The sequence below is a fragment of the Xyrauchen texanus genome, chromosome 15 (assembly GCF_025860055.1).
Source record: "Xyrauchen texanus isolate HMW12.3.18 chromosome 15, RBS_HiC_50CHRs, whole genome shotgun sequence".
Classification (NCBI taxonomy): Eukaryota; Metazoa; Chordata; class Actinopteri; order Cypriniformes; family Catostomidae; genus Xyrauchen; species Xyrauchen texanus.
In genome coordinates this window covers 32,128,297-32,200,385 of record NC_068290.1, presented here as the reverse complement: position 1 = coordinate 32,200,385, position 72,089 = coordinate 32,128,297, and the positions used below count along the sequence as shown (strand labels likewise).

Here is a 72,089-nt window from a genome sequence, read left to right as displayed (position 1 = left end):
GCAGCGGGCTGGACAACACCGAACACTTTCGCAAGATTCTACAATCTCCGAGTTGAGTCAGTATTGTCCCGTGTTCTCTCAGGTACCGAGCCCGTAGAACTCGGTGGCACGCCCACGATCTGACCGGGTGAATCGCTTGCATCTAGCACCCTTCCCCCTAACCAGGGGAAACAGTGCGCCTTCATTCCCAGGAGATCTCAGGTTTGGGACACTGGTTGATTCCTCCCTAGCCCTCGTGGGTCACAGTTCAGCGGAGGAACTCACCGACCCAAGCCACTGCGGGTACCGCAAGCTACCCTGCACTGGTATAGGTGCTCCACAGGTAAGGCCTCCCTCGGACTCCCCCTGTGTGTAACGCCATGGTGCTGTCCCCTCTGGCGAGTGGACTCCCGTACTTCCCTTAGGCAGTCACGGCTGCCTCGGTTGCCGTGCTGTATGTTCCCCCCTCTATAGGCTGGATCCACCACCGCACCGACTTTTCCACATAGGCCCTAAGTCAGGCCTCTGATGGTTTTGCCACTTAAACTTGCCTCCCCTCTCGGGTAGGCGTGGCCTCCGCAGGGTCTTCTCCGCCCTGAATAAGGGCTAAGACCGCCTTCCCTCAATGCGTGTAAGGGCCCCGGCCTAAGTTGCTCTATGCGAGAAACATAGAGAGAAAAGAGGCCCGGCCAGGCTTGGCCCGTTCCCAGGTTGGCGGCCAGCACCTTGTTCCCCCCTCCAGGGTAACGATAAGGAATCCTGATGGCTTAAATGGGGCATTGGGGAAGGGTACGTGCAGCCTGATACAGTTGGTCGTCCTGCACGTAAGAATACCTGCTCGCTCCTGTATCAGCAGTTCACGTACACGTCTCAGCGCGTGGCGCTTTTATAAGTGGACCCCTAGTGTCGCTTCTCTGACACAACATGGAGAGAGCGACAGAAGGGGAACGTCTAGGTTACGTATGTAACCTCCGTTCCCTGATGGAGGGAATGAGACGTTGTGTCTCCCCTGCCACGTCGCTGAGCCGAGCCACTGTTGTGGCCGGACCATTTCCGGCTCCTCAGAAAAATCCTGAATGAACTCCCGTATTTGCGCCACTTAAATACCCGTATGTCCGGGGGCGGGACATGCAAATACTGGTTGCCAACTCTCATTGGCCTTTTTTCATAGTTCAGAGGTGAATATCGGCACTCAAGAGAGACCCCTAGTGTCGCTTCTCTGACACAACGTCTCGTTCACTCCATCAGGGAACGGAGGTTACATACATAACCTAGACGTTATTAATACAATTATCATTTAATTATTCTTAAACACTATTAAAAATCGTATTTTATCTAAATTACACAATGATGATTAATCGACTTTATAGACATTACAGTTTTATCATCTGTTAATGCTGATATTCTGTAAAGCTGCTTTGAAACGATGTGTGTTGTGAAAGGCGCTATACAAATAAAATTGACTTGACTTGACTTGACTTATATGAGAAATTAGCCTTTAGCATTGTATAGAAAGATCCAAATAATATATTTTCTGCCTAATTCTATGATCAAATTCCAAATACGATCAGAAAAGATGTCTTTGTATACACTCTGTGGGGTTTTAAATTAAGTTAAGAGCAGCAGAAATAGTCAAGCTTGTGTAAATGGTCATGTAAACATTTAGCTTTATCCTAAGCTAAAATGCTATTTCTAGCCCTCACATTTTATTCGGAATTCTATCAATAAATCCATGTTAGATCATAATTATTTTCTCTAGTAAGATCTTTGATACTAGGTAAAAGATGTACTGCATATACTGTACTTGTTCTTAATGAACAGTTTTGTATTGGTTTAATTTAAAAATGTCTAAAAATCCTTAGATACCTTAAGCAACACTGGTTAAGATATTTGGGCTTTTTTCATATAATAAATTTTAATAAAACTGTTTTTGTTTTACTGTAGTGGCAGATTTTTTTCACTTGTTATTCATTTGTTTACAGTCAAATCAAGTGATAAAATCTGCCTGTGCTGAAAGAGTAATCCAAAGTACTTAGATTATGTGACTGATTTACACTACATTACAAATGACATTTTAAGGCAGTGAAATGGCATTCCTGGACTCTTTTCCCCTCTAAAGACAAAGATTTTCTTTATACCAGTATGGGAATATATGTGTTTCCATTAACAATTAAAATATCATTTTAGTGAGATTTCTAAAACCTCACAAGTAAAAACGTTAACTGTGACTGTTTGAGGTTGCATCTGTGGTTCAGAAGGGTTGTAGTATATTCAACTGTGTTATTCCCACCTGGAAGATGTAAAACATACCAACCATCTATCTGTCAACCAGCTCCCAGAAAAGCGACACATCTTTTAAAAACATAATTCCAGCTCCATTGCATTAACCCCTAAATTCAGAGAATAACCCTAAATCAAACCAGTTTGCATCTTTTCACCTAATGTAATGTCTTTGCCTAGTTAGGATGTTCTATAATAAATATAATAAATATTTCATAGGGTCTGTCTGAAATCCCTGAAAAGAAAACCATTATACCTGATTATTATAAATGATTGTTAATTTGCTTTGTTGAGAGTCTGGACTCTCAACACAAGTGGATGTTTGTACACACACCATTTTGAGGAGTAGGTGGTTAAGTGTGGGTGATTGCAGAAAAAAAGAAAAACCCACAATGGCACTTCAAAATGAGACACAACCTTGTTAAGATTACAGTTTGTGTTTAATTGTAGTAAACTGAATACTAATACTTGAGTAAATGTTATCGCATATTTTCCATTTATGATTCACATGCATTATAACAATAGATCATTTAGATAACTGAATTGCATGTTTCTGTTCAAATTATAATAAAGGCATGATTTTTAGTTTGAGGTAAAGTCATGCTAATGTATTTAAATAATATGAATTTAAAACAAAACTCACACTTAGAATGCAGCCTAAACTGGGTGTGTTAGTTCTGAATGTTTTGCCATCCATATTCAGAACCAGTTGTCAGAATTTCCGACAAGCGCCACCATGCAACGACTGTTCATGCCCTAAAATTCGCCCACAAAGTGCTTTGATGTCACATCCAAGATAGTAAGTAAAAGAAGCTGTTTTGTTGGACAGTTTGGACATGGAATACACTGATTTTAGCAGACAAATCAAATCTCCAGTCAAATGTATTATTACAATTTTCAAATGTATATAAATAAAGTTTCAGACTTTTATTCAGTCTGAAACTTCAAAGACATTAGGATGTGCATTGAGTTTATCTTATGGTTAAATATATTTGGCACTAAGAGGATTAACATATATACAGTAGATCCAAATATTTGGGATCCAAAAGTCTGACACTACATTTCAAACATGGGATAATTTTCATTTAAACTCCACAGATTTGGCAAATCATTTAGGACATCTACTTTGTGCATGACACAAGTAATTTTTCCAACAATAATTACAGACAGATTGTTTCACTTGACTATATGACAATTCCAGTGGGTCAGAAGTTTACATATACTAAGATAACTGTCCCTTTAAGCAGCTTGGAAAATTCCAGAAAATTATGCCAAGCCTAATTTAGCTTCTGATTCAGAGTCAATTGGAGTTATACCTGTGGATGTATTTTAAGATCTACATTTAAACTCAGTCCTCTTTGCTTGACACCTTAGAAAAAAAAATGTGGACCTCCACAAGTATGGTTCATACTTGGGAGCAATTTCAAAATGCCTGAAGGTACCACGTTCATCTGAACAAACAATAGTACGCAAGTATAAACACCATGGGAACACGCATCCATTTTACCGCTCAGGAAGGAGACATATTCTGCGTCATAGAGATGAACCTGTTTGGTGTGAAAAGTGCACATCAATCCCAGAACAACAGCAATGGACCTTGTGAAGATGCTGGAGGAAACAGGTAGACAAGCATCTATATCCACAGTAAAACAAGCCTATATTGACAATCTGAACAGCTGCTCACTGCTCCAAAACAAACTACGGTTTGCAAGTGCACACGGGGACAAAGATCTTAAACAAACATTTTACTGTTTGGCCATAACGGCCATCGTTATGTTTGGATGAAAAAGGGTGAGTCTTGCAAACCAAAGAACACCATCCCAACAGTGAAGCATGGGGGGTGGCAGCATTATGTTGTGGGGGTGCTTTGCTGCAAGAGGGACTGGTGCACTTCACAACATAGATGGCATCACAGGAAGGAAAATGATGAGGATATATTGAAGCAACATCAAGACATCAGCCAGGAAGTTAAAGCTCGGTCGCCAATGGTCTTCCAAATGGACAGTGACCCCAAGCATACCTCCAAAGTTGTGGCAAAATGGCTACAAAGTGGAAACGGCGTCCATGGTCGTGAGTACTGGCAGTGACTGGGGAGCAGCCTCCATGGCCGTGAACACTGGCAGTGAGTATGGAACAGCCTCCTTGGTCATGAGCATGGGCAGCTATGGGGGAACGACCTCCGTGGTCATGGACACGGGCAGTGATAGAAAACGAATGGTCAGTTCGTGTGACTATTATTCTGACATTTCACATTCTTAAAATAAAATAGCTATCCTATCTGACCTAATACAGGGAATGTTTTCTGCAATTAAATGTCAGGAATTGTTAAAAACTGAGTTTAAATGTTTTTGGCCAAATTACATGTAAACTTCTGATTTCAACTATATGTATATATATATATATATATTTAAGCAATATCACACAAGCACGAGTGTGATATGCCATAGGTAATTACAGCAGTGCGATGTAGGGTCATTTAGCATGATTGCGAGTGTGATATTGCTTATATACAACAGTTCAATGAACAAGTACATTTGAAAAAATTAGGAAAAACCAAATAAGGTCATAAAAACGCATTTGTGCATGGAACTACTTTCTTACGCGACGAGTAAGAATCTGCCGTTGCTGGTTCAAAACAAATGATGCATCCAAGCCTCTGTTAGTAATTCAAACGTTCACTTCAGAAATAGTATCACAGCTTGTGCTATTTCTAACAAGTTATTGGATAAACAAGGATAGACGGCTGGATGTGTGTGTGTGCCTGTGTGTGTGTGTGTGTGTGTGTGTGTGTGAGAGAGAGAGAGAGAGAGATACAGATGGAGCGTGTGCGATCACCTGTTACCACACCCAATCAGCGATGCTGTCAGCTTTCTCAGTGGAAAATAGACGTCCAAGCGGGGGTATTCCTCTCTATTTCGCGGTAGCCGGTGCGCAAGAGTCATTCACTATAGAAACAGCGATGTCTTCCACCATTTAAACAGTATGTATCCAATGTGAAAACTCTGATAAAAGGTAAGCACTTGAGTTCTGTAATAAAACAGTCTGTTGTGTCTCTCAGCAGTGATGAGCCTTAATCCTGAAGTTGTCTGTTTAAAGCCGTTTAAAGCTTCCTGTAGCACTTGTCATAGATGTGGCTGTCTTGTCAGGCACTTCTCAATCACCTTACAGTCTAGATAATCCCACAAAAGCTCAGTGGGGTTAAGATCCATAACACTCTTTTCCAATTATCTGTTGTCCAATGTCTGTGTTTCTTTGCCCACTCTAACCTTTTCTTTTTGTTTTTCTGTTTAAAAATTATCTTTTTCTTTGCAATTCCTCTCATAAGGCCTGCACTTCTCTTTACTGTTGTACATGAAACTGATGTTGAGTGGGTAGAATTCAATGAAGCTGTCAGCTGAGGACATGTAAGGTATCTAGTTCTCAAACTAGAGACTCTGATGTACTTATCCTCTTGTTTAGTTGTACATCTGGCATTCCTCATCTCTTTCTGCCCTTGATAGAGCCATTTGTCCCTTTTCTTTGAAGACTGTAGTGCACCTTTGTATTAAATGTTTAGTTTTTTGGGTAATTTAAAGCATTGTATAGCCCTCATTCCTCAAAACAATGATTGACTGATGAGTATCTAGAGAGATCAGTTTCTTTTTTGTCATTTTCAACCTAATATTGACCTTAAGACATGCCAGTCTATTGCATACTATGGCAACTCAAAAACAAACACAATTTTAAGCCTCATTTAACAAACCAAATAGCTTTCAGCTATGTTTGATATAATGGCAAGTGCTTTTCTAGTAGCAAATTAGCAATTTAGCATGATTATTCAAGGATAAGGTGTTGGAGTGATGGCTGCTGGAAATGGGTTCTTTCTAGATTTGATTAAAAATTACTTTTTTCAAATAGCGATGTTCTGTTATTTACATCAGTAATGTCCTGACTTTGTTATCAGTTGAATGCCACGTTGATGAATAAAAGTAACAATTTCCTTCTGAAACAGCAAAATCTGTACATTATTTCAAACCTTTGGCTTCCAGTGTCTATACATATACAAACACATACATAGAAACCAGTGACAGAGTTTTGAAAGGTTTGTACCTTATTTTTACAACTCAACCAGTTCAATCTAGCTGAAAGAAGATACCCGCTTGAGGCTGATCATGTGAGCCCGGCAACAGGTACCATCTCCACGATGAAGCCAATCCTCCTGAAGACTGAGTGGCTATCTTAAGTCTTATCTTATCTTAAGAGAATTTTGAGTTACTTTCTCAAAGATTCTGAAGAAAGGCAGAGTCTGAAGAACTTTCTCCATCCTTTTTCCAGCTGACAACCTGTGTATCTTTTTAATTTCTCTTCTGTTATGATTTCCAGTAGAGACAAGAACACATATGTTAGAGCTGTACTACTGTAGAAAGCAACCATTTGTGCATAACAAGTATTTGCCCTTTTTTCACTTACAAGTTTTTAAAACAATCTTTGTAAATGTTAATTTAATGCATGAAATGCACATGCTGAAAACATGATCTACTTCACCTCCAAATCCAATTCTTCAATATTTTGGAGGTATTGGAGGCAATTGTTTCTCAGCTGATTGGTCACGACCAAAAATTGTGTTGCAGATCTGTTCTGAAAACAATTCTAAATGCAAATAATAATATAACGTCAGGTATCAGATAGACATTACAGACAGACATGTATCCATGACATCAAAATAAGTGTGTGTATGTATAATGTGAATGGGCTGGCCTCTAGAGACCCTCACTCCCCTTGAGTGACAATGTCACAATCTGTATCCTGTGAGAATACTCTGCTCTCTCGGTTGTGCGTCAGGCTTGCGCAAATACACATCTTCATTCACATACAGAGACAGTGGATTTGCGCTTTCGCTACGTGGGACAAACAGAGCCAGCCCACTTCACAGCGGTATTTAAGGGCCCTTCTTGCACAGTGAACTGAAGTTACAGACACACACATTTATTCTGCAGTCAGCGTGTGTTCTACATCTCTCTCTCTCCCTCTCTTTCTCTCTGCTGCTTTCTCTCTAGTGGATCTCTGAGACTCACCTGAAGGTATGGATTTACATCTGAATTTTCACCTGGATTAAGTGTGGAATGTTGCATGATTGCATTGATTTTATTATGTATATACATGATAAATTACTGTATATATATTTTTATTTTATTTTAAGGGAATGCTGTGAAATCATGTCACTTTCAAGTGGAATTTGTGTAAAATTAATTATATAAGATGTCAAAATATTTAATAAGATTAAGTTACATACAGTAATACATTTTAATCCAGTTTAATATTAGGACGCGCACATTTCAATTTGCAAATGTCAAAGTTGTGCTTGAAAAATACAAATATATATTTTGGTTCTATGGAGTAAGTGCATGAGATGCATTAGTGATTTCATTAAATTACAGAAAAATTGGATTGGATCCAGTTTATATTCCATTCATAAGTCTATTGGTAATGCTTGTTGGCTCGAATCCAATTAGAGATATTTATTTATTAATATCAACCAAAAGATTGTCTGAATCACTTCATTGTTTAATAATAGTAAAGCAAATTAACTGTCATAAACCGGATTGCTGAAGACAGAAACTAATAAGATGACCTTTTGGGAAAGCAAAAAATGTTGTCAATGGAGTCCACGAAATAAGGCAGTCAAATACAGAGATTTTACCTAATCAGAATACACATTTCCACATATCTAAAATTAAGTTATCTACCTGGTCTTGAATTCTTAAGTATATACTTCTTTAGTTCATCTGTACAATACTGTATTTAGTCAGGTTATAACATCTTTGGTAGAGGCAGGTGAACCTATTTTATTTAAGCCCTAATTATTTATTTACAAAGGGAATATCTTAATGGTCTATGATGTTTGATTGTTTGACCAATCAGACAAAAAACGATTCAATGTTCTTAGTACATTAACATTACTGTTCCTTTGTACACTTGTTAGTAACCCTTTCAAACATTTTTACACATTTAAAAGTTTTATCAAAAACTTGGAAAAAGATATTAAAACTCTAACATGTGCTCTGTGTACATGTGTTTGTGTACTTCAGCCATGAACACTGGTATCTGTGTGTGTGTGCTGCTGGCAGCGTTCTCCACCAGCAGTTGCCTTGCTCTCCCCACACACTCACAGGAGGACGGTCAGTCTGAACGTTTAGCCGGACACACACGACACACCCGTGCAGCGTCCTCCAGTGGACAACTCAGCCTGCTGTCCAAACCAGAGGACAGTGAAGACGCCCGCAGCAGCCTGACTGAATTACTGTCCAGAATCATCTCTGCCAAAGGTGGGATTCTCCATTCATTTCAAACAATTGTCCTTAATCATATTTTGTTACACTCTATATAAACTGTTATCATGCAACTTTTACACCACTCATTGGGTTTGGCAATTAAAGTGTTTTTCCCCTCTTTTTTACTTTTTCATTTAAATATATATTTTCTTTCCTTCTTTCTTTTTTTCATTTGACTCTCTACAGTTAAGTAAATTAAGTCTTTGTTCGTCCATGTAGGTGCATACCGCAGAATTCCATCTCTCAATAGCAGGTCTACGGGCACTTCTCACAGAATAAAAGACAGAGATTACTTGGGCTGGATGGACTTTGGCCGACGAAGCGCAGAGGAGTACGAATACTCCTCATAAGACCTATTCAACCAATCACATCAATCAATCAGTCAACATGATTAGCCAATCATCTGTACAGAGACACCCATATTAATGATCTCACCTGTCAATCTATCAGTATGCGAGCTCTATCACCAGCCCCCTAGGTCTGATGTAAATTTGTTTGTATAATGGAAAGAATGCAATATATAGATAAATGTATCCATCTATACATATTTATTTTGCAGAAAAAAATGAGTGAGAATGTAGTCTCTACTGCCGTTATTCTCATAACCCATGTATATATGATTTTGTCCTCAACTTTAGACATATCACAGGTGTCTAAGAATAAATCATTGCCTTAACTCACTCATCCTAACTGTCTTGGCTCTCATAACTCATTCTGTGGTGAAAATATACTGTAAACTCTACAAGAGTTGCAGAGAAATATGATGGTTGGACCTGTGAAATATAACATATAAATAAAAGTGACACTTTACAATAAGCTTAACATTAGTTAACTCAATAGTTAACATGAATTAACAATGAACAATACTTATTAAGACTGTATTAATCATGGTTAATCGTAATTTCTTCATAGACACGTGTAACGTTAAAATTGTATGGATTACATTAGTTAATACATTATGAACTAACTTGAATTACAAAAAGTGGTAACCTGCAATTGTTACCTTAAAGATCTATTTCTATTAAATGTAACCTATAAAAATGACTTTCAGTGGTGTATTCTAATTTGCCAGGTAAATTCAGTTAGCATAATTTTTTTTACTTGAATAAAACCAGTTAACCACACAAAGCACATGTTTTAGGTTACCTCACAAAAAAACAAAACAAAACAAAAAATCCAATGAAAAGTAAATCTACTGGAAAGACAGACATCGAGACAACTCGGCCATTTGCTTTGCTACCATATTTGTTGAATCTATCACAGTTCAGTGATGCCATTTATATGGCTCTGAGGGACCATGCTAACAGATTACAGTTAATGATCTTATCATGAAAGCTTTTTCTTATTTGCCCCCTGAAGCTAAACAGCTAGCATTACAGCACTAGCTCTATGAGCCGCCTTCAAATCCAATTCTCATCCTGTTGCCTGAGGGACAGATTAAAGTTCAAGCAATAACACCCGATTCTGCTGTACAGGGTAAGAGACAGAGAGAGGAACACATGCAGACAGTTAGACAGGAGCCGCCGTTTTGCGGTTTATTACGTAAAACACTTGAGTTAGCACATAATGGATGAATTGTAGGTTGATGAGTGTGAGCGAGTGAAGGGCTACACCAAACAAAAAGAGCCATTATGCCACAGGTGTGCTTCGGTGAAAGAGATTTCATTCAGTTAGACAATATAAAGTAAACCCATAAATGCACGCTTACACGCACTGTGCCAAACATGAAAAGGTTCGCAACCAGGGCAATTAAATGTGTTCTGGCAATGTAGACACATTGTCTGAGCCAATTTGCCAATCCTCCTCCAACTCCCCCCGTACACACACACAGACAAATGTATCTTGAAGTGTTTTCCAAAATTGGTTTTATTTATTTATTTTGCATAGGCAAAGCAACTTTAACTTACTCTTGAAGGATAAAATACAGCCAGTAACTTATATATCAAATTGAAATGATCATTAACTCCTGTCCATCATACTAGATTTTTTAGAACACTATTGGTTTACACTATATGGTTAGGATTAGGTTTGGATTGGATTGGATTGGGGGTCAAAATTTGTAAAAATATTCCACGGCAATTTTAATGCACGATGTCGAGGTGAAAAACCACCTGAAAAGATGCGTGCATTAAAATAGTTTATACCGCTTATACCATGGTCACTTGCCAGCAATGATTAGTTACAGCTGTCATTGATTTTTTTCAGTGCAAGTGTTGACTTGAAGAATAAAAATAATGGTTAAATTTGTCTATAGGTTGCTAGATCTTCTGCCCATTCTATATCAGACACTGAGATAAAGAAGTGCGATAATATCACATTTATTTGAATGAATTAAATAAATAAAAAGCAGTATGAAAAATGGGAAAAATGTCAGTAACAAATACTCTTAAAAAACTGCAAATTTAAATACTCAATACAGAAATAATCAGCCTGGTTACATGAAATTATGTGAGCATTGCAACATTTTTACAAAACTGAAATGCCATGCTTCATAACATGTTTGGCTGCACTTTTTAAATAAAATGACCAGCAGGGGTCACCAAAACCGAGCGAAATGATGTTGAAATCAGATGAGGTTTTTAAGGTGAGGTAAGGTTTTTAGATGGAGGTTTTAAGAAAATGAACCTCCTAGCTTACAATTTTATCCTAAACTAAATCAATAGTGTCTGAAAAGATTTCTGTTTAACAAAACAGAAATCCTTACCCTTATTCAACACCTAACCTTAACTGATAGTGTTTTAAAATGCAGAAACAAAATAAAAACCAAATTTTCTGAAGCAATCAATATAATTCATGTCGCTTCTATGCCTCTGTCGTGTCACATGTCAGCTTGAGTTCTTGTCTGGTTAAATAAGTTTATAATGTCATAATCAGCCATTGAAGTCATGATTTGAACGAAAGTGAATAAAACACACAGTTGTTGTAGCGTCTCTATTGTTCAGTTCACCTGGAAATGGCAGGGAATTTTACCTGGAGACACGCATAACAAGTTTAGCAGAAATATATATAGTCATGTTTTCACCATGAGACCAGGTTGGAAATAATACTAGCCACATAATGTAGATGGGTCGGCACTCCTCAGAACATGTAATATTGAATTCCTATCATTTTCTCATTAATGAGGACAAAATGCCATTTCTGACGTGTCAGTTGTAAAAGTGGCACTTACTGTTCATGATGAGGGGAAACCCCATCAAAAATACTCTACACCTGCTAACTTTGACCTCTGAGACATCCAAGCTGCACGATTGATTGAATTAAGAATGAAATTGCGATGTGGCCTTGCATGATTACTTAACCGCAAAAGGCCGCATTTTATAAAACACATAAGCACATTCAGAGCTTCAGTCAGCAATGTGCGATCGCGGGGTGCCCTCTAGCGGGTGTGTGATGAGCAGTGCAGCAATATTAGATGATGTTTATCATATTATAAATTAAATCATCTTGCCAGACTGTGAAAGACGCATTTAATAGGTCCTGGTTACCTTCTCTCCCTCTCTGTGCAAAACAGCTCAATGTCAAATCATACTTTCCTTAAAAGCACTTTGGGTGAATAATAAGGGGCTGATTGTCTGTTGTCTTTTCTGTGTTTCATGTAGTGCTTCACAGTTGATTTAAAGATGGCACTTGATGATGTTGTTTTGTGATGTGATGGTTAATCCCAGCTCTGACACTTTATACGGATAGAGGTATGCCTCTGTTCAAATAACAACTCTTGCAGTGTGTCATTACAATGGACAGCAGAGTAGACCCATTATTATAGAACTGTGGTTAAAACTGACTGGAACTACCTGTGCATTAAACAGTTTTAACGCACGCATTCCAGCCAATCAGAATCAAGTATTTAAATAGACCATGGTATAATCTCGTAATAACAATAACGTTGGTTTGTTTATTTCTCTCTATGGGAGTAAAAGTTGAATGTTTACTGTATTAGTCAACTCATACGAATTCGATTTTGCCATGTCCTACTATTATTACGACTTGTCGTAAAACTGGGTTATCTTTTCCAGCTAATGGAAGTGATGCTCCAAATGCATGGGATGTGTTGCAGCTAGCAACCTCAGTCCAATACTTAAATCTCAAATAATGTACATATTCACACAGTGTGAGATGATGGGAAAGCATACAACTCACATTTGTAAGCTGCTGTCTTTACAGAAGCTTTGGAAGTAGCCACATTCCCCATTAATTACAATTATATCGTCAGACCAGCATCTTCCGCTACGTAGGGCTAGCTAAGCATGAGCAGCAGTTATGCCATAGCAAAACTCTATCTACAGCTTGATAATACCAATTACACATTGAAACCAATTTTCATGGCAGCATTTTTTCATACAGACAAAATACAGGGCCACTCAACGCAATCATGGAACAGTATTGTACTTCAGCGTCCACAAGAACCTACAGAGTGTTTCTATGGAAACCCTCTTGAGCTAGAGAATGTTATCTGAATATCATCACATTGTAAATAAACAGCTGGTGCTCTTCATCACCAATTGGCCTGTTTATCAGTCAGCTGTGATCTGGTCACAAGCATCCACTCACTCCAGGCAGATTTGTGAGACAAGGGCCCTGTGAGAAAAGGGTTACTGTCAGCTTAAGATAAAACACCATGACAAATTCAGAAACAGAAGTTTGGTATTTTGGACTCCCTTGTCGTGACTGCTCTGGCCATCTCTCTATGGCACTTTAAATTACCATTTAATTCAAACATGTGACTTGTGTAGCAGAAGAGGTGCTAAGCTGAAGTAGAATGTAATGCCCCCTTTTTATAACAGTATAAGTGTCCTACTACTGTACTGTCACTACTGAATACAGATGGAAAGCAGTACTGAATTGTTTTGGTGCCGCAAACATAAACTCAGCAAACTTCATTTTCAGCAAACTTAAAATTTGTAAATGTTTGTATGAACATAAAAAGTTTTAAGATATAAACTGAACAAGTTTCACAGACATGTGACTAACAGAAATTGAATAATGTTATAAAATGGAATAAACCACAAGAGGGAGGAGGATGTCTTCCCTGTAACGCACAGCGTTGAGATTTCCTGCAGTAACACGCTCAGTCCGATGATGCTGTGACACACCGCCCCAGACCCTCCACCTCCAAATCGATCGCGCTCCAGAGTACAGGCCTCAGTGTAACACTCATTGCTTTGACGATAAATGCAAGTCCGACCATCACCCCTGGTGAGTCAAAACAGTGACTCGTCAGTGCAGAGCACTTTTTGCCAGTCCTGCCTGGTCCATTGAAGGTGGGTTTGTGCCCATAGAAGATATTGTTGCCGGTGATGTCTGGTAAGGATCTGCCCTACGACAGGCCTACAAACCCTCAGTCCAGCCTCTCTCAGCCGATTGCAGACAGTCTGAGCACTGATGGAGGGATTTTGCATTCCTGGTGTAACTCGGGCAGTTGTTGTTGCCATATCTGTCCCGCAGGTGTGATATTCGGATGTTCCTGTGCAGGTCTTGTTACATGTGGTCTGCCACTGCGAGGACCATCAGCTGTACTTCCTGTCTCCCTGTAGCGCTGTCTTAGGAGTCTCACAGTACGGACATTGCAATTTATTGCCCTGGCCACATCTGCAGTCCTCATGCCTCCATGCAGCATGTCTAAGGCACGTACATGCAGATGAGCAGGGAGCCTGGGCATATTTCTTTTGGTGTTTTTCATATCAGTAGAAAGGACTCTTTAGTGTCCTAAGATTTTATAACTGTGATCTTAATTGCCTACCGTCTGTAAGCTGTTAGGCTATGTTCAGACTCCAGGCAAATCAGATTTTTCCTCAAATCAGATCTTTTCAGGCAAGCTGTCAGCACTATTAATTGCAAGTGATCAAATCAGATTTGCACATTCAGACATAACCAACCTATCTGCAAGGGTTGCTTTGGTAACGACGTAGGCGTAACCACATGACGGTGCTTTCAAAACAGATGCGGAAAAAATGGAGGTGCATCATCTCGCTCTCCAACAGTCGTGGTGCAGAACTACTCCGCCGCACAAGAAAAACTCAGTGACGGAGGAGACTCATCAAAAACTCATCTGGATACAATCTGGATATGCAAAAAATCAGATTTTTAGTGGCAGTCTGAACAAGGCCTTAGTATCTTAACGACCATAGTTCAGGTTCATTAACTGTTTATGGTTCATTGAGCAAGCATTGAAAACATTGTTAAAACCCTTTACAATAAAGATCTGTAAAGTTATTTGGATTTTATCTTGGCAAATTATCTTTAAAATACAGTGTCCAGAAAAAGGGACCTTTCATTTTTTGCTGAAGTTTATTCTTCTGTTAAGAAGAGCTGGCATGATTAATGTTGGTGAAGCATGCCCTCTTGTGCTCAACAAGTGCATCACATGCTTTCATAAAAGTATGTAAGATATATACACTGTATGGCTAAAAAGATGTGGACACCCCTTCTAATTAATACGTTTGGTTACTATATTAATTTTAATGAAGACAAATCATAATGCTACTCTATACAATGGCATTCTATGGCAATGTATGCTTTCAAATTTTGGATACAGTTTGTGAAGGGCCCTGCAGCCATTTTACTACATAAAGTATAGGTGAACAGCCTTCCCAGAAGATTGGAAACTGTTACTGCAGCAAAGGGGGAATTTAAGTATATGGTTTTGAAATTACATGTTTAATCACAAGCAATTGGTGTCCACAAACTTTTGGCCAGATAGTTTTCCAGGTCTAGCTATCACATGGGGACATAGTAACAAGGACTGCATGTCAGTAAGTATTAGGTATTGAGTCAGAAGTCCAGTTACAGAAATGTGTGTTTCTATAGAGGTTCTGCATGTTTGTGCAAGTTGGCACATATTTATTGGTGAAAGTTTCACATGCATTTTAAATGTAGTGTTAAATGCAGTATTTTTTGGCCAAAACAATGTTTCTTTTTTTACCTTGTAGATTTTTGCTGTTTCATGAATTTGTTTAAATACATTTTACTGTTTAAATTTAGCAGAAAAGCCTATAACAGGCTGTGCATACAGTGACAAGAAACAATATGTGAACCCTTTGGAATTAGCTGGTTTTCTGCATTATTTGGTTATCTTCATCAAAGTCACAAGTATAGACAAACACAATGTGCTTAAGCTAACAGCACACACAATTATAATGTCTTTAATGAACACATCCAGTTAAACATTCACAGTGCTGTAGAAAAAGTGAATTAACTCTTGGATTTAATCACTGGTTGATCTTCCTCTGGATGCAATAACCTCAACCAAGCATTCCTGGTAGCTGCAGATTAGACCTGCTCAACGTTCAGAAGGAATTTTGGACCATTCCTCCTCACAGAACTGCTTCAGGGTCAGCCATATTCTTAGGAAGTCTGGTGTGAACCGCTCTCTTGAAGTCATTCCACAGCATCTCTATTGGGTTAAGGTCTGGGCTCTGATTTTCTTTTTTTTTTGAAGCTATTCTGTAGTGGATTTACATTGATTTTTAGGGTCAGACCTGCTGCATTCCCAACTTCTACTGAGCTTCAGCTGACACACAGCCAACCTGACATTATCCCATTGGATGTATTGATAAACTTGGAATACATTTTTCCCTCAGTGCAAGCGGCCCAAGACTCGAAGCAGTCCCAAATCCTGATGTTGGGATGATGTTTTCATGTTTGTATACGGTAATCTTTGTTAATTGTAGGTCTTCTCTGATCTCTTTTTTGCCAGGCATGCTCCACATCAACAGATACTTCTTGTGAATAGCAAACTAAAAATGTTTGAGTTCTTTTTATAAGTCACAGAAGCTCTAATCCACACCTCCAATCTCATTTCATGAATTGGATGCAAGGTTTGCCAACTTCTGACTCTAATTAGCTTTTGTTGATGTCATTAGCCTTGGGGTTCACATAATTTTTCCAACCAACACTGTGAATTTTTTAATGATACATTTAATATGTACAAAAACAATACAATAATTTGTGTCATTAGTTCAAAGTTTGTTTGTTCACGATTCAACTTACCACTGTACAGTGTGACAAATTGACCAGCTACTGACCTCACAAAAGGTCAACATGTGTTCATTTTATTGTATCTTTTTTCCCTGAGTAATAACAGTATTTAATGTCTCTGGATGTTAAATTTGATAAAATACTTAGACCTTTATAACATCAGCGACTGGTGCAAAAAAAAAAAAAAAAAAAGACAACAGGCACACAGTTATCTCAACTGGTTTATTGATGACCATTTGCTAAGGCGAGTTTCTGAAATGAATGAACAAAAACTCTTTTTTTCACCAGTGATTAGACAAGATATTGTCTCTTTTCCATATTCTCATTTTTTTTTTTTCTTTCAAGTTTAGGTTTTTTGTTCTTTTCTTACAAAAGTTAGCATATTTAAACTCTTTGCATATTTACAATATACAAGTAAAACTTCCCTTCATTAATGTGATGAAATAACCACACCATTGAAATCAATGTTCAGTCATGGCAGATACCGCTGTGGTTCTGAAATACATTTAACAAAGATCAAGCTCTGATTAAATGTACACGCATTCAGCGCACATATTAATTTGACAAATCTCATTTGCTTTAACCAAAAGAAAACACACAGGCCTTTTCTTTAAAACGACTCATGCAACTGAATGAGCTTCTTAAACAATAGCAAATATAATACATCCTTCAAACAGTACATCCTACAACTGCATTGTCAACAAGGTTAAAACCAGTAGGAAGTCAACGGATCAACATAGTTACAGTGTTTATGCCAGTGCATACTGTGGCAGGCGAAGCCATTATGATAAAGTCTTTAAAAAATAATAATCATAATAAAAAGATCAGGCACTGACTTCGTTCCTATTGCACCGTTATCATTTTTAAAGCTACAGCACACACTTCACTTTGCACGACACATCTCAGTCAATAGGTTCCAATGCCACAGCAGATGATGAACCTAACATTCTTTTAAACAAGGAAATGTGTAGTTGTGCAATTTTCCCATAGAGTCATTGATACTGCAATGCATGTATTTATACAATGTAAAGTACATACGTCCACACAAACACTTACCTAAAGATGCTGGTCTGTCCCAAAAGGACATTAAAAGCAACATGATTATATTTCAAGTTTATATCAAACTGCTGCGATTCATTGTACAGTCCTTGCGCCCCGTGGTCTAATTATCTCTGAAATATTTCAGTCAATTGAATTGTGACTAGTCTGAGAGGATGTACAGAGAAGAGAGCATGTGCTAACATGCAACTGAACAACAATTCATGTCAACAGCACTCTAGTAAAGGTTGTATCATTGAGCTATGCTATTACACTGTTGCTACCAAGATATAACATATAATTATGCCATTTCTGACATTATACATTGTTACATTCATTGAATTGGCTGAACTAGTAAAAATAACAATAATAATAATAATAATAATCTTTTTTTACAGATTTTCGGCATAATTAATCGGCTTATAAAGCTAAATATTATGGTCATAAAGAAGTGTCAAATTGGACCAAATAATGATTTACAAATTACAAGGCTTCATTGTTTATCAATATCTGGGCTACAATTAGCATAAGGGGCTATTCAGTGCTCTATTTTTAACCTCATGAAACTGACAAATCTTGAAATATCAAACCTCAGACCAAATGTACAACAATAATAATAATGAAAAAAGACACTTTCTTGCTTATCCTTGAGTAGTTTTAAATTCAAAAAGTGCTTAATTGATAAATTAATCTGAGGGGCATGAATTTTCCACTCTATATGCTACATTTGCTCACAGCTAGCAAGTGCAAAATGCCAATTTTCTACACAAGAGGACAACAGCTCAAAAAAATGACACTGCTGAATGAATTGTACTCTGCATGTTGGTCAGACAGAGAGAGCAATTGACAAAGAAATAAAGAGACACAGATAGTTGTTATAGCAATCGTTACAACAAAACAATCTATACAAATATCATTATCATCTCTAATAACAGGCACTGTTGAGTTGTCACAAGGATGATATACTGTATCTCCGTATATTTTAACAAATAAAAGGCAAAAGGGGATGATTGATTCATTCACTCTTCACTGAGGCTAGTTTGTCTGGGTGGCCTGGGGGCCAACAACATGTCCACAGTAGGAGGCCCCGGGCCCTTCATAGCCATACTAGCCCCAACCATAGCTGGATAACTGCAGTTTCTTCTCATTCTTGAGTTCAGCACTGGCAATCCCCCGATGGGAGAGGTCACCACTGTTCTGGGAGCCAAGCTAAACCTCTTCACCTTGTCCACCAGTCGCAGGTTCTGGACACTAACCTCAGTCAGACACTGTGAATCAGTTCGAAAACTTTCATCCGCCTCACGTATTTCCTTTAGAATCGAACTGGCTGGCCGCGATGCCAGGAAAGTTTCGTAAGGCGGATCTGAAGGGCTGTAGTCTACAGGTAACACAGGACTGCTGGGTTTAGACTTGTTTGGTGAGTTTGGAGGGGTGGAGGGGAGAATGTCTGAGCCTAGGTGGGTGGGGGTGACAGTGCATGTTAATGATGAGCTGGGGTCTGCTGGAGTGGCCAGGTCAGCCCGGTCCCAGCTATAAGGGTTATAGACAGCAGCAGATATACCTCTATCCTGTAGGAGGCGCACCAGGCCCAGAGAGGTACTGGTGGTCTTGGTAGAGTCCCGGAGGTTGGTGAAGCTCTCCGCCAGGCTGAGGCGGCGAGGCGTGCAGGGGGTGGATACAGGGGTTGAACGCAGACTAGTGTTGGACATCACACATGAGGCCAATGATGGACCTGATAACAGACTGAGAAAGATAGATTTGATTAAATGGTAAATGTCTGGCTGTACAAGCAGCATGAAAACTATGAATTTGTTATTCAGCTGGGCTGGGAAGGGTTGAACCGGCAGTGCGTAAGGTCTCACTTTAGTTGGGACGTTAAGTTCATACTAAGGGCTTAGCAATACTAGTTAGTTTGTAACCAAGTCAGCACTTAATTTGGTTGCACCACCATTTCTTAACACAAGACTTAGCTAATCCTAAGACTGTAAGCACAGAATTGTTGGAAAACCAGAGATTTCAGTTTTATCTTGTTTGGTTGATGTTCAAACCTTTTTTGTCATAGCGTCAGTGATAATAAATGACATTTCCATTGAAATACGATATGTAAATTAAAGTTAATATATTCAATAATATATTTAACCTCCAGAGATCCCCTGTCCAAATGCGTGGACATTATGTTTCGGCTTCGCTATAGGCTAAGCATAATTTCATTTCATTTAAACTGACTGATCTCAGTAATGACAAATCAACATGGTGCCAATCTCAGCTGAGTTTGTCATTGGGAGAAACGGCAAAAACCTGTTAGAGTCAAAAGAGTAGTCTCTAGTTTCACCTGATATGGCATTTTAAACATTTTAGTGATATATCGCAAAACGTCATGCTTTTAAACACAATGAACGTGTGTACTATAGGCTCAATATCCTATATTCACTGTGCATTATCACAATGAGAATCAGTAGGTTCATTCATAAGCTGGAAAATGTTGCAGAAACTTTATGTGGGGTTAGGGTGAAAATAAGTTGCATTTCAAACTGTTCTGAGACCAGTGCAGACAGACAGCACACTGGAGGTTAAGTTATTCCCTATTTACGGAGCAAGGGATTATCCAATATTTTTCCTATGCAACCAAGTGCATTTACTACTTTCATATGGCCTAAGGTTTAGTTTTAGGCTGCAGATGATGTTTGGACCACTCAACACGTTTGGCAGACATGGGACAATGGTAATCAGTACATAGATACAGAATGTTTCTTGCAAAATCTTATTTTAACATGGTTGGCAGTGATTGGATGATGCTGGCCATTACTTTGAATCAGAATTAATTATGATAATTTCTAATGTAATTTCTGCAACATCTCAAAAATATGAATAACCAACACTGCTGGAAACATAATAAACAATTTGATAAAAAAAATCTGACTTTATTTAAATTTTCACAACTTAGTACTGCTGTCAGTGTCCACTAATGTTGACATACATTTTTAAGAAAACTATTTGGTCTTTAAAAAATACAAAAAATATATATATTGGATGCTATTTTACCACTGAGAAAGCTGTTCTTCAGAAAGCTGACAGCATCTCGGCTTGGGTGTGGCAACATGTGATTGCACACTCTCTCTCTCTCACTCTCACACACACACACACACACACACACACACACACACACACACACACACACACACACACACACACACACACACACAAACACATGTTTATCCAATAACTTGTTAGAAACAGCACAAGCCGTGATACTATTTCTGAAGTGAAATTTTTGAATTACTAATGAAGGCTTGGACATACATTTGTTTTGAACCAGCAAAGGCAGATTCTGATCCGTCACGTAATAAAGTAGTTCCATGCACAAATGCATTTTTATGACCATAATCAGTTTTTCCTTATTTTTTTTAATGTACTTGAACTGTTGTATATAACCAATATTACACTCGCAATCGTACTATATGACCCTAAATCAGCACTGCTGTGATTACCTATGGCACTCGGCCTGTGGCCGAATCACTGCAGCGCTGATGTAGGGCCATATCGCACTCTTGCTCGTGTGATATTGCTTAAATATATACACATACACACATATACATACTTTTTTATATTTAATATAATTTTATAATAGTACGTTTTACAATTTGATCTAAAAACATTTTTTTTACATGTTTCTTAGGGGCTACTAACAAAATCAAAAAAGGGAATGGAGAATGCACACAGCAGTCACTCTCAGGTCTAAATTTGTAAATAAAATGTTCAGGAACTGTATAGCAAATTAATAAGGGGCGTTAAATAATTCTAATATAACAGAATGGAAAAATTATTCATTTTAAAATCCAATAAATGTTGAATTTGTTGAAACAGCATGCTGGGAAGTGCATTGTTTATATTGTTTTCATGCTAAAAAGCCACTAAGAAGTCTTTGTTTAACAATTTTCACATACATGCAAATGAATGTTTATTTCAAAATCATCATATGTCTCAAAGAAAACATACGCTGAACATGAGCTCATGGATGTCATTTAATCAGTTTGCATTTTTATTCAAACTGTTGCACATGGTCGGAGGCTTCCATAACTATTTAATGAATACGAAGGGTTATGTTTCAATTAAGTTTAATGGTGCAACCATCAAAAATGGCTGGTGCAACTTTCAGAACATAATTAAACTAAATCTGAGAGTGCTGCAAGTAATTCAATCCAAATCCAGAAAGTTTTCTTCATTAGAGAAATGTGGTTTGAGTGTTGGCACTTTGACTGTGATGAATATGTTTGAGTTTTGATTTATTTTAATTTGCTACAGAAATACAGTGACCCAATTACAAAAACACGTATGAATGTCATTGCAGATGCCGATTGTTTTGATCATTTGTCATATACTGCAAACAAATCATTCTAGACCATTTCTCAAAACTACTGTTCCTTCACTTTTCTTAGCCATTTTAGCAACTACTTTTAACCAACTAATTCCAAGAAATTCTTCTTAGTTTAACAACCCAAAAGTATCCAAATACCTCATTTGGAACAGCATATGTATTGTTTTATCATATAGAACTTATACCATTATATCGTTATACCATTCATGCGATTATCTAATCAGCCAAACGTGTGGCAGCAGTGCAGTGCATAAAATCATTCAGATATGTGTCAGGAGCTTCAGTTAATGTTTACATCAACCACTAGAATGGGGATTTTTTTTTTATTTTGACCATGGCATGATTGTTGGTGCCAGACATATTGCTCTATTTCCCAAAAAATGCTCTGATTCTGAGGTTAGGTTAAGGAGCCTCAAACAAAACAGTTATTAGAGTGGTTTAAGCTTGGTTAAAGGAATAGCACACTTCCATGACACAATTTCATTTTTAGGACCAGGCTGGTCATGCTATTCCTTCTCACCCCCAGGGGGCGCTGTTTAGTGAGTGTGCTCTAAACCCGCCACCAGAACAACATGATAGAGAGCCGCTTCCTCATCCTCATCATATGACCTGCAGACAGCCAGTCAAACAATTGTACGGTTGCTGAATAGACAAGAACCATAAGCCCTGTCCCAAATAGTGCACTCAATGTGGACTTGAGATCTCGAGGCCTTCACTTGGGCATCTGGAAAGTCCATTAGGCCATATGCCACCCCAAACCCACACAACAGTCCATATGGTATTACGCCACCAAAGCATGGACTCGGAAGGCGTGATGGTGGTATTTGGGACAGGGCCATTGATTACATTGATTCAGGTGCAAAGTATACAATGACATTGATTGCTCCTGTTGTGAGAGAGAGAGCGGAAAATCAGTATTTACCTGGGTGTGACTCTGGTGAGTTCGTCTGAAGGATGCATAATCCTGCAGGTGGTGAAGGTGTATGTAGAGCTGGTGTGAGACATACATTTACCAGGGAAATGAACTGGGGAGAGCGAGAGAGGGAGACTAAGATCAGTATACAATGACACACACAAACACACTTATAAAAACACAAAGGAAGTTAAAACTGCTTCAGGTTCTGAGACTACATACAGTCAAATTTGACTTACTGCAAGATATCACTGTGCTCAAAAAGTGTGAGCAGAATTTTAACCATCAACCTTGTTTTTGAAGTAAAAATACACATGAGTTATGATTACTGTATGTGTGGTCGCATGACTTATCCTAATGCAGTTTTAAATAGATTCATACAGCAGAATAGAACAGTGGGAAAGAGGAAAAATCAAATCATGAATTTCATTATTATTAAAGACAAGCAAAAGCTAATTTTTACAGCAGCTGGTTAATAGAATTTTCTACAGATAGAAATGTGAATTGACTTTAAGTGCCCAGCATGTATGTGTATGTGCAACAGTGTCACATTTTCTTTAAGGGGTAAGATTTGCCCACTGGAATTTATTTTCACAGTCCTTTTTTATATCTATTAAAAAATTAATTCTGACCATTTAAAAACTATACAGTGTCTTGTCCATTTATTTTAAATGAATCAATTAGTTAAAATTAATTCTAGGGCCTGGGTAGCTCAGTGAATACTGACGCTGACTACCAACCCTGGAGTCATGAGTTTGAATCCAGGGTGTGCAGAGTGACTCCAACCAGGTCTCCTAAGCAACCAAATTGGCCCGGTTGCTAGGGAGGGTAGAGTCACATGGGGTAACCTCCTTGTGGTCGTGATTAGGGGTTCTCGCTCTCAATGGGGTGCGTGGCAAGTTGTGCGTGGATCACGGAGAGTAGCATGAGCCTCCACATGCTGCGAGTCCCCACGGTGTCATGCACAACGAGCCACGTATTAAAATGCGCAGATTGACTGTCTCAGAAGCGGAGGCAACTGAGACTTGCTCTCCGTCACCCAGATTGTGGGGAGTAAATGCGCCACCACAAGCACTTATGAAGTAGTGGGAATTGGGCATTCCAATTGGGAGAAAAGGGGATAAAATTATGAAAATCTATTCTAAATGGGGAAAATTATTGCTGTTACTATAAAATCAAATCAACAATCAAATACAAAAATAGCTGTAAATAATGCACAATAATTCATTGTAAATAATTGTACAGTCTCTTAATTGTTCAGACTCACGCTTCCCTATTTTTAATAGAACTCTGACACTTGATCCTGTAAAAACAGTCTAACCTTTGACTGGATGTTAGTTACATGCTGGGACTTCCTGTTGGGATTGTCAGATGTTTGTACTGTAAATGCATCTAGGGATGTGTATGTGTGTTGTACAGTGCAGTTACAAACATCACACTCTTTGTCCTAGGAATGGATGATAGTATAGGTGAACTTATGTGTATGGAGAATGCCCCCCCATGCACATACACATACATACTCTGTGACAGTGTTGTGGAAATGCAGGTTAGAAAGGAGATCGAACTGAGAGGAGTCTTGAATAAACAAAAGGAATTGAGGGATGAATTTCCTGAGGGCTGAGAATAAGAATTGAGTCTAGCCAGCCTAGAGTAGCTCTAGATTTTCTCTTAAATAATGTATTTTTCATTTCTGCTTCATCTATTCATTGGCATAATAGAAAAGGCCTATTACTACTGTAAAATAACTATTTGTAAGTAAATCTCACAAAGCCTTTCAAGAACATCTCCAGGTCATTTTTCATTAAAAAAAAAAAACATTTGATATCATATCTAAATATTATATTATGTATTATATTTATATTATGGTAGTATTTGTTACACTGCTGTTACACTGCTGCCCTGATTTTTTAAATAAAAGTAATACTGGACTAATTGTCCAGACAGTATGATTTCCAGAAGAGTATTACAGTAGTAAGAATGTAACGAGAATCATCGTTGAGAATAATGATAATTACAAACAAACTGAAAAATACAAGCAGGCATACTGTAGAAATGAACTGGAAAATGTACTTAATGGTAGTGGTTGACTGATATGGGTTTTTCAACGGTCGATGCTGATACCAATATCTAGAGAGCAGGATGGTCGATATACAGTAAATACACATGAACTGACACAAGGGAATGTTAACACTTCTGTTAATCGGTCAAGTAAACATGGTTATCAGCTGATGCCGTTAATCAAAAATGGCAAAATATTGGCAGATTTTCAAAAATCATAAAGTCAACAGAAAAGTAATCCTTACAACTCCACTGGTTTAATCAACGCTTTGGAAGCGATGCAATCACTTTGGGTGAGAAACAGAGAAACATTTCAATCCATTTAATGATAAAGCTATACTTTCACATTGAGAAAGTGAAAGTGGAGATTTAGAGTAAAAAAAAAGATCCGCTTCTCACCCATCATATCGCTTTTGAAGATATTGATTTAACCACTGGAATCATATGGATTTTTTTTAAATGTGGCATTTATGTGATTTTTGGATCTTCAAAATTTTGGTCACCATTCACTTGCATTGTATGGACCTACAGAGCTGAGATATTTTTATAAAAAACTTAGTTTGTGTTCTGCAGAAGAAAGAGAAATTCATACACATCTGGGATGGAATGAGAGAGAGTACATGATGAGAGAATTTACATTTTTGGGTGAACTATCCTTTTGTGATAAAAATAATGTCACAACGCAAATGTCTCCTAAAAAAAAAAAAGATGGCTTTTTTTTTCTTTCTTAAAATTTAATTTCAAATATTCTTTTTATTTCAGTTTGAAATATGACTTGGACATGTTCTTAGTTAGAGTCACCCTAAAATGCAGTCATGCCCTTAACGTTTCGAATCATCCACTATTGCACCTCACATTATGGCAATCCTGAGAATATCTATCCTCAGGAAGTATTTTCATTAAGCAAGAATTTATTTCTAACTTCCATAACTGCTATTCTCATTTTCAGTATTGAGTAAGAAACCAGAGAAATGATTTTCAGACAGAATGATAGTAAAATGGTTAAAATGACTGTACTCAAAAGAACATGGCAGCTCTCTTCACAGGTGAGGTAGTGGTTGGTGTGCAGTGGATGTGTGCCTGCAGCTGTACAGGGAGAGAACCAGCTCATCCCAGACCTTCACAGGCAGTACAATTGGGGTTTGGGGGTCTCCACTGGGGCATCGGCCGGTTTTTAGAGGGGCGTTATGTTCCCAGCCCCCCAAAGCCTGTCCTGAGGGTTAGTGGTAGAGGGTAATAAGGGTCCCTCACCAGATGAAACCTCCTCCTCTCCTGCCACCACTTGGTCTAGCCCCACTCCAGGGGTCCCTCCGTTCTCTCTGAGCTGCTCTTCCTGGATATAGCAATTGCTGGTGCGTAGTCGTCTGGAAGCAGGTGAGCAGGGCAGAGAACCCATGTCAGAGGTAGAGATGATGGATTGGGAATGCTGTCCTGCCTCGTCTTCCTCCAGGTCTGTGAATTGGTACACCTCCTCCAGATCTAGCTCCAGTGGGCGGAAGCCCTTGGTCACCACGCCTGGCCGGGTGTCCAGGAGGCTACCCAGGTGGGGCTGGGCTAACTGCTGCCATGCGTGCAGAGTGGCCGAACCTAAGGGAAGAGAAGACAGAGAGGAGTGATCACACTCAAATATTTGACAGCACACAATGGCATCATGAGAGGAAGGCGAGGTGTGTGAATCCTATGACTCATTAAAGATATCTTGTCAAGCTCTGCTTTAAAGTTCTTTAGTACTAAACACATGTCATGGCATTTAAATACATATTTTGACTCTGTCCCCTATGCTAAATGAGGATGATGTGTTCCCTAAACTCCTGTCCCCCTAGTTTCAATGCTGAGAACTGATCTGTGAGTTTTTATAATGTATGGACTACCTATGTTGCATTACATCTTCATGGTGAAAAGCATCGTGTAATGATTTATGTTCAAAATAGTTATGGTGTAATATAATTTTTTTCCAAAGGTCACAGACTGTTTAGAATGGTGGCCACCAATTAGTCTGGAACCCGGATTGGCAAGACATCATGACAATAGTTGCCCTATCGCACATTTCAACACTTTATACAAAATAACGGAGCTGTGTACACCGCAAGCACCACGGGGCGAAGATAGCACTGATCTTTCAGCGCTATATCCTTTACTGTTACTGCCATCGCATAGTAGAGCTGGACAGGAGACCATAGTGGAGAAATACAGTGAGCAGCAATATAGATGGATACCGGCATCTTTCGCTAAAATGCACTCCAGAAAGTGAGAATGAAGCCAAGTTAAAAATCTTTATGTGTCTGACATGACTCCGATGGTTTATCTAACGAAGCAAGGTATGTGACAGGACAATTTCTTGTGGTTCCAGAGCGCATTAAGACAAGAAACGTTTTTTTCCCCCCCAGCTAAAATTACCTATATTCAAGCCTATTGATAATAAACAGAGATTTTTGTTTACATTTTGTGAAAATTAAGAGTGATTTGTGAAAATGAGTCAGAGATATCATCATCTCATGGATGGCAAAAAAGACAACCAAAACTTATATATAAGTTCTCTCCTTATGATGAAAAACATTTCCACTGTCAGCCCATTTATACATAACTATAGCAAACAGTATTTTTAAAGAGCATTTATTACGATGTATATTTGTTTGTTTGTGGTAGATTTGCATTTTAAGGAAAATATATAATGGTTTATCAAGACTTTTACATTACCTACATTTTTTCTCAGGGGTTACCCCTGAACCTCCGTACAGTATCTTTCCTATACTGTATACTATAGCCTATATAGCCTACGGTAGAAGATCCCCCATAGTCCACTTCTTTGGTTGTCATTTGGCCACAATGTGCTCATTCTTGACCAGTTATGGAGAGCCTTTTTGATTGTTGTTTAATAAATTTTCTTTTTCTTATTTTAGAAAGTAGGCTACTACTGCTGCCAACTTGGAAATGTATAATAACTATTCCAAAAGAAATGAAATACGTTATTATGATACATTGTGATGAAAGTTATTACTGTTTAGACCTTTGGTGGGATGGAAATGTCGAGACTGGACCTCTTGGAAATGCAACTGGTTTAGAATATAGTCTTGGATCAAGTTCCTAAATAAATGATGACTATTTAAAATTGTTGTACTCTTAAGATAATCTATCCTCAGGAAACAGCTCTTAAAGTTACATACAATAGCAGTGAAATGTTTGGATGCAACTACTGATTCTTCATTATGACCATTTTCCACATCTTAGAATAAAAGTAGTCATCAAAACTATGAAATAACACAAATGGAAGTATGGGAATTATGTACCAAAAATGTTAAATCAAATTAAACAATATCGAATAGTACGCAATGTTATCCATTACAGCTCTGCATACTCCTGACATTCTCTTAACCAACTTCTTGATGCTTTCTAAACAGTATTTAAGAAGTTCCCATGTACGCTGGCCACTTGTTGATGGCTTTTTCTACATTATCTGGTTAAACTCATTAACATTTTTAGTTTTGTAGAGAACTGTATACATAGGCAAAACTTCAAACTTATTTTAAGCCTTTAGATCAATTCGTTTTTACGTTTCAGAAACTTAAATTTACTCAAGTGTCCAAACTTTTGACTGGTAGTGTATAACTAAAGTTGTAATTCTTTTTGATTGTGTTATAGACAGATACAGTAAAGAAAGAGAAAAGATGGAGGGGAAAGTAAAAGACGTGTTTATTAGAAAACTATAAAGACACTAAAGACAAAAGGTAAGACAATGAAAGTGTTCAACACACAAATTGAAAACTGAGAGGAAAGACGGTGAGTAAACAAATGTGAAAACATTAAGGAACAGGGGCTTAGACAAGTCAAATATATCTCAGGAGGAAATCAAGAAAAAATTGATAAATAAATCATTAACATGCTTTTGATATTTGTACTTTTCCTAAAACAATTGAACGCTAGCGAGAGATAATAACTATAAGATTCCCACAGTGCTTGACTTAATACTTCCTTTTTTTACGGAATAATTTGAAAATATAAAGACATTCTGTTATAAGCAAACAAGTTTGTCGTATGGGTCCAAATACTTTTCTGGGACACTTTTTGTCTTTGTGGTTCTATAACCAAATAAATATGTATCTTAATATGCATTGGGTAGTTTTTGCACCTACTCTCATCTCGCGCCTCTTCACACCAATCCCAAATTTATGTCAGGAAAACTTACGTGTGACAAGATTTAAAAATGAAACAATCCATCTCTATGAACTTTCAAACCAAGTCCGAAATACTTTCCTCGGTTAATTATTTTTCAAAGGCTAGTTCCATTTTTAAACTGTTCGGATACCAAACACTCCATTCCAGGTATACAACTTTTTAAAGAGGATCACAGAAATGTAGCATTGAACTCATTGTGAACAGTTTTTTATGAATTAGTGGACTAGTGTGAATAGGCCTTTACACAGTAAGTTGTACTGAGACTGGGTTCTTATAGGACACAACACTCATATATATATATATATATATATATATAGTATACTGGCAGTGTGTGTGAGAGTGTAGGTGTCTAAATCTCAAACCAGCAACGGGGCTGTGTGTGTCTGAAAAAGAAGGAGTGTTGTGTCGTCAGGTCCTCAGCACTGTGGTGCATCAGCGTCCACAGAGCATCAAACAGTACAAGGGTGAATGGTCGAGATTTTGCTCTATCACCTTCCAGAGGCTTGACGATCTGGAGTTTCTCCGGCAGGTAGGAGCGGGAGCTGTATACAGAGTACACCGAGTGCAGGGTGCCCAGAGACATGATGCTGTCTGTCGGAGTGAGGGAGCCACCCTCTTCACTGCCACTCCCACCATATCTGTCCTTATACGATTCGCTCTTCTCCTCTGCCAGGGCCTTGAGTTTACGCTCTCTCTCCTCTTCGAAGAAACGCCGCTCACTCAGGTAGTTGTCCCGCCGGAGGGAGAGACGACGTAGAGCTGCAGCGAGGTCACGAGAGCCGGGTGTGCCAGGCGTGCCAGGCTTTCTGTTGGAGTCATTAGAGCTGGAACAAAAATCAGAGCTAGAATGTAAACAGAGAAATCTGTAACACTATTGCTATACATGCTCCACAGTCTAATGTTAACTACTAGAAGTAATATATAAATAGATTTTTCAAACACCCACCAACTAGGGTTGGGTACCCAGAGTCGGTTAATGTCCAGAACCTGTACCATTTTTTTTAAATATCGGAACCGTATGATTTTCATGACTTTCGGTTCCATTAACGGTTCCTGTACGTACAATTTTCTGCTGATTTGGAACAAACACCGTACCACTACACTCTGACAACGATTACTGCTGCGCAACTCTACAATTTTTAATCTACAGCACGGAACATACAGCGCTTTCAGTAAAGTCTGATTCCTGAACAAATGACTCTCATGAGCTGGTTCTTTTGAATCTACAGTGTGGAACATAGAGCGCTTCAGGTTTAGTCCGATTCCTGAACTAATTACTCTAACGATCAGGTTGTTTTGAATCAACAGAACTGAACATACAGCGCTTCTGGTTTAGTCCGATTCCTGAACGAATGAGTCTAATGATCCGGTTCTTTTGAATCTACAGCGCTAAACATACGGCGCTTCCTATATAGTCTGATTCCTGAATGAATTACTCTAATGAGACGTGTTTTTAATCTAAAGCACGGAACATACAGTGCTTCTGTTATAGCTTGATTACCCAACAAATGACTCTTATGAGCCTCTTATTTTTAGTGAATCAAAAACACATACATCGTCAGAGAGGTAAAATAAATAGGAGAATTAAGAGGAATCGGAATCGTTAAATTCCCATCCCTACCCCCTCCACACATACTTATCCATCTAATGGAGGAAATACAATAGACTTCTACATTTATTATATAAAACTTATTATCATTACTAATGAACACTTTTTGCATTTTTATAATTTTTTTTATATATTATTTATATTTCAATTATTTTATTAAAATCTATTTTAATAAAATAAAAATCAATTTTATATTAAGTTTTTTTCTATTATTCCAACAACAGAGCAAAATGTATCATACTGCTCAAAAATATATGGCAGAAGCCCTTGTTTGATGCGCTCACCCATCCTGAAGTGACTCTGTGTCCATCAGTATGCTGTTAGTGCGGTTGTCCATTTCTACACCATCTCCTCCATACATGCTCGACCTGGGTGTGCTCAGACAACTAGATCTCCTGGAGTTCAGACTGGATGTCTGATTGGAACCCGGGATGTTGATAGGGGAGGGGCCCATTGAGCGCTGCCGAACCGTCTGGTTGATGTTCCGCACTGTCTCAAAGACACGCTTTGGATGCAACCTGAAGGAAAAGTAATTATATCAATGTTAACAGACAATAAACACAACAGACAGCCCTCTACACACAGGCAAAACACATGAAAACCTATGTCTGAGGTATTCTCCTCTCTCTGTGGAACAGTTCAGATAGCCACATATAAAAATGTCATATTCCTTTTAAAATGCCTTTCCCTTTTTTTTTATTTTTTAGATATGAGACATAGGCATTAGGATACATGAAATATCACACCTTTGGTCCTCTACTTCTGGATCAGACATCTGAATCTCTTTCCTCATAGTGCCTTCAATTTCAGCAGCTAAAGAGTCCTGTTACCACACACACACACGCACACGCACAATAGACACACAGGGAAAGAACAGGAATATTGCATGCATTTCTGTATCACAGTATTACTGATATACATTTGAGTTAAACTACAACATTCTGTAGTCATCCAGAGATGCACATTTGCACTTTATATCCAATTTCCATTGATTCATTATTTATCTATATAAGGATTTCTCTGTTTTCTCATTCTTCATCTCTTACCATGGGGAAGAGTCCAAGCGAGTGGAATCGTCTTGGTGTACTGAGAGGCACAGATTTATTCCTGAAGTTCTTCAGTTCCTCCTGAGCTTCATGTAACATCTCCATACACTCAGCACACTTGTCTTCCAACTCCCTCAGCTGGTGCAGAAACACAAAGAATGAGATAAGGAGATGGTTATCAGCAGTAATATTCAGAGTTTGTTTAGAGATCAAAGATAGAAAAGGAAAATACATTCCCATTTTACACCCATCTTAAAGGGACAGTTCACCCAAAAAGAAAAATTCTGACATCATATACTCACCCTCATGTTGTTCCAAACCCATCTGACTATCCATACATATAAAAAAAAAAAAAAGAAAAGTGACAGGCTAACCTTTCTGCTCAACATCTAATTTTGAATTCCACAGAAGAAACATACAGGTTTGGAACAACATGAGGGTGAGTATATGATGACGTATGGTGCAGATCAGTTGAAGTGACTATGAATATTGTGTAAGCAGACCGAGTTGTGGTGTGTTTAAATGTGTGTGTGTGTGTGTGTTACCTCTGCTGTTAGTGCTCTTTGGGCATCTTTAGCTGCTCCCAAATGCTGAGTGAGCTCTACGTTTTCAAGTGCATACTGAAAAATATTATACATGAATGCAGAGTTATCAGTGTGCTTCTCCTAACTCATACAGTGTAACTACGTCACGTTCACAGAGGCTTCATCTACACCAAACAGCAATAACTCACAGATTTGGCTTTTTTCTGCAGGTCGACAATCTGCGAGAGGAGGTGAGTGATTTCCTCTTGCTGTCGCGAGGTGTCCTCCGTCTTCTTAGCCAACTCCTCTGCAATCGTGGAGATTTGTAAGTTCACATCTCCTGAGAGAGAGAGATACAGTTCATTTGTAAGACCCCATTCACATAAGGGATGTGCAAAACTACACAGTTTCATTACTTTCCATAAATGCACAATTTGGAAAACAATTAAATCGGAGAGTTTTCATCTGTAAATTCATCAGCTTTAAAGCACCCCATCTATAAATATTAAAACGAAAAAAAATGTATAACCTAGTCAACCTTATTAATCAAATAGCTGATTGGTGGACAAATCCTTGGTAAATACACAATGTGGTAATGTGCGCAATCCCCAATAAAGAAAAGTTATAGATTTCTGTAATTTATTATGAGCAATTAATATAATTAATAACAGCATTGTGAATATAAGGTGGAACAATAAGATACATGAATAGAAAAGAATACGTGAATTCAGTCAGTGTAGGACGGTTGTAGTGAGTAATTTGATATTAGTTTACATTGGGAGGGAATGTAATCATTGATTAGCAGTGCTGCTATGAGATAATGTTATGGGTGGATCTACTCACGGAGCTCTTTAACACAGTCATTTACAAGCTGTTGTTCCTTTTCTTCATACGAGATTGTCTCCGTCTCCAGGTGATTCGCCTGTAACAAACACATTAAAGAATGATCTGGACAAACAACGCCTTACAAGCTTCTCTTTTGTTTCTGTTCTTAACAGTAGGTTGTGTCTAAAGTGCCCATGTTTTAGAACAATAGTAGAATTTATCCTAGTGACAAACAAAGCAATGGAGTTGCCATCCAACTCTTTTACACAAACTTTAAGGGCTCAAGCTGGTTTCAATATACGACACAATGTAATGAAACTGGCATTACATGAGAAATCCTATATGGTTATGTCTTTGGATCAGCCTTGATCCATAGTGTCTACAGTCCCCAAAAATGTTTTGGTGAGAATAGGTGCTGGTTGCAGATTTCATAGTCCGTGAGGCATGTGCTGGTTTTAGATGCCAGACACATGTCACTACAGTTAAGGTAAGTTGGCCATACAGTTGGAAAGAGAGAGAGAGAGAGCGCTACTGAAGCTGACTAAAATGTGGTCTGATATGCTGGTTAATTGTTGGTATGAATTTATGCATCAGAACTACATGGAATATTTGTACGTTTTGTACAATTCATTAGTCACACACCACAGCGTTATTTAAAATGAACTTGAGTACATTTGATTATTTACTCTAGAGCATAACATAAATGTATTGCAGTTCATATTTTATTGAAGAGCACAGATAACAGGTAAACATAATTTGGGTATATACTGTAGTTTGTTTAACTTAGAAATGAGATAAGCCTGGAACCCTGCTCATTTTAGAAGCAGTTTTGAATATGTGCAGACTCTGAATAAGTGGCTTCCATAAATGTGATATAATGCAAAGCATTGGAATTAGCAGTGAAAATGTATGCAGTGTGAGCCGAATGCTGCCATTTCCTTTGGGCACTGGTTTGAGGTCAGATTTGAGGTCTCTCACCTCTGATCGGAGGACGATGTTCTCTGCCTCCAGGTCTTGGAGTTTCTTCTGCAGTGAATCCAGAGGGAAGTCATTTGGGACTGAGAGAGACGAATCATTTCGGTGAATACTGCAAAGAAAATCACAGACAGACAAGTAAGTGAATTAATAAATAAATCTCACTGAAATATAGCATACACGTTTTTACTAGGGATGCACAGATCAGGATTTTTGCAGCCAATTACCGATATATTGGTTTTACCAATTTATCTGTGCCAATATATATACACAGTATTTACACACCGATCAGCCACAACATTAAAACCACCTGCCTAATATTGTGTAGGTCCCCCTCATACCACCAAAACAGCACCAACTTGCATCTCAAAATAGCATTCTGAGATTATTTTCTTCTAACCACAATTGTACAGAGTGGTTATCTGAGTTACTGTAGACTTTGTCAGTTCGAACCAGTCTGACCATTCTCTGCTGACCTCTCTCATCAACAGAACTGCTGCTCAATAGATGTTTTTGGCATCATTCGGAGTACATTTTAGAGACTGTTGAGTGTGAAAATCTCAGAAGATCAGCAGTTACAAAAATACTCAAACCAGTAATCCATGTGATTATCTAAACAGCCAATTGTATGGCTGCAGTGCAGTGTATAAAATCATGCAGATACAGGTCAGGAGCTTCTGTTAATGTTCACATCAACCATCAAAATGGGGAAAAAATGTGATCTCAGTGATTTGGACTATGGCATGATTGCTGGTGCCAGATGAGCTGGTTTGTGTATGGAGTATGGTTTGAGTCTGATGCATTCATTCTACATATGCACACGCACGCATGCGCACACACACTCACACAAACGCAACACATACTACTGGTGCTTCATTTTCATGCAGTGTTTTTAGAGGATAAACGGCTGTTAACACTTGAACTACTCCAGTGCAGCTCGAGAGTCATGACAGGATTATCCCAGCACCAATGGGAAGCTTGATATAACGAATCCATCAAAAACAGGAAGATTTCAAATGTCTGTCAAAAATAAAAGTCCTGCTTAAAGCTCTATTCAACTGGATGTGTGAAATTGAGGACAGAAAAATATAACTACTGTATACAAATTTTATATTCAAAAAGTATCAATAATACTCATAATAACAATTCTATAATATGAAATGGTTGTTTTAATATTATTATTATTGTCATCATCATTGTTAAATGTGTAACCGGAGATGTTTTTAAATATACACATGGTTATCGCCAAAACTCTCTTGATTTTTTTGTAGATTATTAAACCATTGTGGTTCAGTTGGATCAATGAAGTAGATGCACTACCTTTAATGGACACCAGATGGCGTTAATCAGTTTCTGGTATACTAGCAACAATGTGATGTTATGCTGCCTCAGCAGCCTGTCCGAAACCAATGTTGCTATTGCAGTTGTTAAGATGCTTCGAGTGGTTTTCTGAGCAATACTATGCTGTTTCTAGGGCATATCTGGGTGTTCTGAGAACTTCTGGGTGAAAAGTCCAAATCCCCTACACCAATAGCTATACGTTATGTTAACATAGATGGAAAGCTGTGAAAAGAGCTCACGGACTCACGGTGTGGTAGCAGCAGACTCTCCGTCGCTCTCCTCAGCTGCACTTGTATAGAACTGCAGGAGTTCATCCTTCATGGACAAATCATGACGCAACTGAGACACCTGCGTGCATGTACACATACAAACTCTCACTGCTCACAACAATACACACAGTGTACTCATTCACTACACTGTATAGTACACTGCAGGAAAATAATGTTTTGTGATAGAAACTTTGTGACAAAAATTTCATTAAATATTTTTAAAGTAGTTTTGTTTGCAGACAGAACAATTTTGGGATTCTTTAGCTTTCTAAATGTGGGTTGAACCTCATTCACTCACCTCTTCCCGTATATGTTCCACCTGCTCCTCCAGGAAGGTGTTCCTCTCACTGAGAGTTTTGTTCTTCTTCAAAAGAGACTGACCTATACGTGCCGCCAACTCCAAATCACGCTCTTTCTGAATGGACACAGAGAGGAAGAGGCAGATTAATGATTGCTATTCTAAATTTCAGTTGGTGTTCTCACACAAAGCTTTCATATGGCTTCAGAAGACTTATACATTATATACATTATATAATGCACAGGTCGTACTGGTCTACTACAGTATTAAGATACTTTTGTATTATTTTATGGTGCTTTTGCATCCTTTTTGAATCTTGAAAGCTCCAGTTCCTATTCTTATTAACTGCATGGAGAGGAGAAAAAGAGAGAGAGGAAAAAACCCAAAAACATTAGCAATAAGAAAAAAGGAAGTAATACGGTTTGGAACAAGATGAGGGTGACTTAATGAAGATGCAATTTTCATTTCTGGGTGAACTATTCCTTTAAAATGTTAATTACAAAATATTTAGAATTTCATGGGTGGAATGAATAAAGGGTAGTGAAAATAATCTAGTATGATTGATCATCTAGGACAAAAGACAAACACTTGTTTGGTTTGTGTTCATTTGTAAAGCATGAGGGTATCTGGGGACTAGTTGAGTAGATCAATATTTAATAACTGAATCTAAGTTGATTAAAGCATAGTATCAACTTGGATATTAAATAAACATCACATCCATTATATCTAGTTCTAGGAAATACTAATCAATAATCTCCAACAATTTACAGAGCATCATCTGTTGCAGTGCAGGAATGCAAGATTGTGTATAACACTTATTAACACTTACGGAACTAATATGGTATATTAAAAGTCCTACATCACAGCATGAGGGACACGTTTTAACCCCCCCACCACCATGACCCCACATCCATGGCTTACCTCCTCCAAAAGACGTGTCACAGCGTCTATGTCATTATATGTTTTAGTCATCTGGCCCACTCGATCAGCACACAGAACTGTGGGAACAGAGAATCAACAGAGAAAAAAATTCATTGGGTGTTTGATTGTAGTGCCCACTAAATATTAAGCCGGAAATCAAAAATAGCATGTGCAGTACTGGTCAATGAATAACAAGAACAGACAACAATGACAAATATAATGTAAAACTTTGAGTTTAAGGTAAAGTGGCAATTAAATAGCGACAAAGAAGATTTATGCAACCAACTTAATAACTAAACTCCAACACAAACAATCCAGTCTACGCATGTTACAAAAAAGTGCTTACGTGCTTCTCTGATTAGATAAAACATGTCAGAATATGAATTACTATGATTCTAATTTCCTTTGCAATGATCCCAAGTGATATATAATGATCAGAGAATTATATTTATTCACTAATGCAAACAACTTTATCAAACAGAATTTTGTCTACTGATGTTTTATATTGCCTACTGATGTTTCCTCATCTTTGTTACCAAGAATCTCTCATTGTGTTTGTCCCAATGGAGACCATAACCACAGACCATAAACATTTCCATCATCACATTTTCTCTTTATCAACAGGTCATCATATTTCAGCTTATAAATAGCTCAGTGGATTTATCATAGCCAAACCCAGCGGCCCCTCTCAAAGCATATTTTTCACACATAATGATTATGTGAATGTTCTGCAAATGCACAATTATACATACGTTCTATACATTTAAATTACTTACTAAAGGGGCCATGTCATGAGGAAACTAATTGTCATCGATATTTTGACATGTAAGAAGAGGTCATTGTACTATAAAAACATACCGTACGTTTCAGAACTCAAAACTTCCTCTCCAGTCCGAAAAGAGCATTTATTGTTTCGACTCTGAAAAATGACTTGATTTGAAACTGGCTACATTGTGATGTCACATTGTAGTGTCATTTCAATTGCCTTCACAACATATGTAATCATCGCAATAAATTGATAGAGAGGTTGAAGTACTTCCACCAAATGTAGTTTGCTTTTAACCGATGAAAAGATCAAGATGTCAAGTAAGGTCCCCAGCCATGTGTTCCTGGCTGTGGAAAAACTGTATCACTGCAAAGCCTTCTGAAGTATCCCAACATTAGGTATGAATGGCATATTTAAACAAAGTTCCTGATCGATCAATGTGGGATTATATGTTTTGTTCTGCACAATTCCCTAAGAATTCTATTGAGACCTATTATGACTTAGACTTTGCAAAGAAACTTATATTGAAAGATGGAGCAGTGCCAACTATATTGGACATGACAGTAATGCTGGTGAGTAACAAATTTAATACAATTGTTTCTGTCGGTGATTGTTCTATATGTGAGGATTACATAGTCAGCCATTTTTAATAAATAAAAACATGATCAGGACTCCATCGTACAGAGGATTGTGGTTATTACACGGTTATTTACCAAAGAAATACAAAATTGCTCACAAAATAATGATGTGAGATTATATAATTTTATTATGGAGTGCTACGAAAGACAATGGTATAGTATACGCTAGTGGCTGCTGTCCCATCTGTCTTGTATTAGCCAGTACGTCCCTTAATTAACATAACACTGAGCAATATAAATGATCATAAAGTAAAGATTTGCATAATGGAATTCAATCAAGTTTTATATGGTAACATTTAAGGTCCACCAAACTGCCCAGAGACTCTCTCCAGAAGGCATATTTTGCTAAACATTACCCACAGCTTAAACATTAAACTTGCCTGTCTTATATAAATTTTACAAACAGTACATTGAAGGGCATTAAAAAAATAAACACAGCATTTATTATGGAAGTCAAAAAATTTATAAAATAGATCAATATATAGATTATTGGTGGGCACGTTACTTTATCAATACATATTTGAGGCATCGATATATTAGGATCAGCCAACATTTAAATTAGAAGCCTAATTTTTGTGCTTTCAGTTCATTGAAGTCTGACGTAATAGCTTTTGGAGACCACAAGGGGGCAACATAACATTTACTGATGCAAGTTGCAGCATGAACAAGGCATCACACACACACATTAAGAATTAATGGCAGCCCAAAGTTATGAAGGTTTTGTACTCAAGAATTAAAGTAACGTTGATGAATTTGCAGTTTAGTGCATGAAAATAAAACGAGCCATGTCATCCACCAGATGCGTCTGGTGTGCGACCCCCTTTCATTTACCCTGCTGCTTTACACATATTACCAAAGTTGGGTTGAGAAATATTTTTGAAAGACAAAGACTACTGTGCAGCAAGCAGCCCTATTTATATCTGAAAAAATCCTGATACAAATCGATAATCATAGGGAAAAACTTTTATTTTAGATTTATGAAAACAGCATCGATCCCAAGCATAGCATTAATGTAAAATAAATGACATTTACATAATTACAGAAATTCTGGTAAGAGAAGGCTATCAAGTTCTGACACTAGACAGCATGATAATTCTTCCAACTGTTCCTGTATAAAGCAGCAGATACTACAAAAGCTCTTTAAGTTAAATGTGGCATTAAGGAATCAAATGCAAAGCAGACATTTCCATATGCATCACAAAGAGTACAAAGAGAGTAGAGACTCTATCCAGCACTTGAATTCACCACCCAGGTACTGACCAGTCACCAGCAACACCCAGCTATTAAACCACACAGAAGCATTCCAGCATAAACACTCATTTAAACATACGTCAGCTCAGTCATTGTGTTTTTCTTCCACTGAAACAATTAACTCAAAGTCCAGGCAATACTACAAACATTTTCATTTTACTATTTGATCATAGTTCAAATCATTTATTTACAGTAGATACTACAGGCACGTACTTTCATTACAGGTTAAACTTGGCTTGGTCAGAACTGTGAGTCATACTATAACAATTGCTGATAGGATATGGCTCAATGCAAAACCTAACAAACCCACCCAATACATTTCAAAGTGCAGCTATGGCGCTGATGGAGCCATATTATTCTCAGCTGGATGAGTTGGCTTGAACTTGAGAACAAATGTTGCCCTGGTCACAAATAGAAACAGAACAAAGTCCTAAACAGATCAGGCAGCAAGCCTATAATAAATATTAAGCCATAAAACTTAATAAATGCCATCACTGTTAAAATAATCATAGCAAATTACAATCCCACTAGCTATAGTAGCTACATATCATAATAAATGCATTAAATTGCACAGATATGACCAGGATGAATAACAGGATGAATAACAGTAATACAAGGTGTATTACTGTGCATTTAAATTCATTTTATATGAATCCGCTAGTATCTGAAAACAACATTGAAGATGGGGGGAGGGGGGCATTATATTAAGTACTTCTCACAGTTCAGTGGTCATCAATCACAAATGATGTAACCTACTTAATAATTATTTATTCACTTGGGTGAACACTCGCATAAGACCAACTTAGACTACTAACATCTGCTGGTGCAAGCTCAAATACCCCGGTACCATGACACTCATTTCTAGACAACACAACAAACTAAGAGCAACAGTCCACAATGACCACCATCAGCTAGACACCCACTGCACACAATTAATGCTGCCAGGCATTAAAAGCTCCCACATTTGTTGTCTTCTGCAACATAAAAGCCGAACTAAAATAAGCCAGCTCTGACCAGCCTCAGCCCCCAGTATCAAACGCAGCTCTGAATGCATGATCAGTGCAGTCTTAAACTTTGTCATTGTCATGAGTGTATATCTATATTGTATGATTCAGAATTTCATATTTTCATTCTTCATTATATGCTTTTATAGGCATAATTTCACATTTAAAACATTCACTATGTAACATTATTTCTACAGTTGTGATCTATGTGTAAATGCGTCTATGTTGCAGCATTAAACAGCAGAATAAATGCAGCTTTATGATGCACTGTAAATGCCGCTTCAGAGCAGCTTCAGTGCTGATGAGTGGAAAGACAACTAAAGGTATTTTACAGTCTTGAACAAACTTTTATAGTTAAAGAAATTCTAAGTGCATTGTATAGATACAAAAGTAGAAGTAGATAAAGCTTTTTAATAAAGTCTATATATAAAGGACATTGAATAAGCCATTGTTAGTTCATTTATAAAGATATTTGCAAAGCTTTCACATATTACAGTTTATTGTTCTACATCTTACAATTTTAAAGAGTCTAATGCATTATTACACATGATGTAACCATTAAATATGTTATTGATCATGTATTTTAATTCTACTCTATTGGTATACATTACTAAACACAGGCATGTGTTTTAATCTATTTTAACTGTGGTTAAAATGACAAATGGCAACATACAACAAGGTGTATTTTAAGGCAGTGGTTCTCAATGGCCTTAAGATGACTTAAAATTAAAATAAGAAATATTAAAATAATCCAATTTAATTAAAATGCTAAAAATACTTTAAGATTTATGCCTACAAATTATAAACAGACTCTTTCTGAAACTTCTAGAATAAAAAAATGTTTTGTCTTTATATTGTAGGAATGCATTATAATGGATAAAGAACGCCTTTATTATGCACTATATATATACAGTAATCATAGATTTCAGTAAAATATGACCAACTTTTAACCCTCCTGATTGTTCCTATAAAAGCTATTTGAAAAGCCAAAAAACTGAGCTAGACACTCACTTTAAAAGTGCATACAAATTATTATTACAGTCTGACAGTTATTCAAATGGCATGTTTGCAATCCATGCTGGTATGCATGTTGTCACAATGTGAGGATGGGCCATGTAGTGTTGATATGATCAACTTTGTGACTCATTCCAAAGATTTGTACATTTATAATTAATCCAAGCAGAATGCTGAGTCCTCTCTCCACATTTATAGCTAAATTCCAATGTAATACTTATCTGAACTTTATGGTTCAAACTGTGTAACTCACAAAACAACGATTTCCTTTAGCCATTTGATACCAACAAGGATGTGAAAGAGATTTTAATACTGGCAGAAAATATCCATATAATTGTATGCATATTTTTAAATATCTAACTGGGTATGCCATCAAGCCAAGTATGCAAAACCGGTTTCTGTCTGAGCATTTAGATACCTGAATAAGATACTCAATGATCATTGGAAGACATATTGCTCCTAAGACTAGAGGGAAATATTAAGATTAAAGAGTCAAAAGGCAAGGTACAGTACCTTCCTCCAGCGTATACCCCTCCCCATCTTCATCAGCTGCATTGTTTGAGCTAAAGTAAGATAAGGAAGATATTTCCAGAATCTCTGAAGAGGAGTCAAACTCAAAGTACTCCTCGGTAGAGAGATCAAGGGGCAATGCCATGCTGACGCTGGGCTAGTGACGCCCAGGCAGGCTCAGCCGTCTCTGGTTCAGAGCCATGTGTGAAACGCTGATGTTGGGCTGGACTTTTAACACCATCTCAAAGATCAGATACTGACAGTGTCTGTCTGACACACACCTACCTGAATACTTGAATACTGAGACTCAGTGATCGGACACTACTATTTAGAAACAGCAGAGGAGGAGTCTTAACATAAGAAAATAATAATATTACTATATTTTTGTAGATAAAAATGAACATGAATTCATGAGATTAAAAAGCTCATGAGCTAAGATACATACACTGATTATATAAGGTATTTGTTTGGCTTTTTTCCACTTTAAAATAAAATATGACGCCCCTTTTACAGAACACAGAATGGTACTTTCCACTGACGCACCATGGAAACCTATCAAGGCGTGACAGAGTTGTGTTTGACAACACCTGTTGAATGGGTGGGGTCTCTCTCTGTTCCATTATGAATAGATTTCCCATATCAATACACAAGGCAAACATTACAGGACTTTTGTCACAGCAGGGACATTATAATGAAGAGATACACGCAGAATTACAAAAGTCAGAAGACAATGAACTATCTATAGCCTGTTACTAAAAATATCATAGACATACAGTACTGTGCAAACGTTTTAGGCACTGGTGTAAAATGTTGCATAGTGAGGATGTCTTCAAAAATAAATAGTTTTCATTATCAATTAACGTCATGCAAAGTCCAGTAAACATACAAAAGCTAAATCAATATTTGGTGTGGCCTTCTTTGCATTCAAAACAGCAGCAGTTCTCCTAGGTACACCTGAACACAGTTTTTCTTGGTTGTTGGCAGATAGGATGTTCCATGCTTCTTGGAGAATTAACCACAGTTCTTCTATCTATGTAGGCTGTCTCAATTGCTTCTGTCTCTTTATGTAATCTCAGACTGACTCGATGTTCAGTGGGGGGCTCTGTGGAGGCCATGCTATCTGTTGCAGGGCTACATGTTCTTCTAATCTAATCTATTTGCAAAAGAATGTTTGGGAGTTTCAAATGTCTTTTTCTATTGACACACTAAAGCTGAAGATATAAATAACCATCTTAAGACATATGTGTTTATGAAACCTCTTATGTGCCTAAGAATTTTGCACAGTAGTGTATTTAAATATTTGTATATAAAGTATAATTAATTTAGGTAATTCTATATACCAATTGTACCGGTAGTTGAAATAAAGTAAAATTACTATTAATTATTGGGTGAATTTCACAAAACCAGCCAAGAACATTTCTGATCATATTTAACCACAAATACAAAAAAAAAAAAATATGTATATATGTATTTTAATATTATTATATAGTATTTAAACTAACTAATATAAAATGTGACTGTAACTTCAAATAAAAACATATTTTGCATGAAGAAAATAAAGGCCTTTTTTGTACTATTAAGTATTTTAAATTGTGACATTATTTTCATGACAGATATGTACAATTATACATTTTTTCCCAATTTTATTTAAATCGTTAAGTATTTATCCAGCATATACTATTTATATCATGTTCTGACATAATTTGATTTATGGAAATATAATTTTTTATTTGTTTTTCTTTTGAATTTGGAATGAAATGCATTTATTTATATTAATCAAGTATGTCTCACAAAACTAAGAGCTAAACAAAATTCTTAGGAATATCCTAAAGAAGTTAATAAATAATGTGTGATATTGGGATAGACTTTAACCTTTCAACCTTAAAAACCTGGTTTAAGATCATAATATAAAGACAAGAGATATTTGATAACAAAACCCTGACTTGCGCAACTCTGCCTGGTCAAACAATGTACACGAACAGAACAACACGTCTGGGTTTGTTGTGCTATCGCTCAGTTTTCTTTGTCCCGCTGACGGAATACAAGTTGCTTATAAATGGAATGCAATTTTAATTGTTGTGCAGTAGAACTTACTGATCATGTGGTTTGTTGAGCACCTTCATTCCTATGGAAACACAATAACAAAGGGCTGCACAATGGCCATGGCCGTGAAATGGGCGGTTTTCTCCTGCGTGTGAACTTAACCATCTTTGCACTTTAGCTCCATTGAAAGGGAAAAGAGGAAAAGCAAGAAGAGAAAGGCTGAAAAAAGAAAAGCAAGAATAAAAGAACAGGACAGGAGGAAGAAGGGGAAGGGGGTTAGAGGATGGCTGGGAAAAGTTGGTGAGGGGAGGAGAAATCGAGAATGGGGGTGGGGAAATGCAAAAGAGATTGCTTGGCAATGAAAGCCAATGAAAGATATTTGTGTGGATGTAGGGGAGAGCAGGGCACAAACTCGATTTTGTGTAAATGCACTTGGGGTTCAAAGTATTTCTCTTTTTTATATTATTTTGACACATGTCTGGTACAATTAGGTGATCTGGTTTCATGAATACAGTGTATACGTATTCCATTAGTTACAAGTGAAATGTTACAATGTGCGTGGGACATTGTAACAGGTGGGGGCACATTGAGGGGCAACATATGACAGCTTAAATTCCCACTTTAACAATTGTATCTGATCTTATTTAATGTATAGAAAATAAACTAAAATATGTCAATTATTAACACTACCATATTAAATATGGCTTAATTTAGACACTTTACAATGAACACACAACAAAGCCAGAGAATAGGACAAAATTAAGCAAGCAAATAGATTAAGACACAACAAGCATTACAAACACACATAAAGGGGAATTATGTGAATGACATAGCTGACTGCATGGAACTGCATATAGTCTATAGTACTAACTGTGGCACATTGTAATGCAATTTTTCAACATTATCCGCCTGTGCAACTGAGATTTAAACCTAGCTAGTCACTTCTGTTGGCTAGCTTAGCATTAAACGACTATGCAAGATGCTAGCTAACAGATTGGAGATTAAAATGATTCCAAGTTTTCTTGAAAATTAACTTTCATGTGAAATAATACCTCTGCTACTTAAAAATGAAAATTTGGTGATTTCTTCCAAGGCTTTTTTAATTTTGGCACAATGTTTTCTCTACACAGTTCTAATATGGCAATGGTTAAACAAATGAAGTTGCGTCATACCAGTTTGTAGAAACTCTTAAAACATGTGTTTTACAACTAGCCCTGCATTAGTTTGTGCCCCGCTCTCCCCTACTTAACTATAGTTTAGAGACAAGATTGGCTCCAAAAGTGAGCTAAATCTGACAAAACCTCCCATTTAGATAAGTAAATTATGTGTGTCTATATACATTGGCAGCAAAAAAGTTTGAAATAATGTACAGATTTTGCAGTTTTGGAAGTAAATTGGTACTTTAATTCACCAAAGTGGCATTTAACTGATCAAGTATAGTCAGGACATTACTGATGTAAAAAAACAGCACCATCGCTATTTGAAAAAAGGAATTTTTTATCAAATCTAGAAAGAACCCATTTCCAGCAGCAATCACTCCAACACCTTATTCTTGAGTAATCATGCTAAATTACTAATTTGCTACTAGAAAATCACTTGCCATTATATCAAACACAGTTGAAAGCTATTTGGTTCATTGAATGAAGCTTAACATTGTCTTTGTGTTTGTTTTTGAGTTGCCATAGTATGCAATAGACTGGCATGTCTTAAGGTCAATATTAGGTTGAAAATGACCAAATAAAAAAAGAAACCGCTCTCTCTAGAAACTCATCAGTCAATCATTGTTTTGAGGAATGAAGGCTATACAATGCTTGAAATTGCCAAAACAATTGAAGATTTCATACAAAGGTGTACACATATAGTGGAAGTATATGAAGTATAGACTTCAAAGTCAAAGGACAACTGGCTCTAACAAGGACAGAAAGAGATGAGGAATGCCATATGTACAAAGAAACAAGAGGATAAGTACATCAGTGTCTCTAGTTTGAGAAATAGGTGCCTCACATGTCCTCAGCTGAACGCTTCATTGAATTCTACCTGCTCAACACCAGTTTCATGTACAACAGTAAAGAGAAGTGCAGGCCTTATGAGAGGAATTGAAAAGGAAAAAGCCACTTTTGAAACAGAAACACAAATAGAAAAGTTTAGAGTGGGCAAAGAAACACAGACATTGGACAACAGATAATTGGAAAAGAGTGTTATGGATCTTAACCCCACTGAGCTTTTGTGGGATCAGTTAGACTGTAAGGTGCGTGAGAAGTGCCTGACAAGACAGCCACATCTATGACAAGTGCTACAGGAAGTGTGGGGTGAAATGTCACCTGAGTATCTAGACAAACTGACAGCTAGAATGCCAAAAATTTGCAAAGCAGTCATTGCTGCATGTGGAGGATTTTTTGATGAAAACTCTTTGAAGAAGTTCAGATTTTTTTTTAAAAATTGTAATAGTAATTTTTCATGTTATTAATGTCCTGACTATATATTGTGATCAGTTGAATGCCACTTTGGTGAAGTACCAATTTCTTTCCATAAGAGCAAAATCTGTGCATTATTCCGAACTTTTGGCCGCCAGTGTATGAGCTGAATACTGCTCCCCCCTCTGAATCAATATTCTGTGCAGCAGAGACACAGAGAATCTGACCCAAATCACAACACAGAATGTGGGTTATTAAAAAATAGACTACAATCCTAATGACAGAGCCTGTAAAGCACATTTTGTTCATTCCAGCACACACATGTCACATTACTACATACACTCAGAGCTTGTATTCTGCAGTAATGATGAGTAAATGATAGTTTGGTTCAGCTTTAGGAATGATGTGATGCCGAGATGTTAAGATGAAGTTTGTTTGGTACAACAACACGTCAGTCATCTGGGGTAAATGCACACAGTAGAACCAGCTCTATCAATTCATATGGCCAATGAGCCTTTACATACTGTACGTACAATATTTGCATGTCTGTCTCCAATTTAATACTCTTTCACACTGCAGTGCCAGCCTGAGGTGCTTCAGTATTGATCATCAGATTGACGGCCTTACAACAGTCAGTGTGTTCAAAAACACATATACTTCCATGTAGCACCTCTGCTTATCAATGTTTAAAGTTGTGCTAAAAATAATCCACCTCTTAATGCTCCATCTTTTTCTTGGATTATAAATGCCTATCCATGTTATGTAGGAAATTGATTACATGATAAAATGCTAAATTATAGTTTATAATGTACAAAAATACTTAAACACAGAATGCCATGATTGACCAATCAGTATCAAGTATTCCAGAGAGCTGTGTAAGAAATACATAACATATGGCAACTATTAAATAACTTGACACTTGAACTTGCATAACATGCAGGCATCAAAGCGCTGCAGTTTAGTGTACAGGGCTTTATAACCAGACCAATTGAAATGTGCAGTAGTTTTAGAAAGGTTCAAAGCAGTGATCAGCCATCAATGCCCAATAAAACATCCAACAGGCAAAGATCAGAGTGCAGAACTGTGATTTAGCCTGCTGCTTGTGAAACATCCTGGGTGCATAACTCCATAAAGTCAACACATGAGCATGCATCTCATTAATACGGCTGATCTCAGGGATTGAGAAAGTTAATACACCGATTTATTAAGTAGAGCATGACTAAACAATGTACTCAGGTCAGATTCAATAATTTCACTGCTGTTCTGTAAGAAAGTGCAATTATAGTGCATTATATTAAAAGCTGGTCTCAAACAAATAGCAGTCACTTGAGATTTGATGTTTATGGATATTCTGAAATAAATTACTAGGATATGAAAGTGATTCAAAACTGACACAGACAGTCACTCTTTCATTACAAAAAAGTAATAAGCAGAGGTCTCATTTGTAATTCAAAATGGCTCTCTTCTACTATTCCAGGCTATTAGAGGAGTGACTGAATTCCTAGTTATTGGGCTGTATGGTCATATACATTCTTATCAGTAACACTTTGTAATCACTTTCATTAACCTTTTCCACTCTGGTGCATTTTTCACACTCAAATTTAAAAGCTCATCATTCACACAAACCAATGGCCAAAACTTGGTCAATTTCTTTTCAAACCCCCCCCCCCAATAAAATAAAAGAGACTCCAATTATTCATAAATAATATTGTATATGTTTTATGTATATATATATTATGATGAATAGACAAAAAAAAAAAAAAAAAACATTATTTGTTGTTGTCCTAACTTAGTAAGCATGCAATTCTTGCAAGTCACCTCAGCTCCCTCTAAAAGTCTTATTATATTCCACTAGATGGCAGCAAGTACTAGAAATCACCTCTAAAATTTCCTTTATCACCTTCCATCACAAAATGACAATCTGTAATGTAGGTGGCGCTAAAATGCATTTTAGCCCTCACAGATGTGCTCGTCCATAGACATTCAGTCTACATTTCCGCTCATGGACCACCCCAGGGCTGTGAGAAAGAATCGGGCCAGTGCTGCATTTATAACATTCGTGCAAGCAAACAAGTGAGAGAGCACAAAAATTACACAGAGCGAACAAAGTCTTCTAACCGAGGAGCGAGGGCGAGTATATTTATCTCGCAAAGATGCGCAAATGCATAATATACTGGACGCACCAAGGTACAGTCATGCAGACACAGAGCGCACTTTCCTAGCACTGTCCTCACTCTTTTCCGAGTGTCTTAGCAGCAGCTATTACAATGTGTAGAAAATAGCAGGAAAAAACCCCACTTAATGAATTTCATAGTGGGATTTAACATCTTGTGCAACATTTTAAGTATCCCCACACATTCAATGTTCACAGTGAGCGAAATCCCTACATTTTTGTTTTTACATGTTAGTGAAAATAAGTAATCACACATACAACACAAGAAATCAACAGTTTCATAGGACTGAAAATCCATGTCTCTCCATGCATATGTCTCATCATCTCTCTCCGTGCAGCGTAGACTGTTTAACATGCATGTGCTCTCGTAAAGGGACGGAGTGCTAGTTTTATTCCCATTGTAAAAAAACAATTTTTTAGAGATGAAGCACCAAATGAGACGTAATAAACTTCGTAAACCATAGTTATACACGTGTCTGGAAATTACGAGCTGCTCAATATCCAAAATGTAAGTATACATTTAATTAGGTAATGTTTCAAAATGTAAACATTAATTTGACATAATGGCATTTGATATGAAACGAAACAAGATCACACAGCTATTAGGCTATTATTATCAGAGCTGTTCAGCTGCAAGGGTGAAGATGAATATTTGTTACATGTCTCATTTCTGGACCATACAGGCATTTTTGTTTTTGTTCTTGTTCTTTGTATATCAGTCAGTGTTGGTCTTGTTTGGGTTGTCTGATTTCATGTTATATACACATTGTTAATTCACAGATAAGGTCTAATATCTACCTACTGTATATTACACATCACAACAAATTTAGTAGCACGTCTGTTCTCTCTGCCAATAATCAAATCTTTAACTCAGTGATCCTTCTTGTGAAAACACTACACATGGGCAAAAGCTGCATGACAGCATGACTAAACTAGTGACCAAAAACCGATCATCTCCTCCACAGAACTCTTGGCTTAAAAACACTGGAGGTTAATATGATGTATTTCTAAATTTATATCTTTAAAGCGCATATATGGGATTACGTAAAGCATAAATCATATCTCAAATTATAAATGTGATTCCATTTTGGGGGGGCATTGTATTTGTAATTTTTTTCTCCCCAATTTGGAATGCCCAATTCCCAATGCGCTGTGCATAGACGAATCTCAGTTGCCTCCACGTCTGAGACTGTGGATCTTATCACATGGCTTGTTGAGTGCGTTACATTGGAGACGTTGCACATGTGGAGGCTCACGCTATTCTCCACGGCATCCACACACAACTCACCACACACCCCACCGAATGGGAGAACCACCTTATAGCGACCACAAGGAGGTTACTCCATGTGACTCTCCCCTCCCTAGCAACCGGGTGGTAGTCAGTGTCTTTACTCACTGAGCTACCCAGGCCCCTGGGGGACATTGAATTAAAAACATAAGATATGTTAAATTATTTATCTTCGGACATATTTTTAGCCATGATGGTAAACAGCTATTTGCCATTTTTGTGTTGGGGCCAGTGAAAATTTTGGCAGGGCCAGTAAAAATCTAAAGCACCTAAGTTCACCATTCACTTTTATTGCATCTTTTTATCTTCCATACAATGCAAACGAATGGTGACTGAGGCAAACATTCTGGCTAACATATCCTCTTTTGTTCCATGGAAGAATGTCATATGGATTTTGAACAATGAGTGTTGTTCATTTGAAGAACAGAATTAATTTTTTTGGTGAACTATGCCTTTTATGTAAGTTATTCTAAAGTATTAGCATCTGATGTAAGGTAAAATGGTGCTCAGTCTGATGCAACACAGTGGCTGAGAGGCCAGCTAATCTTAGTCATTCCTCCAAAGATGACACAGTCTCCTAACCGCTGTCATACATTGTTTTAATCCAAATCAGTTCTTAACATCTTACTTCAACATTCTTTTTGCAATCTCACCCTGACAGCCTTTTACTACCCAACTCTCTGAAAGTGTTTAATTCTCATGGGAAATCTTTTCTCTACTCCGCCCCACTCTCTCCCCTTCTACTGGCAACCAACATGGTTTTCGGTCTTACCGTCAGCACACTCTTCATAGTACCAGTCCAGCTCGTAGTAATCTGCCTCCACAAACCTCTGCATGCTCAGTCTCCTTCAGTTGTGAACTGCAGCCTCTTCAGTCTGGCGTCTAAGGTCACAAACACATATCTAACCCCACAGCCGCCCATTCTCCCAGCCGCTCTAAAGCCTGATCTACTGATCTGTCACTAAATCCATCCACGGGGCAGTATCCCATTCACACAAGGTCAGAGAATAAGAGAGAGAGATGCAGTGTCCATAAAAGCCAGCAGTGATGTGCAGAAAGGTTGCTGAAACTGTTCTGCTAGAGTCAAGGTTGAATCGCACTCCAGGGGGCGAAGCCTTCACCACAAGCCAGCCAATCAGAGTGCACTTCCTTAGTGATGCTCAAAGCATTCGTCACAGCCCGCCCCGGTCTCCTCATCGCCCTGTTTCCATGGCGCCTCCCTCTAGAGGGGTTTCCATAGCAACTTGCTCTGACTCCACACTGTGCTGGTGTCTGCATGTTTCTGCACGTGCTTGGTTGCTTAACGTTCCCTCTATTTGTCTCTCCTACACTATTCCATTGTTGTTTTCCACCACATGTATAGCAGTTTTTGTTTAGCAGTGGTTCGTGGAATCATTATTCGTTGTATAAGTGGAAGGTAACAGTGATGTCCGGTGTTCTGGTGCTATCTGGCTGCCAAAAGCAGCAGCTGACTCTTTGCAGTGCATTGTGCAAAGCACAGCTACAGAAATAGGGAGACACACTTATCTGCAATCACGACTGTAAATCAGAGATGACCTTCTTAATGAACTGTATTTTCGTCAATCACTCACCCACTCTCTGCAAAAGTATTCTTGTTACTATATCCAAAAAAAAAAACCAACTAATCATTCCAGACACACTATATAATATAACTGAATTTGTAAATCCACTCTCCTGAACACCACAAATATCTTATAGAATTGTACAATAAACCATCCAATCGAAAGCTCAGCCGTGACATCATTTTCATATGCCAGGTCTGGCTAATGGAGATGACTTTTTATTTGCAACCTCAACGTCTTGCTAGCAGTGGGCTCATACTGATGACATCATGCTGGTTGGTTGGGTAATGGGTATGGAGTTGTGTGATATGAGGAATGATCAGATGAAACGAATGGGAAACAATTATGCCTACAATACCTGATATCCTCCTGGACAATACAGAATGACTCATCTTAAATTTAGGCTGAATAAATAAATATAACATTTAATAAAAGCTTCCTAAACATTGAGCACACAATATAGTTATAAATAAATCAAAACATAATATTAGAGAGTAATATTAGATCATAAAAAGGCAAAGCACTGCATTAAGAGAAATCTGGTTAAAAATATATATTTATGTTGATTGGATTGTTCGACTCTAAAATCTGACTGGAAGACACACGTTTAAAACTGTTGTACAATGACTACAAACAGACACCTATGACCGCACATTCTATATTAATGCTTCACTATATTGCTTGACAACCGCAAAACAGCCTATAGTTAGTATATTGACTATTTATTTATATATATATATATATTTTTTTACCAGATTTCTCTTAATTCATGCGATATCGGGTATATATACTCTGTATAGTAAGCAGGGTTTTTCCTGCATAGAGAATTACTAGGTGGCCACCTCCATCACATTTCATGCTGCCTCCGGCTGTCTACAAAATCTGGCGGGTGTCTTCATGGAAAACACTAACAAGCATTGCACTCGGTGGATTGACATTGGTAACTGCAAATCTCTGCAATAATAATAAACAAAATTCCATTGTCGAATAGTCGCTTGATGTCATTTAACGTAACATGAGATCATATAAAACTATAATGATGACACGCGAGACAAGAGGAGCGCTGCAGCTCGAGTGTCTGATAGAAACATAGATCACAGCTTGGCGATATATCTTTATTTCATCCTTAATTAAAGTTCATATAATATGGTAGCGTGCCATGTAAATAAGCACAAACTCCAAAACTGTCATTCTCTGTGCGGTCAGCCGGTCATATATATATTGGTTTTGGATAGACTAGATTGACAAATGCTTATCAATAAAACTCTTATGGCTAAAAATATTTACAGTGTTCAGTGACTAAAATGTCAATATGACTAAATGTTATTAAAATATGACTAAAATGTCAACAGTTTTCATTGACTAAAACTACATTAAAATGCCCAGACTTTGTCAACTAAAACTTGACTAAAAATAAAAAAAGGATACGGTTGACTAAATATGATAAAAACTAAATTAAAAAACAGATGACAAAATTAACACTATTATTCAGTTGCCAGGTCTTCATCTGTTGAATGAAGCAAATATTTTTAATGTGGTCAAATGTTGTTGACCTCAATGTTTAATCTTAAATTGAAGGACAAGTCATGGCAATGGGACTGATAGAGCATGATCTCACAGACCAATCAGCTGCTCATTCAAGACATTGTTTCTCTGAGTAAAATGTGAATGATGGAAAAATGTAATACCATACAATTCAAAGCTATTTAGAGTAGTCATTTTTTTCCAATGTTACAATACTTTCTCCTATCCCAGCATAACATGCAAAGATAGCTATAGGTAAGACATTTGTTAGTTGATTTTCCTGAAAAGTGTAAACACTGCGACTCTGTGGCACAATCAAAACATTGCTAATGTTGCTATGACTAACCCGACATAGCAACATTGTCTCAACAATTAGTGCATGTTTGGGGCAGGACTATCTGTATTTGACCAATGGAAGACTAGCGGAAGCGTTTAGGAAACCTATTCAATTTTTTGTGGTTCAGTTAGTGCTGCTAGTGGCACAAAATTACACACTTCACCTTATAACAGTTTCATATTTACTCTAAGAAAGCAAAAACTTACTGAAGCTAATCGTAATGAAAATGCCCAAACAATTTAAGCTCACACTGGTAATGTTTCTGTTAAAGCATGTATCAATGGTGTTTATGTGAGTGTCAGAGCACGTGCAACATATTGTTGTTACAGTTTTGAAGAAAACAGGGTCAAGGGACAAGAGAGAGAGAAAGATAGAGTACCAGTTAAGACTACAAGGACAAAAAAGTGGACAAAAAGAGAAACACAGGCAAACAAGAGTGTGTGTGTGTGTGTGCTTACGGAAGTATTTGAGGGTCTCCTCGATCTGTTCAGTGGTCAGGTCGAGGGTGAAGTCAGGTGAGATGAGAGGCGTGTGGAGCCAGTCGTCGTGGTCATAGCCGTATATAGTGTCTGCTCTCAGCTTATAGTGAGGCAACTGCTCCTCAAGCAAACTGATGATTTCCACCTCAGGAAGATCAGCGCTGTTACACACATCTAGCACGAAGAGAGAGAAAAGTAGGAGTGTAAGCCATCATCATGATCAAAATTCACTCTATTTACAGTACATTAAGGGGTGTCCACACTGACAATGATTAAAATTGCTTTAAAAAAAATAAAAATGTCTACAATACAGGGCTACTATATAATTTTAGGGTACTGTGGGGCTAATGGCACCCCAGGGTAAAAGGCACTTTACACTAAACAGCAGCAAAAAGTACCAAAATACTTTCCTAAACAGCTGTTTGTCACTATCGACTATGTGCAATATCTAAAGTTTGATGTTGAGGTAATTTGATCAAAATTTTTTAAATGTTGCAAATTTATATAGCTAATGAGAATCCCTGAAATTATCAGATTTATTTTAAGATAAAAAACTGTTTTGTTCAAGGTGATTAAATATAATGTTATTAAAGAAAACAATTGAGTGAATGACATTATATTCACAGCAAAGTCCTTCAGTAAGGAATGCTATACATTTATAAGCAACATATTCCAATTCTTGTATAATTATAATACATGCTGACCTCATATTAATTGGGAAAACATGAAATATTTATACTTTAAAAAAAAATTATTTGTCACACCGCATGAATACTAAAGTAATGCGTCTCAAAAAGTCTCAAAAAATATAAAAGGTGAATAAAAGGTCAAAAACTAAAGCACATATAATACAGTTTCCTTTACATATTAAAACTAAACCTAAAATCTTAACATTGGAAAAAGAAAAAAAAAGATTGCCATCCATACACAGTAGCTATGAGTCTAGGCTGACCTCTAGTGGCCTGATAAAACACTACATACACGTCTTTACATAAGGATCACTTTGAATAAAAATAAAATAAAAAAAGAGCTTACAAATTTTTTTTAAATAAAAAGCAATAATTTTAATACTGGCTAGAACAACATATCAAATAATATGCGCTACAATGACACACAAGGGTAATGGAAAATACTAAGAGTAAGCAATAACTTTAACATTTGATTTCTTTGATTTCTTATACTAGTTTAACACATAGAGACAACTATTAAGTCATTTAAATGATGAGTTCCTGAAGAACATCAACACTGTGTCTCTGTAGCACTTTCAACATTGCGCTGCTTGTTTGAGTGGCTTAGTATGTCAACTTGTGGCTAAACCAATGGCATAGGTTTGGGGCAGGAATCCCTATAATCCGACCAATGGCAAATGGAAGGGAGTGTTTGGAAATTTATTTTTGCAATAGAGAGCAGCAGTGCTTTCCCACTTTTTCAGCAGTTTTTTCCCCATCCATTTTTTTTTCCATAGGGATTTCATAAAATCCTATGAACCAAAACCAGCCAGTCCCAACGTGAATCACAATATTAAAAACTTCAATTTGAAGCAACAATGTATTTAAAATGTATCAGACACAAAGACTGTATTCTTAAAGATGCACTCAGTAAGTTTTTGTTCATGTCATCTCGGACTTGCTGCTGGATGCAACTATTCAAATAGAATCGTTTTCAGTTTTTTTATGAATCTGAGGTAAATAAGCACAATTTATGAAACCAGTGTTGTCATATTTTACTACTGATTTGAAATATGCTCTGTGATCGTAATCTTGACAAACCATTTTGGAGATTTCGGTCTTGCCTCATTCATGTAGTTAGGAGCTGCACTTTCATGACTGGGGTAAACCTTTTTAATGAGGAAAACAAATCGCAGAGTACACCTTTAACGTATTTAATGAGGGAATCAACAACAATCCCATGAAGCATTGTGAATGATGTAATCGAATAAAACAAAACAATGTAAAAATATAAAACTACTGATTTAAAGTTGTTGATTATAAGTATACAAACAACATATTTGTAATTTTATTGCAAATTTGTTTAGATATATACACATGTATAAGTAGTTTGAGAGTGTAGGGAGACCAACTCGATGGCGTCATTCACAGAGTGTCATGGAAGCGTGCGGTTGCTGCTGCGCTCTTTCTCCACCATTTCTGTGCAACAATGCTCTGATTGGTGGATATTTCTCTTCTGGTTCATAGGGTATTGTAGTACTTCACCAGAAATTCTGCCATTAAAAAATATATATAAATGGTTTTTGTAATAAAGATGAAAACGCAAACTGATAACTTAAACTGAAGCATTTACCATCGATTAACAACCTTGGAGCTCTCGGTAGGTTTGTCTTCAAAGATTTACAAGTTATCGTCAATAATCAATTACCCTATGGAAAAAACACTTTCAGAACCAGACAGTTGTGGTCTATTCAGGGGGGAACAAAACACTTTTTATAAATTGTTATACCAACACAAAGAGGCACCAAATCACTTTCCTGGACTTTTGGTTTCACTACTGTACCACGTTGATGGAATGACCTTCCCACCTCAATCCATGAAGCAGACTCACTCTCTGTCTTCAAAAAACAGCTAAAGACACATCTTTTCTATTAGGGGTGTAAATCGGATCTTTCATCACGATATGATCAATCGATTGATCCATCTATCTATCTTGCACTCTAATCTGTCTCGGTTACTACTTGTGACAGGGCAGGGTCATGATTATACACACCCGGTCCCATATCAGGCTAATTAAGCCTCCGAGAGGGATAAAGGCCGATTTTGGACGGTGGTGCGACGAGAGAGATATCGTTTATGGACACGTCCGTCATGTGTGTGTTTGTCTTTTGTTTAAGTTAATCATTCAAATATTGTTTATATCGTCAGGCCGGTTCTCGCCGCCTACTTTCCATTGAACTGCTTTAGACTACTATTCTGATGTACACTGATGAGATCCACTTTTCATACCACTGTCTCCTTAAGATGAATCGCTTGTGATGTATTATTTGGATAAAAGCGTCTGCCAAATGTAAATATAAATAAAAAAAGACTTTGAGAACACAAGAGTAAGAAAGTAATAGCTAAAGAATTGCAAAGATGACAGCATTTTTATGGACACATCCACAGAAGCCTACCGTATGTATGAGAACTTAAACAAGGCAACATGATCACATGGGAAGTCTGCATGTTGTTTCCGAAAGTTCCAACTCACTGACAAGCGGCATCTCCTATCAGACATTTTTGTATCGATTCAAGCTTTTTTATCTTTCCCTTTGGCGCTACCGGAAGCATGGGAGGCCCATGATCTGATCACAGTTTGAAACCAGGAAGTAGTTGCATTTGCATAATCCATGACGAGCACAATTCAGATGTTGCATTTTTCTCTCCAACATACATTTTTATTGAACTTATGGTTAGGTTTAGGTTTGTGGCTTGGGTTGGGGGTACAGTTTATAAAATATACATTCCTCTTCACTGTATAACATCCTGAGTCGCTTCACAACTCACTTTTTGTGCCCCTCCGTGGAAAGTTCACCTGTAAAATTTAGCTCACACATGCCCATATGCCTAATAACGCTTACCGCTTTGACCACTGGAGGCAGTGTTTTGAATTTCGGACTGAACAGACTCATTTTAGCTAAAGAAATGTCAAACTACCATTTCAGATTTCAAAGTGAGATCATTCTGAACAAGGATAGACCTTCAGTAATGGTTTCACCCCTGTGCTAAAAGCTCTAAAGAAGTTGTTTCACATATCAGACAGTGGCAATAGAGTTAGAATTCAGCCTATTCAGATCTTATCACACCACAGGACACTTACTATATGTTATATACAGCAGAATGACACCTAAACATACAATATCTGCCACTGATGAATAAACATGCTGAAAGTTTTTCACATCTGTACATACACAGTGAAACGTTTTTTTTTAGACTGATGTCGATGTTTAGATTGATTTCCGTCCTACAGAAAATCTCTGTAGTGTATAGATTGTTTTCATATACAGGTAAGAGGTGAAGGTTTTGTTCTGTTAAAAGTTGACCAAAGGCTGGTACATTTGTTTATCTTGAGTCAACAGACAAATAAGAAAAATCTGAGAACAGGTCAGGACCTGTCAGACTCTCTCTTGAAATGAGGGCAACAGTTTAACAGACATTCACACTCTATTTTTAAGCACTAATGTGCGTAGATCACATGCAGAACATCAAACTAACAAACTCACATTCAAAATGAGAATCAAAACGTCCTTGATATTTCGACATATAAGAGGTAACTGTACTATAAAAACATACTGTTAGTTTCCGAACTCAAAAACTTCCTCCCCAGTCTACAAAGACATTGCTCATTTGCATTTACACGTCCCACAACATGTGACATTGTAGTGGTGCTTACGCCAGCTGGTGCTCAGCTCATAAAGAGAGAGAGAGCAGGACAGACAGGCCTAGTGTGGCCTAATTATTCCTGAACACCAAAGGGGATGCATTTGGACTAATTTGAATAATTATTGTAAATAACATTGACATGCATCTCACACCACTATTAAAAGACGCAGTGTCAAGTTACAAATCTGAAAAGCAGACCCCCATTATATTTCATTCAGCTGCTGTCTTGCTGTTTTGAGCACAAACGCATCCTGGATGCCTACTTTGGCCCATCTGCTCTATTTTTAATAGTTGGTGCATTTAAACATGCACTAGATGGATGTCTTTGACCGGACTGATGCATTCCCGGCAATGTGCACCTCAGTGCAAATTATACTGTGCGTGAGTCATGTAGATGTGTCTTCAGCTTATATTTTTGTGGATTGTATGATTTTTTGGCTCATATTGGCATGGATTACTTGTGACATTCATTATACAATTCAAGTTTTGCAAAGGAACTAATGAATAATGGGGCAGTTAAAAACCTTATTGGACCACAGTTTGTCATGACCCCTTTAAGTTTTAAATTAGTCTGCTCTTTGTCGCTGCAAAACAGCAATGTGTGCACCTGTGTATAAATATGGTGTCACAGTGCCCTGGAAAGCGTGTGAGTATGTGTTTGTGTGCTGCCTGACCAGGGCTTGTATTTTTAGGTGTAAATCCTAGAGCACTACTAACTGAATCCTGCTGTCCTTACAGTCTCCTTAACCACTAAATACTATGTTCCCCTCTGAACACAAGCTTTATTAAATACAGACAGAAACAGAGTTTATGGAATGTAACACTGACACTCTTTCTGTTTTTATGCTCTAATTACTAATTTTGCATTAATGTGCAATTTGATCAAAAGACAAAAATGACCACTTTTCTTAGACAGTTTTGAAATTACTTTAAACCAACTAGTCCCAAGGACTTTTCTATTGGATGAAGTCAGTTCCTCTCAAGTTCACACAGGTTTCCTAGCAGAATAACCAAAGGTGTAGTTCATCACATTTACTACATACCCAGTGTTTGACAACCAGTGTCAAAATACTTTGTCTTAATTTGGCACACTTCTTTTTGTAAAATGTGTGGCTTGAAAAGTGTTTTTGTGCAGTATTTCTTTAAAATAAATGACACTTGGAAGGATATTTTGTTATATAAATGGCAAGAATTTCATACATTTTTAAGTGTAGCATAAGTGTCAAAATACTTTTGTATACCAATTTACAATATGTGTGCCAGCCATGTTTACTTAAAAACAAAAATGTACAACATGTTCTAGATAAACTTTTTATGAGGCAGTTCACAAACTCCCAGAGTAATCAAACCTAAGGACTAACAGCTTGGCCTTAACCCTGAAACAGCGAAGGTCATCTGTGCACAATCTCAGTCTACAGTTGGACACTGTCAAGAAACAAAGTCTCATAGTGGGCAAAAGTCCAGACAAAGTAAAGAATGGCAATACTCACTCATGGTGCTGAAGTCACAGGCCCGGTGTCCTCATTTTCCAACTTACATTTTCCACTCCTTCAGTATCATACACACATTGAGAGAATGAGTGATCATGGGAAGAAGTGAGGGAGAGTGAAAAGACATGGGAGGAGTGAGCGAGCAAACGCGGACACAGCCCAGCCATGTCTGGCATGCCGATGACACCAGTCACATGGCCCCTCACTAAACATAGACTGAATTGCTCTCAGGCCAGCCGGCTTCAGTGCTTATTGTTCCTGTCCTCCTGACGCTGGATCAGTTTTGTCTTTTCATAAACACACATCGGAGACCGAGAGTGGTTTGGAAATTGTGGAATGGAGATCAGTGATTTTGAGCAAATGGGGGAGTGTGTTGGGCAGGAAGTTAGACAGTCTCGGGAGAATTGGTTCAGAGATAAATCTAGTAGTTTAACAGCTGCTCAGGGTACTTGTGTGTATGAGAGAGAGAGAAGAAACCCAACTGTCCTATCAACGATACATGTATGTATACAACAAACATATGACATTTTAATAGTAATAATGTACATTTAACATATGGGTAAATGCAGTATAACATATGGACTCTATATGAATATAGAAGTGAAAGGTGCTCTAACTATTCACCATTTATTTTACGTTTTTCGCCATTTTTAAATATGTTTTGTTTCAAGGCATTTCAACATTTTGATTATTGTTGTTAATATTACAATCATAACTGAAAGTAGAATATCTCTTCCTTTCCACTCTAGTGGCAGAAGTCAAATAGAGAATGTCAAGGTGGTTTAATGTCACTGGCTGCCACTTAAGTTTGACATGAGCTGGATTTCAGAACAGGGTGAAACTTTCTGCTACAAGCTTTTACACAACACATGATCAGACAGCTGAAGATGAACACACACACACACACACACACACACACACACACACACACACACACACACACACACACACACACGCACGCACGCACACGCGCACGCACACACACACGCACACACACGCACGCACACACACACGCACACACACACACACACGCACACACACACGCACACACACACACCTGTTAAACATATTATTCTTCCATTTCTTCTGAGACCAAAATTCTGTAACTCATCCAAGAGCTTTCAAGCAACTGTACATACACCATACTCAGCAGACGGCACAGACCTTCAGACTTTTCTGACTCCATTTATTTGAGGTTTTCAAGAGTCAGCATTATCGAGAGTGTAATGTGGGAAATGCAAACAGGTATCTCAACACATGGACAGATAAGTTCTGTAACAAGATGCATGGGAATCTTTAGCAAAAAGCCAATCAGATTTTTGAGACAGTCGACAGCTTCTGAAATGAAGTGTGATATTTTGAGATCATCTCACTATAGGTCAAGCTCAGTACTATCAAACTACCTCTACTTTTTGAGATGGTTTGATTCTGCAGTGTCCTCACTGCCAATATCTTAATAAGTCAATCATTTTTGTTTGAATAGTGCTTTTCACAATACACATCATTGCAAAGCAGTGACCGATCTAAAAATGAGTGATGTGTTGCATTGATGATAAAACACAAACATAGATCAGCTCCTGATAGGGATAGTAATTCAATACTGGCATTAAATATTGAAACACAGAACTAATGTTTCAATATTTTGAATATATTCAAATAGTTCCAATAATTTTAACATGGAATTTAACACTTGGAACTGTTGCATAAGATGCAGGTTAATTCTGGCATCTCAAGTTAAAAAGGCCAAAGCCCAAAAATACTGAAAAATAAAATAAAAATGTGCTTGGAGTTTTACAGTCGGCAACAGTAAAAGGTGTTGGGGTGTACAACAATAAAGTGGCTGTTAAGTTGAGTTGTCTGGCCTTACGTCATGGCAAACTCAGCCCTGCCAAACCATGCAACAGTGTTACATTACCATGGCAAAGGCACACAAACACTGCCTCTGTTTTGGGCATTCTGAGATAATCTTTCCTGTGAGTCACAAGCCATCTGTCTTTGGTAACAGCTTCAACAAAAACTACAACAAGGCTGACTACCAATTTATCACACTCACACAAAAAATACACAAACACAGAAACACTACTGCTAATTTGCCTCTTAATGAAGGTGGTGGAGTGGGGTGGTGGTGGCGTAGTGGCTAAAGCACAGGGCTGTTAATCAGAAGGTTGCAGGTTTGAACCCCATGGCCACCATTGTGCCCTTGAGCAAGGCACTTAACTCCAGGTTGCTCTGGGGGGATTGTCCTTGTAATAATTGCACTGTAAGTCGCTTTGAAAAGTGTCTACCAAATGCATAAATGTAATGCGTTTAATTCCAATTAATAAATTCAAAGCCTACTGTAATTGAACAAGTAAACATACTAAAACATGAAAATGTGGTATGGGCTAACTGGTGTCTAAAATGTAAAGTCATGCCTTACTAGCAACAGTTATGATGGTGTTACTAGCCACGTATACACTGTCTGACAGATTTATTTGATGTTGCCAAATATCATAGTTGTGCATGTGACACACAGCGCATATGACCGAACTTATAATTTTAAACAGTGTGGCTTCATTTTTAACAGAGGAAATCTTGGAAGAATATCTGTTATACACAGGGCTCAACATTAACACCCACCCACCCACTCGCCAAAATGCGTATGGATTACGGCAGTCACTCATATTAGCCACTTTGGCGGGTGATGTTTTCAGGGTTTTTCCTGCAATGAAAATTCTGTGAATATCAGAGACTGGATAGCCAGAGCTATCCGGATTAATGTGGACGTAGCATTAGACATCATTTTTATTATAACTGTGAAAGTTGCAGTTACAATTTCTAATTGTTCAGGCTGTTTTTTCATAACAAATAAAAATACTATAGATTATTTTTTAGAAAGACTATCTACTATTTTTTAGAAAGACTATCTACATTGATCTAACTGCAGTAATTAAGAACCATCCATGTCCTTACCTGTGGTAATGGCCATATTATTATGAATGGCACTGTTAGACAATGAAAGAAGAATGGTAAACTTTCATAAGGGCAAGTTCTGTACAAATTTGAATGAAGGGGCATAAAGTCTGGGCTTCCATGAACTATGAAAAAATTATTGACAAAGATTTCCTCCTGTCCTATCCTACTTCTGTATTTAACTGGTCATGTTTGCTTTCAGATATTCCAAGAAATGACTGAAATCTTAAAGCCTGTGTGCTGCTTAACTCCTATCACTCTCATTCAAATAAACAATGTCCAAACACATGGAAGCAATTACAGTCTCCAGTTAACCTTTATTACTTTTTGTGGGATGGGGAACTTTGGCTAGTGAAAATGATAAGTGGCTAAGGACTTTGTAACAGAACTAGCCACAGTGGATGGAGCATGAGGCAAAAAGTTAATGTTAAGCCCTGGCACAACAGAATCAAATTAAATTTAAATAAGTCAACCCAGCAAATGATGTGGAACCAGTTAATGTTTACATTTGGGTAATATAATTTTCCTGATGGATGAAGACACAAAAATAAATTACAAGCCTGTCCTTCAGACAAATCTGACTGCTGTATCTTAAAAGCTTATTAATCAAAATGAGCAAACATACTGTAGGCTACAGTGTTGACAGTGGTTTGTGAATTTCTGAAAAAATTTGGGAAAGTGAGACATAACGGCCACCACTGACCCTAGACTTCCACGAGATGGCAGCGTGCCTTGATAATGCGGCCAGCGAGCTTCTAGAAAAGTAGGTTACATGACCTAAAGCTTTTCATATGCTAATGAACAGCCAGTGGTATTACCAAACACTTATATCTAATCACATATGAAAGCAAAACATGGAAAACACAATGTGTGAGGGGGTGGGGTGATGATCTCACACATTGACTGTCTGCTGTGTCCTTCAGTGAAGGAAGATCAGGTTACAAAACTTGAACCACACCAAACTTCCACTGAATGGGAATCATTTGCAGTGTATGCAATGAAAATAGAAGCTTCTGACAAGGTTTAAAGGAGATCCCATATTAATGTATCAACAACAAGTACCACTAATACTTTTGCTCATGGGGTTAGGGGTCTGTTCAAATTCCCAATTCTAAGTATTAAACTTTGGCATATAATTCGTCCCACATTATTTATGCTATGGACCTCAACTCATTTGTATTGTTGAGAAGAGGTAGACTTAAGTGATGGACTTAAGAGTTTTACCTGAGGGACGATACAATCTGATAGACTTACGTTAAAGGAGGGACCCAAGCCATATTGAGCACCTTTGACTTAGGCCAACTTGGACCAACCATACCACAGCAACCACATAGCAATGTGCTAACAATCCCTCAGAACACCCAAGCAACCAAATCGCAATATCCCGTCAATCACCCACAATACCATAGTATGTGATGAATGGTGAGGAGTTTGACATGGGTCAGAACAACCCAAATGTTTTTTACAAAATGCAAAAATCTAGTTAGGATTTACAGTAGTAAATAAAACAACTGTAGTAGAATGGCATTTTGGTGAAAACTCTGGTTAAATGTTAAATTTCTGTAAGTGGATGCTTAGTAAAATTCTCAGTGCTTTATTAAGTGTAACTCGTTGAGAGCAGGAGGAAATTGTGGCCCAGTATTTCCACTAGGTTTGCAACGGTATGAGATTTTCACGGTATGATAACCGTCTCAGAAAATATCACGGTTTCACGGTATTACACAATTACCATTATTAATGAAAACAGAAGGGTTATTTTATTTATTTATTTATTTTTGAGCAAACACTTTATTATAATTTAAACTTGAAACCATTTATTTTATTGAAGTATGTGTAAAAAAAGTCTCCCTTTTGAAAATAAAATAAATTGAAAAAATAAGAAAGCAAACAGAATTATAATAAACAGAATTATAAACATGATAAAAATATAATGTAACTATAACATGTTATATAACTAAAGCATGTTAGTTTACATGTTATCATAGCATGTTAAATTACTAAATGAAAAATAACATCAGCTGTGTGAGCTTTTGAAGTAATGTCCCATGATTATTAACAGTTAATACATACTGCTCCTTTCTGTATCTTTATCTCAGTGCTTCTCAACTGATTTTGCTTCAGGACAGAATTTACATTTGACATCAAGTGTCGACCTGCCATAGATTAATCATGACCTGTATTTAATGTATCCTGGGTTGCATTTCCTGTTATGTTGCATAGTTTTGTTCATGGTTTTCCAGTACAAGGACGTGCATCAAGTGACATTATTTTTGTTGTTGATGTCAAAATCTACAGGAAGTTGTCTCTCCCCCTTTTAAAAATTGAAGAGCATATTTACTTATATGAGCCCATTATTATCCCGTTTGTTAACTAATATTACATATTTATACACTTATTACACAGAAGGAAAGGCTCCTCTTTACCATGGTTAGGTCAGTGTAGCTAGTCTTAAATAATAGTAATAATAAATGTATTTATGAAAAATAAATATTAGCTGAAACACATCTTGAAACTTTAACTACAACTGCCACTGTTGATATAAAATGAGGTCTAATAGATTCTACCTTTTAGATTATCTCAAATAAAACTATAACAGTTTGTCAAAATATAACAGTTACTTTTACTCATATAAAATCCTGAAACAAATTTATAAAGGTGATGGTGTGTAATTATTAATATTATTTTGGCACATAGCACAGTTTAATAACCGTACATTTTCAAACCGTGATATACCATGAAACCGGTATAGCACTGCAACGCTAGACATGTGTAGTTCATTATATTAACTGTGTATATGTTCCACTAACATTTGACAGACAGAAGTGTCCAAATAATGTTTTTATATGAAAAAAATGCATTTTATATATTGTTTTATCATTCCAAACCTACTGTAACAAGCTTTTGTGAAATGTTTTTCTTGGTGTGTTGCTCTTATTTCTTTAAAATATAAACCACATTGTATTATTTTGGTAAATAATACAAAGACATTCACATCTAAATGTACGTTTTGGGGCCACTTGGGTCCAGCATACAGCTACACTGAAATACATCACTTTACTAGAAAATCAGTGTCCTTGAGAATATTTTTACATGAGAGAACTTTGGCCAAATAAATTTTTTAGTAGATGTACAAATAAGACTGTTAGATAACTCATTGCAAAACACTGACAAAAATGTCCGTTATACGTTTTCGGTTAAAACGTAACTGATCAGAGGTCTCTTTCCCACCCTTCCTTTGTCTCTGGGGACATCTTAAGCGGAGGAAGAGACCAAAAACTTTTTCAGTCTGTATTCTCATCACAAACAGACACACATAAACATAATAGGATTATACAACTACAGGCCAAAGAGACAAGCAGAGAAAATCCATCAGAGCCTTGTTGTCAAGCATTCACACAATGTGTTTCCAGGGCGCAACAGGAAAAACTGCAACAATTTATCTCCAATGAATGAAGAATCTGGATATGCAGATCCATTCAAATTCAATGCTATCCTACTGTCCACAGATCAGAGCTGGATCCACAGACACACGCACACACTACTGGTAAACTCACAAGATCGACAGATGGATTGAGATGCTTTTACCTGATTAAAATGCACATTTGTATAATGAAAATGATGAAGTACATGCCATTTATCGCTACACATGACAATCTATTTGAACTGTAGAGTAAGTTTGATCAGGCCAAATTAGATTAGACCACCTGTTGTAAGGACTGTCCTTTCAAAAACATATCTCATTTTTTTTTTTATCAATCCAGAGATTAGACAAAGAGAAGCAAATCTAACATGATAATTTGAAGTTGCTGCATGATTGGGGGGCGTGGGTAGCTCAGCGAGTATTGATGCCGACTACCACCCCTGGAGTCGCAAGTTCGAATCCAAGGCGTGCCGAGTGACTCCAGTCAGGTAGAGAGGGAGGGTAGAGTCACATGGGTTAACATCCCCGTGGTCACTATAATGTGGTTCGCTCTCGGTGGGATGTGTGGCGAGTTGTGAGTGGATGCCGCGAAGAATAGCGTGAAGCCTCCACATGCGCCATGTCTCCGCTGTAGCCAACAAGCCACTCGCTTGCCGTCTCAGACGCAGCTGAGGCAACTGAGATTCGTCCTCTGCTACCCGGAAGGAGGAGAGTTACTACGCCACCACAAGGACCTTGAGGGCATTGGGAATTGGGCATTCCAAATTGGGACAAAAATAAAAACATAAAAAAAAGAATATCACTGATATCACTGAAACACTGCAGGTGTCCTGATAAATCATGTATCTCTGTGACAGCCCTACCGCAATCAACAATAAAGATTTTTTCCTGATACATTTTATTTTTACCAATGATATTTATAAATGAGACTTGAGATAAGAGATTAATTGATGTTAAGCTTTACTCTTTACTACAATGTTTTTAATATGTAATAATAATGAAATTTTTATAAGGTTGTCAATTTAACACATTAATTCAGTGTGATTAATTATATACACAAAAAAAGTACAAATAAAGTATTAAAACTTTAACGCAATTAAACAAGCCCCTGACTGCATGTATATTCTGTAAAAAGGTAATTAATAATGGTAATAATTTTGCTACCAAAGTAGGGCTGGGCAATATGGCAACACATTTCTCATTTCAGCCTACTGTCGATTTTCAATATATATTATCCTGATTATTATGCATTAGCACTTAAATGGCTCAAAAGTGATTTTTTTCTATAATTTTACCCAAACAGCCATTGTGGCCAAGCAGATTCAATATTTTAAAGGTGAATTCAGTCACTTTTTGCTTGAGTCATCTAATACTTGCAGTGACACTTAGTGGCGTGAATGCAGCATGATTCAAAATGACCACCACCTTCTTTAATGTTAGATCTACTTTATATTTATATACTTCATCACAATCTACCCATGTGATCGTCGGTTGTGGGGTGGGTTGCCAACTTTCTACCAGCCAAATATGGGACATTCCAGCTTTAAATATGGGAGTTTTTTCAGTGCTTCCACGTGAGCCGCTGCGCAACAGTTACAGATGTCCACCTAGAGCTTGTTTACATAGGAAAACAATTGAAAAACAGCACGGACGGATGCGTTCTGTGTGGATGGCCCCTTATACGCACAAAATGAATACCGCTTTAATACAACCACTAGGAAGAACCAAAAGAACTAAGCTGCATGTAGAAAGACAATATTTCTTCCCCATAATTAAGCTTAAGCCTTTTATGTTTTTAAAGCTCAATGAACCGGCTGTCCATGTACTGTAAAACAGGGCTCATCAGTTTGTAGACAGTATATAATGTGTTAAGATAGTCTATCACACAAACATTATTTGACAAATATAATTTGGCCTTCCAGGGCCAGTGTGACAGTGCAAGTCTTAGTACTGTTTTAAGTAACTGTAAAAGCGGCCCCCCACACAGTGCAGATTTTACGCTTAAGGAAGGCCTGTTGGCACGACTCTGTCCACTGGACCGGATCGGGAGCCTCCTTTTAAGTAAGGTCAGTCAGCGGGCTGGTGACATCAGAATAACTAGGCACAAACCTTCGGTAGTAGCCAGCCAGCCCCAAAAACTGCTTTACCCCCTTTTTGGTCTTGGGTGCCGGGCAGGCTGTGATCGCTGCTGTTTTGTCAACCTGTGGACGCACCTGCCCGTGACCCAAGTGGCTATAGTCCAGGAGGCTGGCGGCGGGAAGTTGTTGTGCCGCCAGCTGCGCCTCCCAGGAAAGTAGGGGCAATAGGCGGGCCGCCTACTGCTCGCGAGGCTACCTCCATACCTCCGCCGTTTTCTCGAACAGGTCGAGGAAGGCCTCCGGATCATCGCTTGGCCCCATTTTCGCAAGGGCAAGCGGTGGGGTGGGAACCGAGGAGGACGCAGCACCAGCCCCCTCTCCGGCGATCAGGCTCCGCAGCGCTTGCCGGTCCTCGGCTTGTGCCTGGAGCAAGGCTTGGAAGCTTTGTTCTTGCTCCCGGCGAACCGCCAAGAGGGCATGGTGTTGTGTCTGCTGGATGCTGGTGAGGGCGTTGATGACTTCGGCCAGCGGTGAAGGCTCTATAGCGGCGCTCTCCTCCAAACCCGGGTTCTCGGCACCACTGTAAACTGGTCTGATTAGAGCGATGGAGGAGTCAGGAGACAACGAGGCAGGTTCAAGTTTAGACCTTTTTATTGCTCGTGCTTTCTCACACACAGAATTGACGTGACCGTCGATCACAATTACACCTCCCACAAAGATATATATGTGTATATAAATTTATAGAGCACGATCGAGACGCACTCTCCCGTCTGTCGTGCTGTCTGGCAATTCTCTCTCTCACTCTCGACATTTGGCATCCCTTAAATGTCTCTCTCCGTATCACTATAACAAGACACATGTGTTAGAGGTAATTACAAACCAGGTGACAAGCCTTACCGCTCTCTCTCTCCCGCAGACCGACACATGACCACGCCCCCCATGCCACAGTAACCATGCATAATATTGGATTATTCGCAACAGTAAGGGCATCGTAATGTGCTCAAATAGCCCCGCACCCTGGTGCACGCACACACACACAACATTGACCCTGCGTTCCCAACAGAATAACTGATAGCTTCGGAGGACACTTCAAAGGGAGAACAACCATAATAGTGATACTGTAAGATGGTTTTAAACAGAATTTTCAATAAATAAAGTGAGCTCCGAATGACTATTATCTTTGAGCACCACACATTTTGGCCCTCCAAAGCCACAGTGGTTAATAATGATGAAGTCTTTGAAGAGAATGGGGCAGCATAGGGATGAACACATCTTAATGGTTTCTTTAAGGAATCACGTCATGACACGTCAAGTGTCTACTAATTTAATGATGACAGGCAGCAGCAGAAATGAAGCGCATCCATCCTTCAGGCTCAGAGGAAAGAATAACTGCGAAAATAAAGCATATGATCTCCGTCGGACTGGGTGTGTGTGTGTGTGTGTGCATGACCTAAAAATTTGTTATGCTATAATAATTTTTTAATCCTGTTACACATTTAAATGCTTAACTAACAATGACACTTTTATCAATTGAGTAGCTAGGCCTGTTGATCAATCAAAACATAAGGCTTAATAATTAGTTAGAATATTATATAATTATATAATTATACTATATTATATAAATAGTGGAATAGTTTGCACTATACAGTCTTTACTCGCTGAGCTACCCAGGGCCCCTACCAAACAGGAAAAAAAAAAAATACATTCACTGGTTCAAAAACGTAATTATAGATAAGAAATAAATGTGCAATGTGTTGAACATAAAAGTGCACAAACTGAAAGAAGATTCAAAATGTATTCCGAACATTATTTATATTTGTGGTGTACAGGGAGGTTTGGTTCAAAATTAATCATAATTAATTATTGAGCCAATATAAATAAAGGATAATGCAGGATAACTGTCACAAACAGAAGGTAAGTAGACTGCTGATTATATGTTATAGATTTGCATATCATCATTGGAACATTTACTGAACGAAAACCTGAAATATATATTAAATCTGTCATCTATACAGGCAGATGAGTCTGATCTTTAAACCAAGCAGGATCACAGAATTAATAACGTAATGGTTTGTAACACGTCAAGGACAAATAGTGATTGGGAGTAAAGGGGCAGTAGGACTACAGTACAGAGGTGATAATCTGACGTGGTGTGAGCTGTCTCTTTAATATTGTGGTAAAGCAAACAATCTTGCGATTGACTGACAAGGATAATGTGGTCGACTGGTAGATCGCGATCAAATGGTTAGGCACCGCTGACCTAGAGCATCCTAGCAACCACATAGCAATACTCTAACAACCACTTAGATCACCTTAGCAGCCGGTCTGTCTGTCATCACTGTACTCCAAGGGCTAGAGCTGAACACATTTACACCGGAACAAAAAGACGGAATTCCAGCCTGACAAAATCACACAGCAGCTTTTTTTAATAAACTGGGTGGAAAACTTCTGAATCTGATTGTTAGTCGGTCAGATATTTCCCAAATTTATGACCAAGGGGAAAAAAAGTGTTTGTGCTTACATTATGATCTAAGAAGAGTGTCCATTTCCCAAATACATGTAAATGATCGAACGTCATGGACTAGCTTCTTTACAACTGTCAGAAAAAAGGCTAACAATCTGAGCTGCTGACCCAAGATCAGTAAAAATGTGTCACATAACAAAAATAAAAATCAAGATCACAGTCACAGATTCCAGGCCGGGAGCTATAGGACCATGAAGTTAATGACAGCACAGGTCTGGCATCAGTGTTTGCTCATGATTGGTGCAGTCCAGAAGACAAACTTTATGACTCAGAAGTGGTCTAGTTTCATAAATAATGGAGCCCAAAAAGCTCTTTGTGAGTAGTCCTCATACTTCATGTTACTCATGCTTAAAAATAGAAGGGAGTAACTGAAGGAGTCTTTCAGAAAGGCTTATTAGAAGCAAATTTTACACTTCTCATCCAAAACATTTTACAAACACCTAAAACAATTCTTGGGCAAATATTGCCCCTTTATGGAAAAAGATATCTTCTGACACTGCCATCAGTCATTGAAAACCCATTATCTGACTGTTGACAATAAAAAAACATATAAAACTAGCAATAGCACAATCAGGTGAAGAATCTTGGAAACACATTAAGGTGATCAGAATACAAGTCAAGATAAAATCATTATATTGATCTGATCACCATGATATCCCAAAGCATCAGCCCTTTACAGTGTGACAGTCCTGGACCTTTTGGAATTTTTTGCACTCTTACCTGTGATGGTTCCTGCATCTCTGCAAATCTTGGAGTCATCATTGACGCTGACCTCGCTTACATACTGCTCCTCCTGCTGATGTGGAGCAGTGGTGGGTGGGGATGGGAGGTTTTGAGGGGAGATAGGGGTGGGCAGGACTGAGGCTGTGGCAGTGGGGGGCGATACCGTGGTGTCCAGCTTGACTGCTTTTCACAGGTCAACCCCAAGAGCCATAGAGCAGCGCCCAGAGAGAGCAGTCCAACAGGGATTAGTCAGCGAATCAAGAGCATCTCTGATAGTAACAGACCTAGGGTGCAAGACAGCAGGGTCAGATATGATAGGCAAACAGGAGGAGAACTATATCTAAGAATATAAATTTGACCAATATTGAACAGATATTATATATATATTTACATTTTACAATTCACCTTCAAGTATCTATGATATTCTATTCCCAAGATATAGCTAGGTCAGATCACAGATGTCAAAAATACATATTTTAAATAGTCATCTCGATCCATAACTTCGTCTTCCCTCTGTGGAGCACACCTTTTAAATGGAGCTTTCGCAGTTCCATTTGTCAAATGCTCCATCGGCTCTATCCCTAGTGTATAAGCC

The 72,089-nt window shown here is 37.8% G+C and overlaps 2 protein-coding genes across 6 annotated transcripts; one reads left to right on the top strand and one right to left on the bottom strand.

Moving 5' to 3' along the window:
- The first annotated feature begins 7,215 nt into the window (after positions 1–7,215).
- Positions 7,216–9,246, top strand: LOC127656326 (cholecystokinin-like). Its single transcript, XM_052144607.1, has 3 exons — positions 7,216–7,319; positions 8,328–8,564; positions 8,790–9,246. The coding sequence occupies exons 2-3, from the start codon at positions 8,330–8,332 to the stop codon at positions 8,918–8,920; spliced, it is 366 nt and encodes a 121-aa protein (XP_052000567.1). The 5' UTR covers positions 7,216–7,319; positions 8,328–8,329; the 3' UTR covers positions 8,921–9,246.
- A 7,506-nt stretch (positions 9,247–16,752) lies between these two features.
- On the bottom strand, positions 16,753–71,681 carry trak1a (trafficking protein, kinesin binding 1a). 5 transcript variants are annotated; one of them, XM_052143334.1, is made up of 17 exons: positions 59,797–59,923; positions 53,913–54,107; positions 36,910–36,986; positions 35,989–36,105; positions 35,669–35,769; positions 34,084–34,192; positions 33,124–33,202; positions 32,490–32,620; positions 32,302–32,376; positions 31,757–31,894; positions 31,457–31,533; positions 30,995–31,228; positions 29,594–29,925; positions 26,180–26,515; positions 22,880–22,982; positions 22,478–22,566; positions 19,188–19,325 (listed from the first exon to the last, which is right to left on the bottom strand). In XM_052143334.1, exons 1-16 carry the CDS (start codon positions 59,798–59,800, stop codon positions 22,494–22,496), a joined length of 2,181 nt encoding a protein of 726 aa, XP_051999294.1. In that variant the 5' UTR covers positions 59,801–59,923; the 3' UTR covers positions 19,188–19,325; positions 22,478–22,493. The 5 variants fall into 5 exon arrangements, with proteins under 5 accessions (XP_051999293.1, XP_051999290.1, XP_051999292.1 ...); XM_052143333.1 differs by lacking the exons at positions 22,478–22,566; positions 59,797–59,923 and adding an exon at positions 71,492–71,681 and having other exon boundaries at positions 16,753–19,325; XM_052143330.1 differs by lacking the exon at positions 22,478–22,566 and having other exon boundaries at positions 16,753–19,325.
- Positions 71,682–72,089: the final 408 nt, after the last annotated feature.

Bases quoted from the DNA above. Each gene is read 5' to 3' on its own strand.
- LOC127656326 (XM_052144607.1), top strand. From the start codon at position 8,330: ATGAACACTGGTATCTGTGTGTGTGTGCTGCTGGCAGCGTTCTCCACC. The intron at 8,565-8,789 runs GTGGGATTCTCC...TCGTCCATGTAG, and splicing joins CAGAATCATCTCTGCCAAAG to GTGCATACCGCAGAATTCCA.
- trak1a (XM_052143330.1), bottom strand. The intron at 34,193-35,668 runs GTGAGTCCGTGA...TTTTCTTTGCAG, and splicing joins GAGTCTGCTGCTACCACACC to TATTCACCGAAATGATTCGT. The intron at 19,326-22,879 runs GTAAATACTGAT...TATCTTTCTCAG, and splicing joins CTCACCAGAGTCACACCCAG to TCTGTTATCAGGTCCATCAT.